Raw genomic sequence first — 72,089 nt, 5'->3', positions numbered from 1 at the left:
AAATACAAACTCGCATCCCCCAGAGTATGAATCATAGGTGGGATGTGGATTTATTTCTTAAATAACTATTTTCCTTTTTATATACATAGTTTTGTATACAGTATGTTGCCTTTTTTAAATCCAATGCATTTATATACAGCTCCACTAGAGGGAGTTTCCAGTCAGTGAGCTATTCTCATCCAAACAAATTTATTAGGCTTTTTGTGATCTAAAGTCACATACGTTGTTCAGGAAACCTCCCCTCTTTTGATTTTGAAAAAAACTGACTGTACTTCAGCCATGACTAAGGCCTGACAGCCAAAACACTTTGGATGTTTTATAGCTGTTATACATGTTTTTGCAATAAAGGATAACCAGTGTTGGATGCCATTCAGAGTGCCGACTTCACCTCTTGCGATTCTTGATACTACTGTACTGCCCAAGGATTTTTGGCAGCACACCTTGTTTGATGATGTTATTTGTCCTTCCCAGATCTCATAGACATTAGACTGCAGTCTCCTGTTCACTGAACTCCTTTACTGTTGTAGCGCCCTGGAGTTTAGGCAGGGTTGCTCCTCACACATTTACTTTCCAGGAGTAGTTGTTATCCTGGTTGATTGCTAGAGATCTATTGATTTCTCCCTAAGTTTGGCCTTGTTGCACTTTTCTGTTCTACCACTAGGTGGCCGGGTACTTGGTGGTATTAGATACGAGAAGGGCAATGCGAGGTCAGGTTATGGGTTAATGGGGTATCTCAGCCAATGGGCAGGGGTTTTCTTGAATCCCTTGGCCTGCTGGGAGAGTCTATATATTCGGGTGGAGTCAGGTGATCTGTATTCTGTGCCACCTGGACGGCTGTCTGGGTGGACATGTGTTGTACTGCCCGGGCTGGTAGGCTGGAGATTGGGCCTGCCCCAGGCACATTTGGCTGCTAGGCTGTCTGAGAGCCTATCGCAGGGTTGGGATTGCGGCTTGCAGTCTAACCAAAAGTGACAGTTCTGTCGGCCGCAGAACCTGTCACGGTCGGAGGTAGAGGGGAATCTGTCGCCAGTAAGGGACTATCTGCCCTATTACCAGGGACCACAGTGAGTAACTGAAGCAGTATTTTACCAAACTGGGGACGGTGAAGAATCAGGAAACTTCAGTGAGAATCAAGCCATGACCCAGCCAGAGGAGGTGACGCTTGCAGAGCAGCCTTGTGTGTCAAGATAGGGACTGAGCAGGCCAGCATGGGAGCATGGGTGAAACTTGAGAGGTATCTAGAGAGCCAAGCTAGGGACCCAGCAGAGAGGCAGGGTGACATTTGAGGAAGATTCCACCGTTAAGATTGAAGGAGCTCAAGGGATTCAGTGACAGTGAATCAGTGGGTCTAGCGAGAGACCGGGTACTCAGTGTATTGAAGAACGACAAGGAGAGATTGTAGTGAAAGTGAAGGAACTGTTAAGCCTTGTGTTTGGAACTGTTAAAGACTGTTGCCATAGGAGACAGCATTCCTGCACATGCAGATGTGGCGTCTTGCTGGGGCCTTTTCCTGCATTGCTGTCCTCCTATTGAAGTCTCGGAGTCTACCAATCAATCTTGCAACTACCTAAGGTTGTGCTTACCCTAACCCCCCCCCCAAAAAATTGTTAAGAGAAAAAAAAACTCTCTTTTTGCATTCAAGAAGTGTCTGGCGCCCAATAACTTAACTACTCTGCACCTACCATGCCTCACAACCCACTACATACAGAAGGGTGTCAGCTGTCTCTGGCCCTGAAGGTTCTCATCAGACCAAAGGAGGCCTGGGACCTTGCTACATTGTCTACTACAATTATCTTGGTATTGGCCTTAGACACTCACAGAGTGGGCCAAGAATCTGGAATGGGGCCTGACACTATAGACCCAAGCATCAGAGCTTGCAAGTGGCCCTTTGCTGTATTTATATTTATGACACAAGTCTAGGCTCAAGCAGGCTAGTGTCACGTAGCAGCATTTTGTCTGGTTCAAATGTTTAATTTCATGTAGTGCAAGTATTGAACTTCAGACCCATCCACTGACCTAACTTCCTGAGGACGGTTTGGCAGCAGAGTCTTTACGGTGATCTGCAATGGTTTTTTTACTCTCGCAGAATTCCTCTCCATCGCCTGTAAGAACTTGTCCATCAAGGATCCAAGCAGAAAGTTCCCATCAAAGTCACAAGAATGAAAAGACCATTGCAGATCAGTGTAACGGCTCTGCTGAGAAACCTTACTTAAGTTTTTCTTCATAAGTAGCATCTATGGCAGTTGAATTGGCAAAGTACTTTCCCTTCTGCTTGGATCTGTCCTGGACTCCCTGTCTCCCTGAACAACTCTGGCTTGGCTGGGTTTCTACAATTGTGACCTCATTCTTGCTCTACTTGGCCCTACTGCACTCCTGGCACACTCAGTGAACCCTCAACCATTAATCTATGCAGTTGCGGGAACATCCTGCTATTTGTACAGGTTTTAACCCTAGCAGATGTGCAAATGGGAAGAAAACACTCTGACAAAAATGAATAAATCTTAAAAATAGTGAACAAGCAGCTAGCAGAAACACAGTCAGATAAACTGTGGAATCACTTTAAAACAAAAATAATGCAGCACTAATTAGTGAATAAATAAGTCTATAAGTGGTGAACAGATGATATCTAGAATGTGCCAATGAAATCCAGAAAGTGAGTATCGGATAAAGTTCATATAATCGTGCAGAGATAAACAGAGGATGTGCGTGATCAATCACCAACGTGCTCCACAACCCAGTGTAAGATGGACTCTTACCAGAGTTGCAGGATTCTATTACGGAGTCAAATGCGCTCAATGTGGTGTATCATCATCATTAATCAGACATCACATGTCCTCCAGGAACAGACAGTGTTCAGTGCTTCTAATGAATTTCAATGGACGTAGGGAAAAGGATGTGCATCGTTATTAACCAAGCCTCAGAGTCATAAATTATGGCTATCACTGAGCTCCAAGACTCGCTTCCAGGTCCTTGCGCCATGCAATGCAACGCAGACAGATGGGGGAATCTAGGGCGCAGATAAAAGTTACATATATTTAAAATAAAAAAAAATCTATAAAGGATTATATGAAAATCCCTAACATTGCACCTGTGATCCACTGATTGTGGGTGAAATGCTCTGCAGGCTTCTGTAAAAAAAAAAAAAAAAAAAATGCACATTTTATTTTTCTGCAAAAACATGCATTTATTATTTCTTTTTTTAAAGTTGAACTTAGCCTTTAAGTTCTGCTTCTTGGAGGACACAGGTTGGTTCAGAAAGCTGCACCTTATTTTCACACAAGTAGTGAAAGGACACTGTTGCTCCTGCCCACAAGAAGTAACAGCAGTTCATACATAACTTTTGTTTTTCTGATTTGCATCTCCAACTCCATGTTTTCTCTACTCTTCTCCATCCCCTCACACCGACAGTCCACACCTGCTGCCTCTTCCCTCCCAGCCATAATCTGCTCCCTGTGTGGTTTCTCGCACCTGCTGTCTTCTTCTGCCTTATTTCTCTCCTCCACAAACCTGTTTTTCTTGCCGCATTCTTATCCAAGCTCTTTTGCTCTCTACCCTTGGCTCAATTCCAATGGCGCTTTGTCACATGCTGCCTTTCATACGTTTACTTCTGATCCTGCAGCCTTATCATAATGCCAATACGTCATTATCCTCTATTTTACTTCTAAACAGTGGGACAATTGGCAGAGGTTTGATTTTGCTTTAGCTACAATTGCCTAGCAGCTATGAGCTCAGGTTTGTTCCAAACCTTCCATAGCTATCCCGCCAGGGTACTGTCACTGCACACTGACAATCATAGGCGGCTGAGACGTTCCCCACCCCTTGTATAGGTGAGGCTGCAAGGCAGGGAAAGCTTCAGCTGCCTATAATTGGCGGTGTGCCTTGATAGCTTCCTGGCAGGATAGTTTAGGTGGGTTTAGACTAGTGTCTGAAATAATACTTCATATTCCCATTGTAGCACTAACTCACTGTGGAGCTGCTGGTTTAAGTGGGTCTGTTACCTTCACTTTGCTTCCCTCTGTTTCACCGGCACCGGGTCTAGGGATTCGGTTGAGTTTACTGCTGGACGACACACGCACCAACACTGGAGTACGTTTTCAATGCTTTATTGAACAGTCAAACTTTAGGAAGTAGCAGGAAAGAGATAGAAAAGGAAACCTTCAGGAGGAACTCAAATATCTTCTTACAAGATCTTAGCGACTAATGTCCCGGTAGAATTCAGATAATTATGTGGAATGCGTTCCCCTCATGGGACGCACTCCTTGCTCGTCTGGATAGCCCTCTCTCACCGGTCTAGCAGCCAGTACGCAGCACGAATCTAAAGTCTCTGCCACAGACTTATTTGGGGGGGGTAAATCTGCACGATCCTCTGCCACAGGATGTATCAGATCTTCTGCAGTGAACAGTCAGTCACAGTGCCTGAACCTTTAAGCCGAACCAGCGACACTATGCTGTATGGTTACTTCTTTTGGATACGTCCTCCAGCCGAGTCACCAGGCGCCTCTATAGACCAGCACGCTGCGTGATCTCTCCAAGACGGGTCCTCCCCTGGGATCTCCTCGGCTGTCCAGCTTCCTCACACAGAACCGACAGCTCAGGACCATTCCTCGGCCGCGGTGGTAGGCCCCAGACAAGCCTCTGGACCCACCCCTGCGCCGTAGCTTCGTGGGCCTCCCGATCGGAGGACCACGAGGTAGCTTCTTAACGCATACCTGTCGGCCAGGAGGGCCAGCAGGTGGCTGCAAAAGGACCTTAGAACATGGCGTCTGTCCCATAAAAACCCTCGCCCAGAATGCAACTCGGAGGACCACCTCCACCGAACTTGCCTCCGAGACAGAGGAGCATCTATACACTTCGACACGTTGCCCTTCCAACACTGACTAATGGTAACAGCGACACCCACCGGTCAGCATGGAAGCACACACAACGTCAGCCAAGCTGGAACAGAGGTGAACTTTTAACCTCCCTAACACACAATTTACTAAATTTACCTAATCTGCGGTAGATTGTAAATCTACCAGCGCTACACCATTGCACACATTCCCGGTATAAGCTCTCAAGGTTTGAGTGCTGCAGCAACAACATCACATGCCTAACGAAGGGGTCCTGCGTGACTCCAAAACGTTGCACCTTTGTGTTGTGATCGTGCAATAAACCACCCGTTTGGACTCTACTTTGTGCTGATCCTTGGTGTGATGGCAAATATGTACGTTTAGACTAGTATCTGAACACGCCCGGGGTTATCTCTATTGCCTAGGATGAAGGCAAAGAAGCTATTCCCTTTTTTGACGTGGAATCCTTTCATAATCTGCTGGACCATATTTCTGATAGTTCACTGGAGAAGGCAATATGTGCTCTATGCCAACTTAAAGTGTATCTGAATCATAGGCATGCACAGGGGATGTGCTAGGTGTGCCTGGGCACAACCTAATCGCTGCATTCGGTGCTGATTACCTCTATTGCCCGGACTTCCACCCGTGTTGCATTCCCAGAATAGAGAGTGGGGAAAGGGGCTAGTAAATATGTAATTTACCAGCCCTTTCCTTTTCTAAATGAATGCAGTGAACACACTGAACACAGTGAACTGTGTTTACTATGCTTCAGTTTGTGAATGAACAGGAAGTTGCTCAGCACAGAGCACTATCCCGCTCATTCACTGTCCAGTGCAGCTGAGGCTACAGAGAAAGGCATGTGTGTTTGAGCTTTGGGGTGCACACCCTAATGCAATAGGGGTGCACACCTATGATCTGAATTCTCAAAAAAAAAACATGTAATATATTGCAGCTTACTAATACTTACATGTGGTGTCTGCATTCATTTTCTTTTTTCAAGCTTCTACTTTATTTTTACCTAATGATTCTGCCAGCATCACACTGCCCTACAGAAACCCCCTTGTCTTCTCTATGACTTATGCCCTGTACACACGGTCGGATTTTCCGATGGAAAAAGTGTGATCGGATTGTGTTGTCGGAAATTCCGATCGTGTGTGGGCTCCATTGGACTTTTTCCGTCGGAATTTCCGACACACAAAGTTTGAGAGCAGGCTATAAAATTTTCCGACAACAAAATCCGATCAGTTAAATTCCGATCGTGTGTACACAAATCCGACGCACAAAGTGCCACGCATGATCAGAATAAATTAGGAGACGAAAGCTATTGGCTACTGCCCCGTTTATAGTCCCGACGTACGTGTTTTACGTCACCACGTTCAGAACGGTCGGATTTTCCGACAACTTTGTGCAACCATGTGTATGCAAGACAAGTTTGAGCCAACATCCGTTGGAAAAAATCTAGGATAGGATTTTGTTGTCGGAATGTCTGATCAATGTCTGATCGTGTGTACAGTGTGTACAGGGCATTAGAGAGAAGGAGTTCTACAGTCCTACAGAGATAGTTGGGAATAATATAAATGATAACAGCTCATTCACATGGGCAGTTACCTCTGTACAGCACAACAGGAAATAAAATAAAATCTCTCCAAAGTAAGGAAAATTCGCTTTTAGATGGTTGTCACTGGAACAAGTTGGAAGAATTCCCCTCAAATCCTGGCTCTGTGACAATTCATTTTTGGTCCTCGTAAGGATTGATCTCCCCAACAGGGAGAAACTTGAGAGGGGTATTTACCCAAAACTACTCTACACAAAACTAAAAAAAGGTTTGACCAATAGAGTTGGGCTGAACACCCCCTGGTACGGTTTGCGTCAGAACTCTCAAACATCGCAAAAGTTCTGACCGGATTGTCCATGTATAGAACCTGCTGCAGCAAAACTGACATTTATAAAGAAAAAAAAAAGACATTTAAACTGCTGGCAATAAAAAAAAAAAAGGGATGGAGTCCCCCCAAAATCCATGCCAGACCCTTATCCCAGCATGCAACCTGGCAGGCCAGGACGGGGGGGGACGAGCCAGCGGTACTCCTGAATCATACCGTGCCACATGCCCTCAACATGGGGGGCAAAGCACCTTGCCCCCATCTTGACGGGGACAAGGGCCTCTTCCCAACAACCCTGGGCTGTGGTTATGGTTGTCTGCGGGCAGGGGGCCTAAATGACACATCTCTTTTTTTAACCACCATTTACACTTTTGAAGGCCCTGGAGCACCAGGACAATAGAATTGCCCCCAAACTGACCCCATTTTGGAAAGCTAACACCCCAATGTATAATCTATGAGGCATAATGAGTCTTTTGAACGGTTCATTTTTTTCCAGAAGTTTTTGGAAAATGTGGAAAAAAATGAAAACGCATTTTTTTTTACACAAAGTTGTCCATTTATCAGATATTTCCAACACATAGCATGTACGTAGCAAAGATGACACCCCAAAATACATTCTGCTACTCCTCCTGAGTATGGCGATACCACATGTGTGAGACTTTTACACAGCCTGGCCACATACAAAGGCCCAACATTGAAGTAGCATCTCCATGCGTTCTACGAGCATAAATGACACATCTCAGTTCTCAACCACCTATTACATTTTTGAAGGCCCTGGAGCACCAGGACAATGGAATTGCCCCCAAAATGACCCCATTTTGGAAAGCAAACACCCCAACGTATAATCTATGAGGCATAATGAGTCTTTTGAACGGTTCATTTTTTTCCAGAAGTTTTTGGAAAATGTGGAAAAAAATGAAAACGCATTTTTTTTTTACACAAAGTTGTCCATTTATCAGATATTTCCAACACATAGCATGTACATAGCAAAGATGACACCCCAAAATACATTCTGCTACTCCTCCTGAGTATAGCGATACCACATGTGTGAGACTTTTACACAGCGTGGCCACATACAAAGGCCCAACATTGAAGTAGCACCATCAGGCGATCTACGAGCATAAATGACACATCTCATTGCTCAACCACCTATTTCACTTTTGAAGGCCCTGGAGCACCAGGACAATGGAATTGCCCCCAAAATGACCCCATTTTGGAAAGCAAACAACCCAACGTATAATCTATGAGGCATAATGAGTCTTTTGAACGGTTCATTTTTTTCCAGAAGTTTTTGGAAAATGTGAAAAAAAATGAAAACGCATTTTTTTTTACACAAAGTTGTCCATTTATCAGATATTTCCAACACATAGCATGTACGTAGCAAAGATGACACCCCAAAATACATTCTGCTACTCCTCCTGAGTATAGCGATACCACATGTGTGAGACTTTTACACAGCGTGGCCACATACAAAGGCCCAACATTGAAGTAGCACCATCAGGCGATCTACGAGCATAAATGACACATCTCAGTTCTCAACCACCTATTTCACCTTTGAAGGCCCTGGAGCACCAGGACAATGGAATTGCCCCCAAAATGACCCCATTTTGGAAAGCAAACACCCCAACGTATAATCTATGAGGCATAATGAGTCTTTTGAACGGTTCATTTTTTTCCAGAAGTTTTTGGAAAATGTGGAAAAAAATGAAAACGCATTTTTTTTTACACAAAGTTGTCCATTTATCAGATATTTCCAACACATAGCATGTACGTAGCAAAGATGACACCCCAAGATACATTCTGCTACTCCTCCTGAGTATAGCGATACCACATGTGTGAGACTTTTACACAGCGTGGCCACATACAAAGGCCCAACATTGAAGTAGCACCATCAGGCGATCTACGAGCATAAATGACACATCTCATTGCTCAACCACCTATTGCATTTTTGAAGGCCCTGGAGCACCAGGACAATGGAATTGCCCCCAAAATGACCCCATTTTGGAAAGCTAACACCCCAACATATAATCTATGAGGCATAATGAGTCTTTTGAACGGTTCATTTTTTTCCAGAAGTTTTTGGAAAATGTGGAAAAAAATGAAAACGCATTTTTTTTACACAAAGTTGTCTATTTATCAGATATTTCCTATACATAGCATGTACGTAGCAAAAATGATACCCCAAAATACATTCTGCTACTCCTCCTGAGTATAGCAATACCACATGTGTGAGACTTTTACACAGCGTGGCCACATACAAAGGCCCAACATTGAAGTAGCACCATCAGGCGATCTACGAGCATAAATGACACATCTCATTGCTCAACCACCTATTGCATTTTTTAAGGCCCTGGAGCACCAGGACAATGGAATTGCCCCCAAAATGACCCCATTTTGGAAAGCAAACACCCCAACATATAATCTATGAGGCATAATGAGTCTTTTGAACAGTTCATTTTTTTCCAGAAGTTTTTGGAAAATGTGGAAAAAAATGAAAACGCATTTTTTTTTACACAAAGTTGTCCATTTATCTGATATTTCCAACACATAGCATGTACGTAGCAAAGATGACACCCCAAAATACATTCTGCTACTCCTCCTGAGTATGGCGATACCACATATGTGAGACTTTTACACAGCCTGGCCACATACAGAGGCCCAACATCAAAGTAGCACCATCAGGCGTTCTAGGAGCATAAATGACATATATAATTTCCTGGCAACCTATCATTTTTGAAAACCCTTCATATTTCTAACACATAGCATGCACATACCAAGAATTACAATCCAAAATAAATTCTATTGCAGAAAGGGTAAAAAAAAAAAGCATTAGCTGTGCTTTTAGTAGTATCCACAGAGGAGAGCACTGGTCCAGGCAGCAGGCAGGGAGGTGCTTAGCGACAGCAATATTAACTATCCAGGCAGCAGGCAGGAATATTGTCTATAGTCGGCACAGCACAGTCCATAGAAATTGTCCAGGCAGAGACAGCCAGCACAGCCATAATATTGGTCCTGGTACACTGTTAACTGCAGACACTCATTATTGTACCCCTCTCCAGCCCTTCATAAACATACTGCCTCCTGCTACAGCTAATTATTTGCATAGTCCAGGTAGCGGTGTGGTCCATTCATGCGACAGGCATGGGCATGGTGGCAGTAAGTCAGCAGCAGGCTGAGGGCCACAATCAGGTAAGACCTGTGCACAGGGGCACAGGGGTAGAGGCTTCGACCCACCCAAATCACTATGAAGCCTCCGGACTCCAGACCCTAATTCCGAAACCCGGAGAAAACAAAAATAATTGTTTTCTCCAACCGGAAAAACAATTCTGGAGCCCCTCACATATGTGAGACCCCTGTGTACTACAGTAGTAGGGCAACAGATCAGTCCAAGCGGTAGGCAAAAGCATAGTCCATAAAACAGGCCAGGGTCGGTTCACATGTAAGCAGTCCAAGCAGTAGGCAGTAGAGTAGTTGATAAAACAGGCCAGGGTCAGTTCACGTGGAGGCAGTCCAAACGGTAGGCAGAGGCATAGTCACAAAACAGGCCAGGGTCAGTTCACATGAAAGCAGTCCAAACGGTAGGCAGAGGCATAGTCAAAAAACAGGCCAGGGTCAGTTCACATGGAAGGCAGTGGCATGGTTATTTGGGAAAGAATGGAAAATGGTCAGCACAGAGGATGAAAATGGGGAAATGGTTAAAAATACGGGCTAATATTTTATGGATGTATGATAAAGTTGGAAGCATTCACCAATGCAAAGGCCAGGTTGGGAGGGACACTGGGGACAATGGTAGCTGGTATCTTTTCTAAATCCTCTTTTGGTGCACACGCGACATTTTTTTTGCCGTCTTCGGCCTGCTTCAGATGGTGGAATGCTGAAGAGGAAGTGGCGCTCATGGAGTTGGCAAACAGCCTCAGAGCGAAGGTCTTCTGGGGGGGGTCTTTGGTGAAAGATGAGGGACGTGACAACTTCTTTTATGAATTTTAGGAAGGGGGCGGGGCTTTCAATGGATTTGGTGTAGACTACGTAGGAATTGTAAATGGCCAAATGAATGAGATAAATTGCTACCTTCTTATACCAGAATCGGGACCTCCTTATTGACAAATAGGGCTGAATCATTTGATCGTTAAAATCTACCCCCCCCATGTAGAGATTATAATCTTGGACACATGTTGGCTTTTCAATGGGACCTTGTCTTCTTTGTACCACAATTGCAGTGTCTTCATGGATGGTGGACATCATGTGCACGTCCCTCTTATCCTTCCACCTCAAGGCCAGCACTTCGTTGCATCTCAATGATGCTCTTTCCCCCCTTTGCAGCTTTTTGTTCGCTAAAGATTATGGGAAGCCCTTTCTATTTTTTCTGGAGGTTCCACAGGCCAGGGTTTTTGCAGTGTATAAGTGTTTGAAAAGGGGCAGGCTGGTGTAAAAGTTGTCAACGTAAATGTGATATCCTTTGTTTAGAAGTGGGTATGCCAGGTCCCATACAATCTTTCCAGTTGTGCCCATGTAGGCCGGGCACTCAGGGGGCTGGAGCTGGGAATCTTTTCCTTCATATATGCGGAATGCATACAAATATCCCGTGGCTCTCTCACATAGCTTGTATAACTTTACTCCGTATCTGGCCCTTTTGCTAGGAATATACTGCTTTATTCCTAGCCGGCCTGAAAAGGGTACCAGGGACTCATCGACGCAAATTTTCTGATCGGGGACATAGAGTTCTGCAAATTGTTGAGAAAAGAAATTTATCAGTGGGTGAATCTTGTATAACTTGTCGTAATTTGGATGATTGTGGGGAGGGCACTGGGTGTTGTCGCTGAAGTGAAGAAAGCGCATTATCATCTTGTATCGGGACCTGGACATTAGGGCAGAATAAATGGGCATATTGTGGATAGGGTTGGTGGACCAATAGGCATGTCCTTCATTTTTTTTTTGTAATCCCCATGTTTAGGGTGAGGTCCATAAACATTTTGAACTCCTCCAAATTCAGATCTCTCCACTCAAAAGGACGGGCATAGGATGATTGGGGGTTGTTGGCAATATATTGCTGGGCATACAAATTTGTCTGGTCCACAATAAATTGCAGCATAGTGTCGGGCAAAAACATATGAAAGAAATCAATCTCTGAGAAATTTTGGGTGTTGGTCTGCACACCTGGCAGTGCTGTGAACGGGGGAATAATTGGCGATACCGAGTTGGAAGGCAGCCATATTGGGTTGGCAAGACCATCTGGCATGTATGTAGAGGCCCTGGCTCTTGGGGGGTGTGACACTCCAGTAGTTGGATTGGAATTTCCTGTGCTGGTACTCAGGCGTGATGTGGCAGGACTGGTACTGGGTCTGGGCATTTGTTCCTGGGGCCTATCGCCGGCGGCAGCGCTGGTACTGGGCATTTGTTCCCGGGGCCTAACGCTGGCGGCAGTGCTGGTACTGGGCCTGGGAATTTGTTCCTGGGGCCTACTGGTGGTGGCAGTGCTGGTATTGGGCCTGGGAATATAATCCTGGTTTCCAGAGTGCCGTGCCCTTTTGGGAGGAACCCATTCTTCCTCTGAATCATTTGTCGATTCACTATTTGGTTCAAATGCCGAACTTGAATCAGAATCCAAATTGGAATCTGATGAGAACTCCCTGTTGCTCTCATCAGTCATGGAGAGGATCTGGAACGCCTCCTCACTGCTGTATACTCTTTTGGACATGACACGGTGTGACAGGTGGCAGGTGACGGTCACTGATGGGCTGTGCGATGGGTGGTAGCTGACGTTTACTGATCGGTGATGACGGTGTGACAGGCGATGGTCACTGATGGGTGACAGGCCACGGACAGTTACTGGTGATGGGTGATGGTCACTAAAAGGTGACAGGTGATCGGTGATGGCTGACGGTCACTGATGGGTGACAGGTGATGGGTAACGGGTGATGGCTGGCGGTCACTGATGGGTGACGGGTGATGGCTGGCGGTCACTAATGGGTGATGGCTGGCGGTCACTAATGGGTGACGGGTGATGGCTGACGGGTGACAGGTGCACCGCTGATGGTCACAGATTTGTGACGGGTGACAGGTGCACCGATGATGGTCACTGATTTGTGACAGGTGACAGGTGCACCGCTGGCGGTCACTGATGGGTAACGGGTGATGACTGGCGGTCACTGATGGGTGACGGCTGGCGGTCACTGATGGGTGACGGGTGACGGCTGGCGGTCACTGATGGGTGACGGGTGATGGCTGGCGGTCACTGATGGGTGACGGGTGATGGCTGGCAGTCACTGATGGGTGACGGGTGATGGCTGACGGGTGACAGGTGCACCGCTGATGGTCACTGATTTGTGACGGGTGACAGGTGCACCGCTGATGGTCACTGATTTGTGACGGGTGACAGGTGCACCGCTGGCGGTCACTGATGGGTGACGGGTGATGGCTGGCGGTCACTGATGGGGGACGGCTGGCGGTCACTGATGGGTGATGGGTGACGACTGGCGGTCACTGATGGGTGACGGCTGGTGGTCACTGATGGGTGACGGGTGACGGCTGGCGGTCACTGATGGGTGACGGGTGATGGCTGGCGGTCACTGATGGGTGACGGGTGATGGCTGACGGGTGACAGGTGCACCACTAATGGTCACTGATTTGTGACGGGGGACAGGTGCACCGCTGACGGTCACTGATGGCAGTCCCTTATGTGACAGGTGCACTTTATTGGGTGACACTGGTGACTGTTGGGTGACAGATGACAATTGGGGGGGGGGCGATGGGACAGGTGTGGTGTTGGTGCAGACACTACAGAACACAGATCGGTAACTCACTGCTTCTGGCTCTTCTCTCCTCACACTGGAAACGGTGTGTGAGGAGAGAAGAGCTGGTAACAGCTAGTTACCGCTCTGTGTTTACATTTATGATCGGCTGTGAATGGATCACAGCCGATCACGTGGGTAAACAGTCAGCCAATGGCTGTTTACCGGCGTCGGTGACGAGTAGTGTTCCCGGGAACACTCCGTCACCGACGTGCACGCGCAGCGTGCTCACGATCGCGCGCATGCGCCGTGCACAATGGGGTGGACCTATCTGTGATCGGCCGTGACTTCATCACGGCTGATCACGTGGTAAACAGCCATGTCCAATGGCTGTTCACCCCCCTCGGTGGCGAGCGGTGTCTCCGAGACACGCCGCCACCGAAAGAACAGGGATGCGCGCGCGCGATCGCACTCAATCCCTGTTTAAATGGGAGGACGTCATATGACGCCCTCCTGGAACGAGAGCTGCAAGCGGTTAATTTTGGCGTAGGGTTCTCCTTAATATCCGTACCAGACCCAAATGGTCTATTTTCTATTTTTCTATTGCTAGCAAGTTTTTTTTTTTTATTTAGCTGTCAGCTGGGAAGCCGTTGACAGCTGATGACTCATTTGTTGTTAAGGACACCGCAGGCCAGCTTCCCAGCCGTTCCTTAACAACCAGCTATTCACTGTGCCCTGACTGGGACTTAGAATGAACTGTGTAGCGCACAGTGCATTGTGCGGTGAACAACCCCGCGGAGGGCCCTGCAAATTCAGGTGTTCGCCGAACAGCCAATGTTTGGGCCAAATATTATTGCTCGGCTTGAACTATTCACCCAACTCTATAGGCCATTAGATTAAATTTACTTTGGAACAAGGGGAAAGGGCACTTAAATCTACTTTAACCAGAGGAATTATACTTTAGATCCAGAGAGTTGATAGCCTTTAAGAAACTGTTGCCTTTTGTATTGGGTGTGGGTCTGCTGCGATTGTCACGCTATAAATCGTGCTGCAATCACGGGAAGCACGTCACCCAAAAGTAGCTTCTGAACTTTTTTGGGCGACATGCTTCCCGCAATGCTGGTTGCCACAATTGCAGCGTGATTTGTCGCGGCAGACCCACACTGCAATTTGAGGTGTCATTAAAATGAATGGCATTTAAAATGCGAGTCCCGCAATTTGTCATTCACACATCGGCAATCTCAAATCGCTGAAGTGTGAATGCAGCTTACATAGTTATCTGCAAATTCTTCATAAGCTGTGCTTTTATAGGAGGATATGGAAACAAGAATTACATGTTCTAGCAAAGCCATTTTTGAGCTAAAAAAGGTTATGAAGGCTTTTTTTCTTAAAATAATAAACATGTTATACTTACCTGATCTTGCAATGGAATTGCACAGAGCGGCCTTCAACCTCCTCTTCTGGGGTCCCCTGACAGCGCTCTTGGCTCCTCCTCTTCAGTGTTTGCCATCATAGCAAGCCGCTTGCTATGGAGCGGACATGCAGGCTAGCTCCCAAGCTCGGCTGTACGCGTCTATAGGCATACACAGCACAGCTCGGCCCCACCCCCTGCTCTCTGCTCACAAGATTTAATTGTCAGCAGCATGCACCGATGTGCCTCTCTGTATTTTGAGAGGAGAGAGCCGCTACAGACAGGCACAGCGCTGGATCGAGTGAGGACTTAGTTAAGAATTAAGGGGGGTGAGGGAGTGATACTGCTACTGGAACATTTTGTACTTTAAAGTATAACTAAAGGCAAAACTTTTTTCCAGTGCAGAGAGATTAGAATACTCATTCGTTTTTATTGCTGTCTGTGATAACCGGGGTTAAGGAGTTTCACCCTCTCTATTTGTCATGTTTATCATTATCATTGAGAATGAAAGTAAAAGAAAATCCCAAATTTTGGGTTGTCCCCAGAAAAAGTAATAGAGGGCAAATCTTCCAATGGGGACACTTGTTCAGGTGATATCAAGAAGAGAAGAAAAGATTGATCGCACACTTGAATCCAAAAGATGCTGTAGAAATGTCTTTATTGTCATGAGCCAGACAAAATTGCAATGATGATCTGTTGACGTGTTTCACAGGAAAAGAACTGTGCTTGTTCACAACTAGTTCAGGTGACCTGGGGGTCCCCAAGGAATTCCATTAATTTCCAGAGATTTCTTCTCACTTCCCGTTTGGTTATGGGTCAGGAAGTGAAGGGAAATCTCCACAATGGGACACAGATGGCGAAAAAAAATCTGACAGAGGTTATAACTCTCCCATGCTCTAGTCTTCCAATATGACAATAAAGTTTTGCCTATAAAGGAAAAAAAAATATTTGCCTTAGGACCACTTTATATCTCCAACTTTAGCATCAACAGCACTTGGTTGCCAGCCTTAAACGGTGCATTTAAAAAAAAAAAAATTAAAAATACTGACACTGTATGGAATGAGGCATTGTCAAATAATGAGTAATACCCACAGTAAAATATATATACCGTGAAGTTTAAAATAATGACAGTACAATATATAACTTTTTTGCAATACAAAATCCAAAAAAGTACAAAGGAGCACCACTGCCATCTATTGACAGAAGCAGTTATTGCAACTTGTTGACAACAGGTGGAATAGTTCAATGTTTTTATGTCAAGCAGTGTATGTGCTTGCCAGTAAGGAAGTTGATCTTGTTTGCACTAACTTATTGAGAACTAGTGAAGTAAGCACCCACATTAGGAGTTTATTAGTAGATCTAGGTGAAGTTAAAACCCACCCTGCTGATAACCATCCTCCCAAATGAATTCTCAGTGCATTATTAACAATCTGCAGTGTTTCACAAATGTTTCTAATCATGCCTTTCATGATTTTTTAAATAAGGCTCTCTTCTGGTTTATAACATTCGTTCTTTCTTCTTCTTCTTTTTTTTTTTTTTAACTTGAATTCATATCCTGAAAGGTATGCAGATAAAATGGGTTGATTTTCACTGTCATGACCAATGTAGGATGGGGGTGAGAGAGTTAGCGTTCACTGCCTCGATCACCAATGCAGAAGGGAAGGGGGTTAACTTTCACTGCCATGACCACCAATGTGGGGGTGGGGGGGATAAGTTTCCCTGCCGGGGACCACCGATTGGGAAGGGGGGTTAATAGAACTGACACAAATGATGAGGACTATTGTTGCCACTGACACCAATTTTGGGGGGGTTATTATTGCATCCATTGACACCAACGTTGGGAGTTATTATTACACAAACTGACACCAATGCTGGGGGTTATTATTGTGTACACTGACACCAGTGTTGGAGATTATTATTACCATTCGAAAATTTGACAACAGAGCGTTGTCCGCCGAAAATTTACTAGCCTGCCATCCAACATTTGTTGGCCGAAAATTGGACAATAATTGTAAAAACGAGCAGTCAGATTTTAGCACAACAGTCTATCAACAGACAATCCCCTGCCAACAATCGTATCGCGTGTACGAGGCTTAAGAGTAGAGTTAATGCTTGGAATAGACTTCCAGCAGGGGTAGCGAGTCAGTCAACAGTAAGTGGATTCAGACGTGCTTGGGACAAACACAGATCTATACTCAAAAGACAAAAAAGTAAACAAAAAAAACAAACCACAAATACAAAAACATGTATAAATAAAAAGAAAATGTAAAAAAAAAAAAAAAATGGGACAGACTCGATGGGCCACTTTTTTCTGCCATCACATTTCTATGTTTCTATGTAGACCTTTTCTATGTTTCTATGTATGTGTGAAATCCCGTGCATTCCTGCCAGTCCCTCTGCTTTCCTATTAAAAACTGACCACACTAGGCATGAGAGCACAGCGTGGTCCATTCTCTAGCTGTGCTGGGAGCTTTCCTTCAATGATCAGACTTGTCCGGTCACCCCCATGATGAATGCAGATGTCAGACTCCTACCCTTCTCACCCACACATGACAAAGAACTGGTCAATATCCACTCTCAGCTGCACCCTGCATAAAGATTTTCTAGCTTGTAGGACCACAATCTAGGTGCCAACAGCCTGAGAGCGATTGTCAGTGGGTTAAGTACCACTGGCCAGGGTTTTGGGGAGGAGGCCCTTGTCCCCATCAACATGGAGACAATGTGCTTTGGGGGGAGCAGAGCCACCTCTGCCTCAAAGCACCCCCCCCAAGTTGAATTGCTGGGCTGCATGCTCAGATAAGAATCTGGTATGGATTATGGGGGGGGCCATGCCATTTTTGTTTAAATTTTGGAGTGGGATTCCCCTCAAAATCCATACCAGACCCCATACAATTCTTTTTTTTTTTTTTACATTCTGCTGTCAGTGGGGAACCGTGCTGACAGATAATGACTCATCGTTTGTTAAGGACGCGGCGGCCTCCTGCTCCTTAACAATCGACTATTCACAGTTTGTTAAGGAGAAAAGAAACACAACATGCAAAATGCCTGCAAAAACGCATAAAAATCTAAAATCTAAAAGCCTTATGCCCCGTACACACAGTCGGATTTTCTGTTGGAAAGCGTTCGATGGGAGCTTGTTGTCGCAAATTCCGACCGTACATAGGCTCCATCGGACATTTTCCATCGGAATTTCCGTCACACAAAATTTGAGATCTGGATCTCAAATTTTCCGACAACAAAATCCGTTGTTGTAAATTCCAATCGTGTGTACACAATTCCGACGCACAAAGTTCCACGCATGCTCGGAATCAAGCAGAAGAGCCGCACTGGCTATTGACCGTTTTTGTCGGCTCGTCGTACATGTTGTACGTCACCGCGTTCTTGACGTTTGGAATTTCCGACAAGTTTTGTGTGACCGTGTGTATGCAAGACAAGTTTGAGTCAACATCCGTCGGAAAAAATCCATGGATTTTGTTGTCGGAATGTCCGATCGTGTGTACAGGGCATAAGAAACCATTTCAGAAAATGGATCTGTATGGATTCTTTTTGGAGAGTTATGCCGCGTACACACGATCTGAAATTCCACCAGCAAAACTCCGTTCAGAGCTTTTTGTCGGAAAATACGACCGTCTATTTGCTCCATCGGTCTTTTTCCTGGCGAGATTCCAGCCAGCAAAAGATTGAGAGCAGGTTCTCTATTTTTCAATCGGGAAAAGTTCCTATCCGAAAATGCGATCGTCTGAACAAATTCTGACGTGCAAAATTCCTACGCATGCTCGGTTGTACGTCACCGCGCTCTTGACGGTCAAAAGTTCAGAGAACTTTTGTGTGACCGTGTGTATGCAAGGCAAGCTTGACCGGAATGCCGTCGTAAAAACCATCCATGTTTTTTCCGACGGAAAATCCGCTCGTGTGTACGGGGCATAAGGATATTGTTTAGTTTCACTTTAAATGTAGTTGCTGTTTGCATTCCCTGATATATTGATGATGATGATGATGATGACAAGAGAGAACAGTTCCAATTTTTAGTATGAGATATGATAATCAATATACGGGCCAAGCAATGGCTAAAAATGTAAAGGCCTTTTCAAATATATTTTCAGGGAAATGTTGCAATAATAAATTGAAACCTATAATTTCCGAAAATTAAAGGGGTTGTAAACCCTCATGGTTTTTCACCTTTATGCATTAAGGTGAAAAACCTTCTGTGGTGCTGCAGCCCCCCGAAGCCCCCGTTTTACTTACCTCACCCCGATGTTTCTCCGTCCAGGAATGAGCACACCAGCACTATCTGGTGTCTCGTGTCCTGATTGGATAGATTGATAGCAGTGCAGCCATTGGCTCCTGCTGCTGTCACTCAAATCCAATGACGCAGCACCAGGGGGCAGGGCTGAGTCCTGCATTCTGTGTGAAAGGACTCGTGAGCACACCCGCACCGGTGTCCACCAAGGAGAGCGCTTCTCCAAAGTGGACACTCGATGCAGGGAGGAGCCACCAGCACCGCTGAGGGACCCCAGAACAGGAGGACCGGGGACCCTCTGTGCAAAACAAACTAAACAGTGGAGGTAAGTATGACATGTTTGTTTGTTTTTTTTTGTTTTTTAAAACGAGGGTTTACAACCCCTTTAACTATATTAAAGTGTTTGTTACCCCAACATTTCACACTCCTGATATCTGCCTGCTGTACCATGTACTTGTATGAGAAAGTATCCTGTTCTCTTTGTATTGCTTCTTTTGTGTGAAATCCTTGGTGTTCCTGACACAGCCCCTCTGCTTTCCTATTAAAAACTGACCACACTAAGCATGAGAGCACACCATGGTCAGTTCTTTAGTTATGCTGGGAACTCATTGTACTCTCCTCCAATGATCATACTTGTCCTGACACTCCCCCACTGCACAGCCATTCACTGGGAAGCTCAATGGGCTGCTGCTTCTCCTCCCCCCCAGCTCTTCTGCAGCTGAGAACAGAGTGAATGTGATCACTTATAAAAAAGGGGGAAAAAAAGTATTTATAATGTATTTTTTCCTTCATACAAAAATGTTTTGCCTTTCATTTCTATATTAATACTGAATGTTTTACAAGGTGATTGTTTACAATCACTTCAGGAACTGGGTCCTTATTCTCCTGCTCAGGATGGGAGAGAACCTTTTGAAGCTTCAGCCTCTGTGATCTACAACAATGGGGCAGACTGTTAGGGGAGATGCTGCCAATTAAGGATGAGCTCAAGCGTGTTCGCAACCTGCATGTGCAGAGCCGGGCCAGGAAGTCGGGACTGCACAATGCTAATCATAGGCAGTGAGACATTTTCCGATCTCTGCAGCCGCGGATCAGGGAAATGTCTCACTGCCTGTGATTAGCGCTGTGCAGTCCGGACTTCCTGGCCCGGCTCTGCACGTGCGGGTTGCGAACACGCCTGAGCTCATCCTTAGCTGTCATAGATACTTATTCACTTCTAACCAACCAGTCTCAGTTTTGCTCGCAGATAAGGACTGAGTCCAGGTTAAGGTCAAAAACCAGACAGCTGCAAATCATTTAAAAGGGCGATGCTCCATGTGCAATATAACTCTGTTCTTTGTGTCAAAGAGATGGTCGGATCCCTGGAGAACCTTGTTAATATAGTCTGAGCAATGAAAGGGTTAGTTAGACCTTTGTGGGTATCTAAGCACTCCCTAAACGTTGTGGCAAAAACATTTTTTAAAGGTCAAGTCTGATTCTCCTAGCGCTAAGCCTTTTCTGTCCTTTCCAAATCCCCCACCTTTGGGTCCCAAGCCATTAATTAGCAGTTAATGAGCATTCTCTTGCAAGCTGTTTGGCAAGGAAAACAAAAAGCCCACAGTGCCAAAGTGGTGGGGGGTGTTGAGAGCCCCTGATCGTTGCCCGGTTCAGAAATAAGAGAGAGCTCCTGGCAGGGAGAGCTCTGTAAACAGTTTAATTTAAATCTGTCAGAGAATGAAGGAGGGTGGAGGGTAGATCCCTGAGGCAAAACATAATTAATTGTATCCTCTATGACCATTACAATGCAGAACTGGCAGCAACTTGGGAATGTATCTGCTTGTGTATAACATTAAATTGTGTCTTTTACGTTCTGCAAGCCTCTTTTGTCTTGGTTTTTGTTTTGTTTTTTGTTTTTTTTATGGGAGTGGAAAAACAGAAATTACACTTCAGGAAATGTTGTGTAAGTATTTTTACATTTGCAAACTGTAATCTTTGTTTACATTTTCTTTTTTTTTTTTTCCTTAACCATTTCAGGGCCCAGGCTTCCAAACCAGTACTATCAGATCTGAATCCTCTTTTTAAACAGTGTTAGTGAAGTGGAGAAAGGCATGTAACGTTCAGATCAGGCTAGTGAGTGCAGCCTTTAGAAGCAGAGTTGCCACCTCATCCCTTTAAAACCGAACACATCTGAATTACACAGGTTCTGTGGCTGATTAAGGTGGTAATTAAACTCACTTGGTGCCTTATCTGCATTAAATTAGCCTCAGAACCTGTGTAATCACTGTGTTCGGGGTTTAAAGGGATGAGGTGGCAACCCTATTCAGAAGTATGGAGCATGCAGCGCAGTGTACGGAGGGGAATTGTATTGTGTCTTTACTGTACACAGTGTATCAGTCTTGATGTACAGAAAAGTATCCAAAATGGATTGGTCTTTGATTATATGTAACGTACAGCACAGCATCCTGCAGAATAAAACCCAAAGTACATTAGCCATCTCTAGCTCACAGTGTACCTCATCGACAGCACCTTTCCAGATACTGCTCAGCTTAGCCATTCACCCCATGCCCCTCTTGAAAACATAATGTAGACCAGTTTTGCTGCTTTAGCCAGCAATCTGGTCGATTCTTCTCTGTTTCTCTATTAGACTGTGCTCCCCATCACCGAAATGCTTTGTCATTTACTGCCATCACTTGGTCTACAGTAATATGGTGGCGGCCAACTGCACCTTTGTGTTTGGCAATAAAGCAACATGGGGCATGCACAGTTCAGTTGCTAACATACATACTGCTTTGCAAAGACAAGTAGGTTATTGCAATTAATTTTGGCTTTAAAAATGGTGTAGGGACATTTTTTTCACGTTACATTTTCTTTCTATTAAATGCTTTTGCACTTGTCTGTGTAGATACATCAGTGGTGGCCCATCCATTTGGGGTGCAGGGGTGCCGCCCCCCTAGGGTTGCCACATCATCCCTTTAATCCAGGACACATATTAATTACATAGGTTCTGAGGCTGATTTAATGCAGATAAGGCATCAAGTGTGTTTAACACCTTAATCAGGCACAGAACCTGTGTAAATAATGTGTGTCCTAGATTAAAGGGATTATGTAGCAACCCTACGCCCCCCCCCCCCCCCCCAAATCTACATGCAGGGCGCCGGACACATGGATTTCAATGGGGTTTTTATTTTTTTGAAGCACATGATTAGAGCCCGAGGCTCTAATTGGCTTAAAAAAAAGGTGGGCTCAGGGCGCAGAGCACTGCGCCCTGAGCCCACCCAATTGTGTGACAATAGCAAATTAATATTCGCTATTGTCATACTGATTCTCCTCCCGGCCAATCGGGAAGCGGGTCCTGAGACCCGATTGGCCAGGCCATCTGTCTCCTGTGGGGGGGCTTTGGTTTGCCACCCCCTCAAAATATTGAGCACAAGCCGCCACTGCAATACATGCACACATAATCTGCAGTATAGCTGCTGGGAATTACTATGATGGTATCCTTAAACTTTGCAGTCTTATCACCCTTTGAAAAGCTACTGCTGCCTCCTGATGCTTGTTTTTTTTTCTCTTTCCGGTAATTGGTGAACAGTATTTTTACATTACAGGGCCAAGCCACAGCTGCCAGCCAATCATTTAACTGGTGGTTGTGGTGAGTTTAACAGGTGATGCTGCCTGTCAAACTCTGCATCTCAAGTTAAAAATGGCATGGCTGTGGCATGTGTACAGGCCTGTCAACCTGTAATGTTCGAATACGGGTTGCTGGCGGTGGGTGGTAAAACCACAGCTGAGCCTCCTATTTTTACCAACCCCACCTCCCTGTGTGAAAGAGCCCTAATAGACCAAAACTGTTGGGAATAAATAGCAACGTGTCATGGTAATCATGAATTCTTCTTACCACGAGAATGCCAAATGTAGGCCCTAAAAATAGTCAAGTCAAAGAATCTAAGGAGCCATTCATTATTGAACCGCGCACCCTCCAGGGGTGATAGATTTGGCAGCAAAATGGCTCCCAGGTTGGGCCCCCTCTTATACACCAAGGCTGCCTACAGCTGAAAGCAGTGAGTTGAACTACAGAATTAAGAGACAAGATCATGGTCCAAGATGATGAAGACACCAGGGCAGTCTGCAATTAGAAACTGTACAAAAACCAGTAGAGCTTGGGTGAGCAGCAGATTGGAATTATGGTCAGTGTCTAGCAGAGCTGTCAATGGATATCAGAAACTGCAAGAACTGAAGCCTGGTAAGAGAATCATAGAGTGAGGTCTTTGCTGTTTGCACATAGGGTAATTGTCCACTGTGTGGCTATAGTACATGTTTATTAATAGGAATATTATCCAACTAAAAGTAAAAGGTATATGTAGTAGGCGTCACAGGCTCATGGCGACAGTCTGTGCAGGCTGACATCATTTTTAGAACTCCAAGGTTCTAATGCTTTATTTGGCTATATGGTTGTATTTTTCCATGTATTACACAAGCCTAAATAAACAAACCTCTGCATGTGCTAACTAGTTAATGCAAACTGCCTATTAGGCATGCCAGCACAAAGCTTCATTTAGCAATATCCTCTTAAGGTCATATGAACAGTAGATAAAAAAAAAAAAAAAAAGCAACTGAATATATATATAGATATCAATATCTGTACTGTACACAGAGACACTCAATTTAAGACCATCAAATAAGTCCACTACAAATGCTAGTTTCCAAATGCCAATTTGTAGATTTGACTTTTTTCCAGGATAATGTCATCATCAACTAAACACAGTTCGTATGGAAATGCATACCTTCCAACTCAAAGTAGTTTGAAAGGCTTCTCAAGTTTTTTTTACTTTCATGCATTCTATGCATGAAGGTAAAAAACCTTTTCTGTGCAGCATCCCCCCCAGCCCCCCTAATACTTAGCCCTATCTCGAACAAGTGATGTGCACGAGTGCCTCATCTCTCTGGAGACTCCTCATTAGCTCCCACTGCTGGCAATCACAGCCACTGAGCCAATCAAGAAAGAGAGGGAACTGGGCCAAGCCACGGCTCTGTGTGTGAATGGACACATGAAGCTGCAGCTCAGACACGAGCCTGCTTGGGTGCCCCCAAAGGAAGCAGCTTGCAATGGGGCACCCAAGCAGGCTCGAGCCTGAGCTGCGGCTCCACATGTCCATGGCAATCATTGGCATGGGCCAATGAGGGATAGAGTAAACTTATAACAATGCCCTAACATCTAAGTGCTAGTAGAGGGGCTATCTAGCATGAAACGGCTTCTTATTGACGTCATTGTACTCTACTGAGCATGCTTGTGAAACTCAATGGAACCCACCCCAGGGTTCACCATCTTATCTTCTATCCCCTTATAAATTATTCAAATCTTTTACAAAACAAACATGGGGGTAGATTTTCTAAGACAGGTTGTGCACTTTGGAAGGGCAGTTATTCCAGGGCTTAGTAAATGAAGGGAAGTTCTGCTGACTTCTATCCTACAACCATGTGTAAGCAAAATGCTGTTTTTTATTTTCCTTGCATGTGAATGAGTATTCTTTACAAAGTGAAGCTTCATCTTGTGTACAAACCTCTGGAGCAACTGTACTTAAAAAATGCACAGCCTACTTGCTTTAGTACCTCCTCCCTTAAGCGTCAAGGAGTCAAACACCCCACCTTTCCACTCTCATTATCATCAGAGTTCCATAACCCCAATTTCTACATTGTATCATTTGTATACATAAGACTGCTTTCACACTGAGGCGCTTTACAGGCCCTGAAGTGCCTGAAAAGAGCCTCTCCTCTCACTCCACTCCTCTCACTCCAGTGTGAAAGCCCGAGTGCTTTCACCCTGGACCAGTGCATTTGCAGGACGGTAAAAAAAGTCCTGCAAGCAGCATCTTTGCACTGCTGCAGGAGCGGTGTACACACCGCTCCTAAAGTGCCCCTGCCCATTGAAATCAAACCTATTTTTAGCTGCGCTTTACCGTCACTTTATCGGCGCTATTTGGCTGTTAGCGGGCACTTTTAACTCCTGCTAGCGGCCGAAAAAGGGTTAAAACTCGCAAAGTGCTGCTGCAGCGGCGCTTTGCCGGCGGTTTTAACCCTTTTTTGGGCGCTAGCAGGGGTTAAAAGCGCCCCGCTAGCGGCCGAATAGCGCCGCTAAAATGATGGTAAAGCACCGCAAAAAATAGCGGCGCTTTACCACTGATGCCCCCAATGCCCCAGTGTGAAAGTAGCCAAACTACTTGCAAAAAAAAAAGTGCACAATTTTTTTTTTTACATATGAAAGCATGCTAAAAAAAAAAAATATATAACATGGAAAACATGAGCCTGTGTGGCCTTCCTTCAAAGCCAGGCCTTTTGCCAGCCCTCACACAAAGTTATAACTTCCAACAAAGAAGTGTTTGATTGTAATTTGGAATTCAGTGTTGTTATTTCAGACAAACTGACCAACTCAGCCAAGCCCTCATCTACTTCAAATGAGCTGTTTGTTCTATATATTCATCCTCCAAGTCTCCCTTGTACGTTTCCTTGTCTTTAAAGCGGAACTTCACCCAAAAGGGGAAATTACTTTTGTTTGCCTCCTTGCCCCTCTGCCACATTTGGCACTTAGTGTTTTTTTTTGTGTGTTTGTGTGTGTGTGTGTGTGTGGGGGGGGGGAGCGGGTACCTGGTTTTGACAGGTACCTGTTCCCACGTCTACTTGGATCGCCATGGAAATCTGAGCAGAAGTTCACACACCTCCACCCTTCACCTGCAGCCTTTTTGGTCACATCACATGTCCTATTAGATTTTAGGACCATTCCTCAAGGCTTTGGTTCTAGCATGACTATTCCCCTGTGCACAAAGCTAGATCCATTGTTTGATGAATCTGTTTCAACACAGGAGAAGACAAGAGAAGAAAAGTAAGGCTAGAGTTTAGCTTTAACTGTTTCTGGCATTTTATGTTCTGCCTAAATATTTGCCCCACCAACTACTAATAGTGCATGCAATATGGCACTAACAGATTTATTTAGAAAAGCCTCCAGACATAATACAGAGTAAAACACGTTTTTACTTTTGGCACTGGATAGAGTGGAGAGTGTTGGAACCTTTTGTTCCTATTTGTGTTCTTTCTGGAGAGAATTCCCTTACTTCCTGTCCTCAATGCCTCCTATCACATTTCAATGTTTGGCTAAAAAATTGTTGCCTGATGGAACGTTTTGTCCTCATTTGGTATGCATATGAATAGCACATGAAATGCAGGTAAATCTCTCCAACAGGAACACAGACTGTAATAACAGCCTAACAGTAGTTCCAATACTTCTCATTATGCTTCACTCCAATCCAGAAAAAAATATCTTGACTGGAGGTCCATTATAGTGCCTCTTTCTTCCCATGTTAGTATCTACAAATTTGAAGAATCAGCTGGTGTGCAGAAGATTTGGGGAATTACATGTAGAGAAGTTTTCAGAAAATTGCACATAACTCAGTTCAATAAGTATAGTATAATAATGCCCTGTACACACGATAGGATTTTCCGACAACAAAATCCATGTTTTTTTTTCCGACGGATGTTGGCTCAAACTTGTCTTGCATACACACGGACACACAAAGTTGGTTAGAAATTCCAAACTTCAAGAACGTGGTGACGTACAACACGTACGACGAGCTGAGAAAAATGAAGTTCAATAGCCAGTGCTGCTCTTCTGCTTGATTCCGAGCATGCATGGCACTTTGTGCGTCGGAATTGTGTACACATGATCGGAGTTTACGACAACGGATTTTGTTGTCGAAAATTTTGAGAACAAGCTCTCAAATTTTGTGTGACGGAAATTCCGATGGAAAATGTCCGATGGAGCCTACACACGGTTGGAATTTCCGACAACAAGCTCCTATCAAACATTTGAAAATCCTATTGTGTGTACGGAGCATAACTGTAATCAGAGGCTTTTATTGAGGATTTTTTTCCAGTCTTTGGTAAGTAATTGCATATACAGTATATACACATGTTTTGCATAAATACTGTATATCACCAACAGTAGAGTGAACGACCCTTATCAGAGACCAGCATTAGAGGTGCACCTAGTAAATAAGACAAAATTGAATGAGAAAGGCCATTCTTTATTAAAGTTAAAATGTATGTAACCCTTATAATTTTTATAGTACATATACAGTGCCTTGAAAAAGTATTCATACCCCTTGAAATGTTGCACAATTTGTCATGTTACAACCAAAAACATAAATGTATTTTATTGGGATTTTATGTGATAGACCAACACAAAGTGGCACATAATTGTGAAGTGGAAGGAAAATGATCAATGGTTTTCCAATTTTTTTACAAATTAATATCTGAAAATTGTGGCCTGCATTTGTATTCATCCCCCTGAGTCAATACTTTGTAGAACCAAGTTTCGCTGCAATTACAGCTGCAAGTCTTTTTGGATATGTCTCTACCGGCTTTGCACATCTAGAGAGTGAAATTTTTGCCCATTCTTCTTTGCAAAATAGCTCAATCTCCATTAGATTGGATAAAGAGCATCTGTGAACAGCAATTTTCAAGTCTTCCCAGAGATTCCTAATTGGATTTAGGTCTGGACTTTGACTTGGCCATTCTAACACATTTGTTTGCTTTGATCTAAACCATTCCATTGTAGCTCTGGCTGTATGTTTAGGGTTGTTGTCCTGCTGGAAGGTGAACCTCCACCCCAGTCTCAAGTCTTTTGCAGACTCTAATGCCGCGTACACACGACCGGTTTTGCCGTCGGAATAAACTCTGAAGGTTTCTCCGACGGAACTCCGATAGAATTCTGCTCGAACGGTCTTGCATACACACGGTCACACCAAAGTCCGACCGTCCAGAACGAGGTGACGTACAACACGTACGATGGGACTAGAAAAAGGAAGTTCAATAGCCAGTAGCCAATAGCTTCCGTCTCGTACTTGCTTCAGAGTATGGGTCGTTTTTGGTCCGTCGCAGGGGCGTAACTAGAAATAGCAGGGCCCCATAGCAAAATGTTGTATGGGGCCCCCCTGCAAACAGCCCCCCCCCCCCCACAGCTGCCCTAGTGTCAATGCAGCGTGACCTGTGCCACATACAGCGTGACCTGTGAATCTGTGCACAGGGCTTGACAGCGAATTACTAAAGGATTGTCAAGGTGAAGCCGTAGTCAGGAATTCCAGAAGTCAGAGTTAATGATGAACAGAGCCAGGGTCAGAAACCGGGGTCAGTCTTGGAACACTGCAACAGGAACACAGGAACTTTTGGCAATACAAGAAACACTGAACTAAACAAACCCTCAGAGTGAGGCAGTGTTTTATACCTAGCTGATTAGATAAACTGCCTCAGCTGAACCAGGAGTGACAGGTACTAATTGCAAAGTGAGATCCAGAGTATTGCCCTCAGTACTTCATGCATAGCTGGAAGGCAGGCTGAATAATGAACTGAGGTGTGGCTCAGAGGCAAAGCGACAGGAGCAGTAAACCAAAAGTCATGGGTTTAAAACCTCCTTGAGCCACTTGGGGTGTGACCACACCTGGCCGCCTGCATGGCATGGTAGAGACTGTGAAACTGTGTCCAATACATGGCTTCTTGCAAACAAGACTTCTTATGACTTTCTTTCAACAATAGCTTTCTTCTTGCCACTATTCCATAAAGGTCATATTTGTGGAGTGCACGACTAATAGTTGTCCTGTGGACAGATTCTCCCACCCGAGCTGTGGATCTCTGCAGCTCCTCCAGAGTTACCATGGACCTCTTGGCTGCTTCTCTGATTCTAATTACTGCTGCTCTAAGAGCTGCTACTCTCTTTACTAATTAGGTAACTTCTGAAGGCAATTGGTTCCACTAGATTTTATTTAGGGGCATCAGAGTAAAGGGGGCTGAATACAAATGCATGACACCCTTTTCAGATTTTTATTTGTGAAAAATTTTGAAAAACATTTATCATTTTCCTTCCACTTCACAATTATGTGCCATTTTGTGTTGGTTTATCACCTAAAATGTCAATAAAATACATTTACATTTTAGGTTGTAACATGAGAAAATGTGGAAAATTTCAAGGTTCATGAATACTTTTTCAAGGCACTGTATGTCCATCAGAGTATATCTTTCCTAGAAAGAGTAGCTTCTTATGTTATAGTGTGTGCATCAGGGACAGATGACTGGTGACCTGTCAGTCCCTCTCATTTACATTTCAAAACTGACCACGCTAAGCATGGAAGCACATCCGTGCTAGCATGGTCAGTTTGCTTCTAACTAGAGATACAAGCACTCCATGTGTAGGCACATTGAGCCTGTGTCTCTAGTCACATCAGCAGACCCTCCCCTTGGCCAGTAATGCTACTGCAAGAAGGCTGTGACCTATCAGCCAATCACAGTCTTATGCAGGGGCGCGGACAGCAGAAGATGTACAAAGTGAGTGACATACCCTGCTGTGTATGTCACTCACAGCCTGGAGCGCAGAAGAGGCAGGTTCCTGGAATGCAATGTGCACAGCAGGGAAAGCACTCCCCGCTGTGTTAGACGTCACTAGCAGCCCGCCCCTCCTCCAACACTAATGCCCCGTACACACGATCAGACATTGATCGGACATTCCGACAACAAAATCCATGGATGTTTTCAGACGGATGTTGGCTCAAACTTGTTTTGCATACACACGGTCGCACAAAGTTGTCGGAATTTCCGATCGCTAAGAACACGTCACGTACACCACGTGCAACAAGACTAGAAAAGGGCAGTTCAGAACCAAGCACGGCACCCTTTGAACTCCTTTTGCTAATCTCGTGTTAGTAAAAGTTTGGTGAGAGATGGTTCGCGCTTTTTCAGACTCGTGGTTTTCAGATCGTTTTCTGCTGTTCAGTTTGTGCTTGTGGGTTTATATCTGTTCTTCAGTGCGTGCAGTCAATTCGTATTGGATTTTTCTGTGCGATCTTGTCCGCTCGTTGCTGTTTTTCAGGTCGCTCTTCACAGTGCGTTCTGTTACTTCGTTCTGAGCAGCCGACCGTTTTCTAGCCATGTTGCGTATACGTACTCCTCGTAGAGTTCGTGCTGTGCGGGGGCTTGGTGTTGGGGTCCTTACCTTGACACAAGCCCAGTCCATGAACAGGGTGGGGAGGAGTTCATGGACCAAGAATTGGTTGCTCCAGCTTGACCAGTTCTGTCACATGCCTTTGCTCCGTGAGATCCGTGAGAATAATCCTGATGATTTCAGGAACTTTCTCTGGATGACGGACCCTGGTTTTCACCGTTTGTTGGCTTTGCTGACCCCCTATATCAGCAGGCACGATACCTGCATGAGGCAAGCCATCACTCCGGAGCAGAGGCTAGTTGCCACCCTGCAGTACTTGGCGACGGGGAGAAGCCTGCAGGACTTGAAGTTCTCAACAGGCATCTCCCCCCAGGCTCTGGGGATCATTATCCCAGAAACCTGTTCTGCCATCATTCAGGTCCTGCAGAAGGAGTATATTAAGGTAAGATTTTTATCCTTTAACATCACATTTTATTGTCTAGAATGTTTGTTAATTTATTGTATTTCTTTCCTTATTCCCTAATTACCATGATTGTAATATGCTGTGAATGTCCCCTTTGTCCTCATGCATGCTGGATTTTTATGTAATTTTTTTTTTTTTGTCCTTCATACATATTTGCCTTCACTTACCTCCCCAGCATGGTCTCCTGGCCCTATATTCACCTCGTGTAGTCACTTAACAATGTATTTTATCAGCTCCATAGTAGTGCTTTACCCTAAAAACCCCCTAAAATGTTTAAAAATGTGATGTGTGCTTTACATTCAGGCAGAGTGCCAGAGGCTTTTTATTTTTGGTCCCCAAATCATTTGGAATCCTCCCTCCCCCCAACTGCTAAGTCAGCTGATACCAATTCTCTATCTATCCTCAATCATCTGCTGACTTTTCCAAACCCATACACACTATCTCTTTTGTGGTCAGATGTATGGATGAATTCCCCAAAACATGTAGTGCAAGGGCCTGCCTGTATACTTTCAAATGGTACTGTTTAAAGTTTTTGTATCCTATTATTATCTTTATAGGTAATAGCAGAATTTACAAATGTGTACAGTGTGTATTTATATCTTAGTATTATGACACTTCTTACATGTCCAGTGGGCTGTCAATAGTGTAAGTAAGGAGGGGCTGGCCAAAGTAATACACATTATTTAGGCATTCATCTCTCAATGAAGTGGAGAGGGTTACCTGTCCAAGAGCTCCCCCCCTATAATGTTAGAAATGGCCTATGAGAGGGGGGGGGAATCTGATAGGTGGACCTTATACCTTGGTCTTTCAAAACTCCGTAAAATAAATGTTATACTGATGTTGGGTAAGAATGTTTGTGTCTAATCTGCTTTCCCTGTTTATGTGCAAAATGATTATTTTTTTTTTCTTGTTTGACTCCACAGTTTCCTTCCAACCCACAGGAATGGCAGACTGTGGCCCCCCACTTTTCCCAGCGGTGGGACTTTCCTAACTGAGGAGGAGCAGTTGATGGGAAACACGTCCACATCGTCCCACCACCCAACTCGGGGTCATACTATTATAATTATAAGGGGTTCAATAGTATTGTGATATTGGCAGTGGTGTCGGCTACTTATGAGTTCCTGTATGTGGACGTGGGGAAGAATGGCCGGATGTCCGATGGTGGAGTCATCACCCAGACGGAGTTCTACAGGTGTCTCCAGAATGGCAGCTTGGACTTGCCACCTCCAGAAGACAATGTGGAAGGACTCCCATTCATCTTCATTGCCGATGAAGCGTTTGTGCTGGGGGAACATCTTATGCGGCCATTCCCGATGAGGACCCTCACCCCGGACCAGAGGGTTTTTAATTACCGGCTGGCCAGAGCCAGAAGAGTGGTGGAGAACATGTTTGGAATCATGGCCAGCCGATTCCGCCTATTTCTTACACCCATACACATGGTGGAGTACAAACTGAATCATATCATCCTGGCGTGCTGTGCTCTACACAACTTTTTAAGGCAAAATTCTGCCAACCATGCTGGCTCAGTTGGGCCTGAGGCTGGAATTCCTAATGAACCAACCCTGGCGGCGCTTGAAAGTGGCCGTCCTGGCTTGCCCCCCCTGAGTGCCTGTGAGGTCCGTCTTAGATACCTTGAATACTTTGTGGGTAGGGGGGCCATCAATATGCCAGACAATGTCTGAAACATTTTTAAAATAAAAAAATCATTTTAACTACTAAAATCTTTGGTGACATTTACTGCTTGTGTTTCTTTTAACTGACCCTTTCAGAAATGTGGGGAGTCCTGAAAATGGCGTGATTGTGTAACATTACAAAGCACTGTTGGGTGTTATTTACTAAAGGCAAAGACACTTTGCACTACGAGTGCACTTGAAACTGCACTTGTAGTGCAAAGTGGATTTTCCCTTAGGAAATAACCCCCATTGTCACAGAAAACACCAATTTGAGCACAACAAAAGTTTTGGAGCGTTGAAACAATAATCCACACATTCTTGATTATCAATCTTTTTAATACCAGCACAATCACATGTGCATTTGTAAAAGGTTTTTAAAACAAACCAACATGTTTGTTGTATAACAATTTTTTGGGTCACCTTAGAAAAAGTAGAAATGTCCATTTAAGATAAAACAGGCATGTTTAAAACCAACTAGAAAGACACAAATCTTGAACTTACAAAGTTCAACGTTTAAAGAAATTGAAGGCAATATCAGACATGAGTATTTATAAACTGTGTTTGATATTGCGTTCAGATGGGGTGAAGTCACCCCTGGAAAAGCCAAATTTTGAAGATGCACACAAATTGCCGAATGTCAACATGTGCTAGCTGTCATCACGGGGGATCAATGGACGTGTTTTGGGGGTGCAACCCCTTCCTCCCATCTACTTCGTTATTGAGGAAGGGGTTGCACCCCCAAAACGCCTACATTGATCTCCCGTGATGGCAGATAGCACATGTTGACACACTGTGTGCATCTTCAAAATTTGGCTTTTCACAAATATGTCAAAAAATGTTAGAAATTTTTAGATCACAAAAAACACAAAAAAGGTAAGGGATTTGGAGGGGTTTTAAACTCTCCCTAAAACATCAATGATGTTCTTCACTTTTTTTGAACATCATTGATGTTTTTCTGGATGTTTTCCAAGTCCCTATTACACCCCATGATCTCCCCGATCAGGATCTGTGCACTTTCAGAGGTGAAATGATATGGATCCACAACATCACGATCACCTAAAAAGATAGAAACAAAAACACACCATGTATTATAAATATGCCGGCATCCATCTCTTACCTGAACCTGTGGTCGCAGACACTCACCTGTTGTGGTGACAATTTCCACCACGTCTCCTTCCTCCTCCTCCTCATGTTGGCTTTATGGGATCTCCACTTCTTCCTGAGGTGGGGGGGTCTGTTGTCTCCTCGGATGTGGGGTGTCCTCCGAGTCTTTTATCCCCTATGTAAAAAAAAAAGGTATGCTTAGCACACAGATATTTGATGGCAGAAATAGGAATATGAAACATTGCTTGGAAGTGGGGTACAATTGTCTCTTTTGGCAGAGTTCCAAGATGCAGAATTTTTTTTGTCCTTGGTCAAGCTTGAATACTTACCTGTTTTGTACAAGCTTCACAGATGGAGTCACCCCTATAGTATACACTGGAGCACCTGTGTGGACCCCCTAATAAAAGGTGTTCTTTTGTCCCACACTAGTACTTCAGCGTCCAGATGTGTAAACAGCTGCTGAGTGTCCTCTCCTTACACAGAATCTAGTTTGCATTTCATTCTAGTTATAAACCCATCTACACAACCAAATTATTTTAAGAGAAGTAGGCCATAAAAAATCTATTCAAATGCATATGGCCAAAACAATGGTGTTTTCTAGGCCGAACGAACAATGTTTCATACAAATGAATAATGTGCCCATGAACATGAAAGTTGCCATTTTAGAAAGAAAAGCACATGGAGCAGCACGAACGTAATAAACATAAAGAATAGGAACACAGCACAACTACTAACTTTTTTGCAGCACTCTCCTGATCCTTCTATACTGAACGTGCTCCCTTAATTTGAGGTCTGACCACCGCTTCCTGAGCTGATCTTTCGATCGTCGTACCCCGAAATTCTTCTGCAGACTCTTGACCACTTTCGCCATGATCTTGGCCTTTCTGACATTGGGGTTGGGGTAAGGTCCATACTTCCCGTCATAGTCGTCCCTCTTCAGTATGTCGACCATCTCTAACATCTCCCCAAAGGACATATTTGAGGCCTTAAATCGTCTCTTCCGGGATCGGGACGTTTCTGGCTCCGGGCTTTCCTCCTCGTTGCTGTAATTAGCACGCACCTGTTGTGTCTCCGCCATGTGCTCTTCCCCCACTACGCCGAACGAGAAGGAGCTGGGAATAGACTAGAAAGAACGTCAGGGGTGGGCGGAGATTTACGCATGCACAGTGTATATAAAGCGTAACACGCTTGCGTAGTACGTACGATCTGTGAGCGGAGGAAGGAGTATCAGAGGCGCTGATTGTGATAACGAAGGTAAGATCTAAACTTGGGCCTATACTGCTTTGAGATTGAGGCCTATATTGTAACAAGATTAGGAGAGTTTCGCCTGACATTAGGGTTTGTCTTACAGATAAAATGGATGGGTTCAATGACCACAACTTCCTCCCCTGTTCATAGACAAATACAGGGAGCTGCCCTGTCTGTGGCAGGTGAAACACCCGCATTATAATCATAAACAAAAGAGGCAGGCAGCGCTGGAGAAACTGCTGGAGTTGGTGAAGCCGGTGGTCCCCACAGCAACCATCCCTTATTTAAAAGCCAAAATTGGTGGCCTGAGGAGCACTTATCTTAGGGAGCGCAAGAAGGTCACAGATTCCCAGAGATCTGGAGCAGCAGCAGATGACGTTTATGTCCCCAGGCTGTGGTACTATGAGAGACTTCGTTTTCTGTCAGACCAAACTGGAGTCAGGGTATCCCTCTCAACCCTTCCTTCCACTCTTCCTTCCACCCCAGCTGAGGCTTCTGATGTCCAACTTGGGACTTCCAGCCAGGAAGAAGTGGAGGAGCCCAGCTGGAGCCAGGTAAAGCATTCTTCTACAGATTTCTGGTCAATAAATAAATTATGTTTACTAGATTTTATTATTGATCACTAATTGCTGATTTAATAAAGTGTTTTACATATCAATAGACAGTAGTGGGCAAAAATAATTGGGACAAGAATGAAAAATGCTGGGCTCAGAATGATAGTCTGTTATATTTGTTAACATTCAATTTGCAACAGTCATGAGATGAAAATTGTGTGTGATTGATGAAGAAAAAACTAAAACTATGTCCCTTTTTCATACACAGGAAGACCTCAGCCAGGAGGAGGAGGCTATGGAATGTGGCACACAGGAGGAGGCTGTGGAATATGGCAGCCAGGAGGAGGCAGGGGTTAGTGGCAGCCAGGAGGAGGCAGGGCTAAGTGGCAGCTAGGAGAAGCCTGGGCCCAGTAGGAGCCTGACAGAATCGCAGGTTCCTCCCCTGCGCCTTCCAAACAAAAGACCCAGGAAGGGGAGTCACGTGCAGGATTCGCACTCAGGCTGATTCAGGAGGCTTCTGCGTCCCTCAGAGCCACCCCCACTCCTGAAGAGGCCTTTGCCTGCATGGCTGCCACCAAACTACAGGGCATGCAGGAGGGCCAACGCCTCCTGTGTGAGGACCTTGTTTATAAAGTCTTAACTAAGGGGGTGAGGGGCGAAATAACACCCAATACCCACCTGAGTGAGTTGGACCATCCCCCTCCTCCTCCTGCCACAACTCCATCACCAGAGCCACAGCGTGGAATGAAGCGTGGAAGGAAGACTAGAGAGTGATGACCTGGGTTCAGTCTGATCTGACAAAAGATGCAGGCTCTTGTATGACCACAGCCTGGGGACACAGATGTCATCGGCTGCTTTCATGATCTCTGGGACTTCTGGACCTTAGATATGGACTCCTCAGGCCACCAATTTTGCTGTAAAATAATTGATGTGTGCACTGGAGGCAAAAGGCTTTGCCGATTTCTGCTGTTTCTCCAGCGTTGCCTCTCTCTTTGTTTGGTTATGAGCTCTTAATAAAGGATTTTTTGTTTCAATTATACTCGCTTATGTGTGTTTCCCTTCAAAAAGGACAGTTTGTTTGTGAGGAGGCAGGTACATTTGTAAATTACAATGTGAAATTAACAAGAGACACCAACACCAAACAATCTCCTTGAGATTAAAGATTAAATAATACAAGATAATAATAGTGTTGTGGTAACTTGACACACAAAACACACACAAAAATATTCAGGATGTAAAATAAATAAAAAAAAAATTAACAACAAGATCAGGCTTGAAAACAATACAAACCAAAAAAAAAAAAAAAATCATGCTTGAAAAAAATACAAACCAAAAAAAAAATAATATATAGATTTTTTTGTCAGATGTGACAAATCAAAATATATTGATGAAATCACGATAAATAATAAAGAAAGAAGTTTGTAAGAACTCTGTGTGAATATCAGCAGCAAAACAACTTCATTCTTCTCACATTATAAAGAAGAAGAGAGTGCGCTGTATTAAACTATTTTTTACATTGCAGCGTGATGAAAGTGCTCTATCCATTCCGAACGCTAATTTTACCAGACCGAGCTGTTCCGTCTCGGAATTTCTTCTGAGCATGCGTGGCACTTTGTGCGCCAGAATTGTCCACACACGGTCGGAATTGACGTGATCGGATTTTGTTGTCGGAAAATTTTATAGCCTACTCTCAAACTTTGTGTGTCGGAAAATCCGATGGAAAATGTCCGATGGAGCCCACACATGGTCGGAATTTCTGACAACAAGCTTCAGTCGCACATTTTCCATCGGAAAATCCGACCGTGTGTACAGGGCATAACACGGACCCCACAGCACCGGCATACAACTCAGAGGAGGCTTTGTGGCCATGTGACCGCTGAATTAAAAAAATCTAAAAGGTACCAGAATTATTTTTGGGAAAACACTTACACATAAAACAGACACATATTTAATTTACTTTTCACAGAGGTGCTTTGCAAAGTGTCAGTTTACATATACTTTAAAGCTTCAGATCTTGCTTATAATGTTCCTGTTCATCAGTTTCTGGAGGGAACTTTTGACCTCTCGATTTCTAAGACTGTAAATCACAGGATTAAGTAAAGGAGTTATAACACTATATAAGAGGGCAATAATCTTATCACTTTCTGGAGAGTGACTTGACTTGGGCCTTAGATACATGAAAGCTCCAGTTCCAAAAAATAGGCAAACTGAAGTAATGTGGGAGGCACATGTGGAAAAAGCCTTCTTTCGTCCAGCTGAAGATCGAATATGTAAAATTGCATGGACAATACGGGTGTATGAAATTAAGACTATAATAAAGGAGACAATTACAACCATAACAGTGTAGGCAAAAAGGTCAGTTTCTACCATTGAGGTGTCAGCGCATGCAAGTGAGATGACTGGAGGTGTATCACAGAAAAAGTGGTCAATCTCATTTGGTCCACAGTACGGTAGACTGAAGATGTAACTGGTGTTGGCCAAAGAAAGTAGAATTCCACTGATCCACGTCCCTGCCACCATTTTGGTACATGCACTCATGCTCATGATGGCAGAGTAGTGCAGGGGATTACAGATGGCAGCATAACGGTCATATGCCATGACAGCAAGAAGGTAACACTCAGCGGTGCCAAGAAAAAGGAAGAAATACATTTGAGTGGCACAACCAACAAATGAGATCCGATCACTTTCTGAGAAGTAGGCATTCAGTACTGTAGGGATGGTGACAGAGACATAGCACACTTCAATGAAAGAGAGGTTCTTCAGGAAGAAGTACATGGGGCTGTGAAGATTGGAGTCAGTAAATATGAGAAGCAGGATGAGGACATTTCCTAACAGAGTAACAATGTATATCAGGAGAAATATGACAGCAATAGCAAGTTGAACTCGAGAAGAGTGTGTGAAGCCAAGAATGATAAATTCTGTGACAATACTTTGGTTTTGTATGTGATAGTTTTCAGGATGTTTCATCTGAAATAACAGAATACAATTGGTTAACAGAGAGTTTGTCACTTTCCTCTTTATTAGAATCTAACAAATTCAGGAAAACAATTATCAAGTTTTTTTTTGCCTGAACATATTAGAACCTATGTTTAAGTGTTTGAAGGGCAAACTTTTCATACTGCTTATAGCAAGCAAACCAATTCTTCCTTTCATTATCTTATGTATAGACAGATGGTTTCATCTGTGTGGTTATTATCATCAGCAATTACAGTTTTTTTATTCATGAAAATTGATAAACAAGAACAATTTTTATATACTTCGCATGGGACCATGCTGTAGGTCAGCCTTTCTCCCAAAGGAACCCTTAAAATAAATTGCAGGTCACAGAGAACCCTTGCTAAAAACCAATTCATTGGGGGTCAGTGGGAAAAATGACCGTTACACTGTTGGCCAATAGGAATAATGCCCCTTACAGGGATGTCCAGATTGCCATCTTTACCGAAAGCAAAAAACATAATTGGTGTCATGCAACTGGCTCTTCCAAGTGGCAGTTGCCCCAAAACTATGCAAGCACCATCAAATGGTAGGTCAATTAGCCATGGCCCAAGAAACCCCCTAGCAACCTCTGGAGGACCACTGGTTGAGAATGACTGTTGTATAGTTATTTATTGGTTTAAAAAAAAACAATTTGAAAAGACTGTTGAACTGGCACCAGACACTTGACAGGGGGTAGTGATGTGTCTTAATAGACAGGCAACCCTGCTATGGAAGAAATAGGAAATGCTGTATGCACCATCAAATGGTAGGTCAAGTAGGTCAATTAGCCATGGCCCAAGAAACCCCCTAGCAACCTCTGGAGGACCACTGGTTGAGAATGACTGTTGTATAGTTATTTATTGGTTTAAAAAAAAACAATTTGAAAAGACTGTTGAACTGGCACCAGACACTTGACAGGGGGTAGTGATGTGTCTTAATAGACAGGCAACCCTGCTATGGAAGAAATAGGAAATGCTGTATGAACAATATGTATAGGTGCATATACTTAATTAAAGGAAGGTCTAATTTCAGGATGCCCCACCATGACATCAGTTCTGAATAACCATTAAAGCCTAACTTCAGGCTATTTTTTATTTATTTATGATATGGTCCCCCAGCTGGATTAAAAAAATGGAGGAAACCTTAGGATGCAATACTCACCTTAACGTCTGAGCTGCCTTCTCAAAGATGTTCTCAGTCTTACAGATTGAAGACCAGCATCATTCAACCCAGAAGACTGAGGACATTCTGTAAATGTGAGGCTCAGTGTGTGTGTGTGGGGGTGGGGGGAACCATGACACTTTCATTCACAGTGTATGGATGCGGAGAGTAGCACTCTGTGCATCATGGAGGATGGTCCACTATCCAAAGGGGAGAGGTAGGAAGACCTAGTGTGTTACGATTAAAGATGTAATTGTTCAGGGATCTATTCCCAAAACACAGGTTCAGCATCCAGCTGCTAAGTATTTCAGCTTGTCATAGATTCTGACAGGCTTCTGACAGTGGGGCTGTACACTGCACCTGTGCCTCCGAGGCATCCAAAAACATGGAAATTGACACATATGAGCCACATTAGCCATTTATCAATATGCATGTAGCCTTTGGAGGACTGTGCAGGGGACGTTTCAGACTGCTGGAGACACAAGTGCTGCAGAACTGGGTATTTTAACACATAATGCAGCACATTAAAAAAAATCACAAACATATTAGTTACTGTATTGTACTGACTACATTGCAGTAATACATGGAAATGTTCAAATTGGGCTTTAAGATTGCCAATTCATGATGCTGAGGGATGCACCTAAATGCACAAACTGGGTGGAAATATTGTAAAAAGACATGGAACATAAATTAAATTCAATTCATATCTACCATATATAGATACATGCATTATTTATTTCAATGGGCAAATGTTAAAGACAAAAATAATGATCTTATTTTTTTTAGTTAAAAAAACAGTATGTGTATTTAAAAAAAAATGTGTCCAGTTAAAGACCCACATTTATCATTGTGCGTTTTCGAAGAAGAAGTTTCAAAGTAAGAACTTTACAGGAACATAATGTGCTGATGTATAGTATGAGTTGTGTAACATAGCTATACAGTAAAACCTCGAATTGGGAGTAACACGGTTTACGAGCGTTTCGCAATAGGATCTGTTTCATTTATTAAATCCTGACTCGGTTTGCGAGCATTGTCTCGCAGGACGAGCAGGATTCAAGCCTCTGGGGTGTGCAGTACCGCATGTGGCCAGAGGTGCGGGGGGTGCCGGTGACGCTCAGAGACACTCGGAGACGCTTGGAGACACTGGGAAACACTGCGTTTCCCAGTGTCTCCGAGTGGTTTCCGAGCTTCTCCGAGTGTCTCCGGTGCCCCCCCACCTCTGTCCACATGCGGTACTGCATACACTAGCAGTGACACTGAAACAAATTATCTGAGTTTCCATTGATTCCTATGGGGAAAGTTGCTTTGATATACGTGTGCTTTGGATTACAAGCATTCTTCTGGAATGGATTATGCTCGTAATCCAAGGTACTACTGTAACTTTTAAAATGATTAGACAAAATAAATATGTCTAAATTGAATGGTCAGAAAGCTTAAGCCCATGTGTCTTCAAAGAACTAAGTTCAGTTATTCCTAAACCGTTGTTTCCGGCATGGTACCAAAGGAATGCCAAAAAGAAAATGGTCCTGTTTTTAGAAATGGGATTGAGGTCTCCACCTCATAGACCTTTAAGCCTAACTTCTGTAGTTAAAAGGCTATCTGAGGAGTTGGTAAGGGGACAGCATGCAATAATATTTCATAGAAAATAGCGTCTAGTGTGTAAGTAAGTATTTGTAGGTTTAGAATATAAAATATTTTTAGTTAATATACAAAAAAACATTTGAACCACTTCAATACAGGGTACTCCCCCCCCCCCCCTTCCTGCCCAAGCAAATTTTCAGCTTTCAGTGCTGTCACTTTTTAAATGACAATTGCGCGGTCATGCTACACTGTACCCAAACAACATTTTTATAATTTTGTTCCCACAAATAGAGCTTTCTTTTGGTGGTATTTGATCACCACTGGGGTTTTTATTTTTTGCTAAACAAATAAAAAAAAAAACTAATTGAAAAAAAAAAAAAAGTTTCTTTATTTCTGTTATAAAATTTTGTAGTAAGTTTTCTCCTTCATTGATGGGCACTGATGAGGCGGCATTGATGGGCACGGATGTAGTGGCACTGGGCGCTGATGATGGGCACTAATATGCAGCACTGATGGGCATTGATAGGGGGCACTGATGGGCACTGAAAGGCTGCACTGATGGGTACTTATGGGTGGCACTGATGGGCACTGATAGACGGCACTGATAGGCATCACTGATGAGTAGGCACTGGCAGGCATTTATGATGGGAACTAATTGGCATCATTTATGGGCACTGATTGGCATCCCTGGTGATCATGGGTGTGCATACCTGGTGGTCATGGGTGGGCATCATTGGTGGGCATCCCTAGTGGTCCTGGGTGGGCATGTTTGGGGTGAGGGCTGCACTGATAATCAATCAGTGCAGACTCCCCCTATCAGCAGAGCAGCCGATCGGCTCTCCTCTACTCGTGTCTGTCAGATGCAATAGAGGAAAAGTCGATACATGACTTTTCCTGTTTACACTGTGATCAGCTGTGATTGGACACAGCTAATCACGTGGTAAAGAGACTCTGTCAGAGGCTCTTTACCTAGATCAGAGTTGCGGTGTGTCAGACTGACACACCACACCACCGATCGGCGCTCGCTGGCTTGTTATCCTGCTGGACGTCATATGACGCCCAGTCAGGATAACGGAACCACTTCCCGTCCGTAATTCTGCTATAGGCCAGACGGGAAGTGGTTAAAGGCTGTGTAAAGAAGGTTGTTTTTAGTTTTTTATACTCTGAATGACCTAGTTTTGTAATCGGTAGTTCCCATGGTTCTATTGTGTGTCCGATATTTTTTTTTTATTATAGATGTCTCACAATCTATGGAAGATGTTCCAATTTTTAGGCCTGGTTCACACCTATGCAGGATGCAGGTTGCAGTTTGCATATTCCGGGTGCATTTTGCATTTTTCACTACACGTTTTTGATCCAGCACTGAGGGGCACTAAAATAATGATACATGAACTCTGTTTAGTGCTGCAGAGCCTAGGCCAACACAAAGTGGGTTGAATGATGCTGACCATCATTCAGCCCAGGTGAGAAACATTATCTAGTGGTGGAAAGGAATTACTGTGAGGAACAAAGATGGAGCATTGTGGTGAGATATATTTTTAACTCAGCAGGGCATATTATTTATTTATTGGTTTGTTTATTTATTTTTTCCTAATAATTGGAAATGGAGATTCAGCTTTAAGAAACAGAAGACATCATTTAGCATAATTACGGTAAATATAAAATCCAAGTCTGAGCACCGATTCACAAAAAGATGTTTTGGAAATGGAAAGAATGCAGAGAAGGGCAGCTTAAAGTGGTTGTAAGGGAAAAATATTTTTTCACCTTAAAGTGATTGTAAAGGCTAAAGGTTCTCCCTAATACAGTCTCCGTATTAAGGTAAAACAACGTTTAAGGTGCAGCTTTCACCCCAGCCTGCCGACCTCAAAATACTTATCTGTGCCCGATCTCTGTCCAGCGTTGTGCCCGAAAGCAGTGGCGCTGCTGTCTCTCTCCCTTCTCACTGTACTCAGTGAGAGCAGAAGGAACCATTGATTCTTGCTTCTTTTAATCAAATCCAGTGACGAGGGAGCAGAGAGCACTGTGTGTGTCAATAGATGCACAGTACAGCTTGGGAGTGAGCCCGCAGTACAGCTTGGGAGTGAGTACCTCCCTAGTGAGTATCTGGCAGGGGACTCCATAAGAGGAGGATCAGGGCTGTTCTTTGCAAAAGGATTGCACAGAGCTGGTAAGTAAGTATAACACGTTTGTTTAAAAAAACAATTTTAATATCACTTTAATGCATTCTCTGCAATAAGGTAAGCAAATCTTCCAATAGCAGCGACACACTTACTTACCTGGGTCTTGTATCAATTCAATGCTGTGTGTGCCCAGCTTCAGTTCTTCACCCCCCTCTTTCCACTCTCACAGACTTGCCTGAGTGCAGCGGCAGCCATTGGCTCTCCTTGCTATCAGTCAAATCATGTGAGGAAGGAGAGGAGGGTGGGTCTGAGCTGTGTTGTGTGTGTCTATGGACATACACAGCCCAGCTCAGGAGTGAGCCCTCACGTCTGGTCCCATGGCAAATGGCTTTCTAGGGGAGCAGACACAGAAGAGGGGGAGCAGACAGCACCAGCGAGAGTTTCCAGAAGAGGTTTCTGGCTACTCTGTGCAAAACTATAGCATGTTTGTTATTTTACTAGAAAAAATACTAACCTTTACGATCGCTTTAATTACTGTACTCTTCTGATAAAAGCGCAGCGGTTAATTCTCCACCAAGGAAGAACTTGGTGGAGACATCTCTTTTTTTTTTTAACGCAACTACATAAGATGGGAAGGTTGCCAAGCCTCTGTTTCTGTTGCAACAGCAGGAAAAATAGCTTAACTTGTCTAAGAAACTCCTGTATTACAATGCCTCAAGCTTTGTATGAGATAAAAACTTTGGGTTGATTCACATTTTTTCCAGCCAACATGTTAATATGTAAGCCAGCCCATTCACCTGCAGCTAAATTTTTAAAGTCTCTAAAATGTTTACCATTACTCATGGAAATACATTCAGGAGCTTGTTCACACTATGGTTCTTATCACTGCAAGCATACCCTGTGTGGTGGTTCAGAAAAAACGGCGCCAAAAAATAGGGGGGGGGGGGCGGACGCTGCAGGGGTGTCTACCAGTAATTAGTCGCACTGGAAGTGACACTTAAAACTAAATCAGGAAGAGAAATAGATCAGTTAGATCAGCACCATCAACGGTGCAGGGCGCACAGGAAGTGACACCAGACAGCGCATCGGAAGTGATGCTAAGCATCACCACTGGGGACTGTAAGCAGTGAAGTAAACATCCATAGAAGCCAAATGAGGCATAATAGAAGAGAGAAAAAGAAAAGTGCAAAACGGACTGGGTGGAAAAACAACTACAGCCAATTATATGGACAAAGCCAAAAAAACCAGTGGAAACAGAAAATACTACTAGGATTGGCGCCCTGGGCGTCCGTATGGTCAACTAATCCTGACGGGGGCCTCCTATTGTGCAAAAAAATGTTAATAAGAATTTTAAATGTAGAACTCTTGGGTAAAAAAAAGAAAGAAATGTTTTATATGTTTTTAAACTAGTAATAAATAGGTTAGTGGAAAATTAATTCAAAGTCTATCATAAATCCCAATGACTACAAAGAAGGCAGAGGCAGTCTAGATAGGGGTGTACATATAAGCCCAGAAGGGCCCCAACACATATACAGTTAAAAGTAGAAACCAAAAATTTAACTACTTGACCGGGCATCTGCAAATAATGACCATAGGTATAAATCCCTAGAGGAAAGGCCTGAAGCTGATGGATTCATTGAGCCCTAGAAAAAGAGGTGGCTGCCAAGGAGTGGATCCATCTTGTTTCCCTCTGCAGGAGAATTTTGTCCACATCCCCCCCCCCTATCGTGAGTGGGTATAAATTCTAAAGCAAAGAATTTCATCTTCGTTAGATCAAATGAATGGTACAAAACCATATGTTGACTAATGGATGTTTCAGTTTTTTCTTTTAGACAAGGGACACTTGTCTCTTGGTTTTACCTATATAAAAGGCCCTGAAAGCACACCTCATATAATAAACAACCCCAATGGACTGGCAGTTGGCAGAGAAGTTAGGTTGGTAAAGGGCCCCATTTGGAAGAGTTTTCTCCGCTGAGTCTAAAATGTAGCTACAAAAATCACATCTACCACAAGGGGCAGTGCCTTTACGAGTGTTTCTCCCAGATCTTTGTGTCAGGTGACTATGGACTAATTGATCTTTTATAGACCTAGACCTTCTATAGGTAATAGAGGGAAATGGTTTAACATACCTGGAAATCACTTTATCGGTGGATAATAGAGGCCAATATTTCTGAATGATATCACAGACTTTATTATGTTGATTAGAATATTTCGTTATTAATTGCACCTGCTGGTCCGATTTTTGAGGTCTTATTGAATGAATTAGCTCAGCTTGACTTTGTTTTTTAGCCCTGTGATATGCCTTTTTAAGGATAGAGCGACTATAGCCCCTAACAGGCGTAGCTGCAAAGCTAACACTTCCTTTTCAAAGTCCTGGTCGCGAGTACGATTCCTCCTTATTCGTAGGTATTGGCTATAAGGGATGCTCTCCACCAAGGGCTTAGGGTGGGAGCTGGCCGCATGTAAGGTGGTATTCCCTGCTGAGGATTTTCTAAACAGGGAGGAGCCGAGAGTGCCATCAGGATTTAAGTAGATAGAGATATCCAAAAAATTAATTATGTTTTGATCGTAAGTCATAGTAAATTTAAGATTATATGGACTGGCGCTGAGTTTTTCCAGGAAGAAAAGTTCTTCCTTGGAACCGGTCCACACCATAAAAATGTCGTTGATGAATTGACGCCAAATCAAAACATTGTTAAATAGTTCACAAAAATCATCTGAGAAGATCTCCCGCTCCCACCCCCCCAGGTACAGATTGGCGTATGATGGGGCACAATTAGTCCCCATCGCAACATCCTGTACCTGGATGTAGTGGGAGCGATCAAAAAGAAAGATATTGTTAGTAAGGATGAAGAGTAACAAATCCAAAATGAAGCGATTGTAGGCAGAGGCCCCAGGACCCCTCTCCGATAGGAAGCCCTCCACAACCCCAACCCCACGATCATGGGGAATGGAGTTGTAGAGGGCCTCCACATCAACAGCGACCAACAAAGACCCCGGTGGCACACAAATGCCATCCAGGGATCTCAGAAGGTCAGCGGTATCCTGAATGTAGGAACTCATTGAGCCAACGTGTGGTCGCAAATAATCGTCCACAAGTTTACTAACAGGCTCAGTTAAACACTCGTTGCCAGAGACTATCGGGCGACCAGGGGGGATTTTAGGTTCTTGTGAACTTTGGGTAGGGCATAAAGGGTAGGAGTCCTGGGGGTCTCAACAATCAAAAATTCAAGTGTCTTCTTGTTAATCAAGTCATTATGGAAGGCCCGGGTGACAAGAATTTTGAACTTCGTCTCTGCATGTTTGACTTGAGATAGAGGAACAGGCCGATACCAACTGCGGTTCCGTGGGAGATCCAAGAACATTTTCTTGTAATGATCCCTATTCATGACTACTATATTCCCCCCTTTATCCGAGGGTTTGATGACAATATGGTCATTCTGCTTCAAAGAGGATAAGGCTCTATGGAAAGCTGGTTTCAAATTGGATTGACCACTGAATCGCTTCCAATCAGTCGCCTGTATCTCCTTGGTAACTTGTTGGGTGAAGGCCCAAATACTCGGATTGCCTTGTAAAGCAGGAAAGGAAGTGGATTTTGGCCTATAAAGATTGGGTGGAGGAAAAATCCTCTCAGGTGGAGGGTCAGAAGATAGATTCACAACCGGTTCCACAATGGGGTCATCAAATGGATTGCTTTCCTCCCATAATTCCATTGGGTCCTTTAGTGCTTTTACCTCATTTATAGTTTTATTCATCCAAAGGTTCTCCGAATTGTCAGCCGGGCAACCTCTGGGATCTTTATTATAAATGACTTTAAACAATAATTTTCTGGCAAAGAGGTGCACATCTTTTATGATTTCAAAGGTGTCCACCTCCTGGTCCGGACAGAAGGTCAGACCCAGGCTAGGAACCCGAGCCTGATCCTCTGTCAGGATACAGGAGGATAGATTAATTACTTGGAGAGATGGTCTAGATTTTTGATTGACTTCAATCCTTTTTCCTCCCAAGTTTTTGTCTCCCTTTTGGGGTTTCTTTGGGTGTGATACTGACCAATGTAGAAAAATAGCTTGCTTTGATTGGTGGTTTGATGTTTGGTCTTTCCATCACAGGTAAAATTTCTGTTTACTTTTTTAAACAAAATTATTTTTTTTTCAACAAAAATTGTTCATTTGTTCCTCTATCCCTGTTTCAGGTCCTCTTTCCACCAGTTAAAAACTTGATCTTATTTACTCTCTATGGTCATCAGATGATCCATTGGCAGGGCCCGACTCCCAATTTATGTGGTATAAATATCAGAGTTTTTATCCAATCTCTTATTCAATTTCTTGATAGATCTATATACAGGTAAATATATTTCCTTGGCTGCAGTATCGCTTTGGCAGATTAGATGTGTGGTATTATTCTATATTTGTATCTTGATTGATTGATTGTTTGTTTCATTTTTTGTCTATTTTGCAATTTTTGTGTATTATTATCTTTAGTGCCTGATAAATACTATTCTCTTGAAGAAGCCACGGTATGTGGTGCAACATGTTGAGAAACAAATCCTTCAGTCACACTACTTGAAACTGTATTGTTACATCAAATTAAAACTCTTTTATATTGATATGTTTTTACTAATTTTTCTAAATAAAATGGAAATTTTTATATATTTTGTGTGTTATCTATTGCAACTTTAAAGTCCCAGTTCTTCATTCTTTACGCAGTTTAATATTTTAGGGATATGGTGCGAACATATGTGCTAGATGTGAGGCAATTGTTTGAATTTCTACTTGAATAAGCAGCTAAACATCTTTCAACTTTATTGAACAAGTCTAGTTGAATGTCAACTACTACTACTAGCAATGGATAAGTACATAGTAACAGAAGGGCTGACCTACTCTTCTTTTCCTTAGAGGCAACAGAGACTAACTTTACATTATCCAACAATAAGAGGTTGCCATACACCTTTACTGACAATTGGGCTAGCATTATGCATATTTGATAGTAAACTAATTTTATAGTTTATCAACTCTGTCTAATGTCAGAAATAGCATCTGAGGCAGTGCTTGTCCTGAGAGAACTTGATCACCAACCTTTCAAAACTTATGAGATATCCCCCACTGTTTGCATAAGAGGATTAAAGATATTAGTGAGTTAAATCCATCAGGCATATTAGCTGGCTTAACGTGCAACCAGTCTGCTCATACCAGCGAAGAAAGTAATTAAAGAAGGTGTGTTAAAGTGGAACCTTTCCTATATTTGTGCCCAGTTGTATCTGAATGGAAAGATTTCTAATAGTTGAATGGAGTTTTTTATTACTTCACAACTGCATTTATATCTGGAAGACAATGAATAGTTATTATTTTCTGATTGGTTTTGAGGTCATGATGATAAACTGGTCTTATTCTAACCTAAGTGGAATGTTGATCCATTTTCCAAACCTACTTGTAGTTCTTGGAATTCTATACACAGCTCTAGTGTCTCTTACTGGAGAGAGATATTACAAAGCTCAAACTGCCAGCTTTATTATAGTGTTGATGGTCCCTCTAGAAAAATATATCTCTAAGGCAAATGCTGGAACAGGCAGTTAAACATAGGTTTCCCTTACCTGGGGGAATAATCTGCAGCAACCAAAAATATATAATAACATGTTATCATTTTAGGAATATGCTATAGCTTTGCAAATTCTCTTGGTAATTTTTTAGACTGCAAAAACCTAGGGGGTCAAATGTATTTTTTTCTTGTTACCTACATGTATGCTCAGTAATGTGTAATTGTAGAATTACAGGTATTTATTACCTCTCACATGTTGAAAAAATGACAATATTACTGTAGTGTATATTGTGACATGTCAAAAATGAAATCATGCAGACTTGTATCATTACTATCCACTTTAATTTTTATATCACTTAATAATTGTAGAAGTACAGTATATAGGGTATATTTATAAAGCAATGATTGCGATATCCACCAAACATTTGTCATGCATACTGTATTTATTTGTTTGGTTTTTTCAGTGGTTAAGAGCTGAACAAAAGAACTTAATTCTGAGAGCTAGTTTTATGGATAAATATTATTTTTTGTACTTTAATAATGAAAATAAGAGTGCACGTTCATGTCACAATTCCAAATTACTATTCTCTATGGCAAAAAATTTCAATAACTTCATTGTGCCAAGGCATTACCTCTTCATGAACTATTTTTTCTTTCAATGGTCTTTCATCTAATTACATCTTTGGTTAAGTATATTTATTTATAGTTTGGGAACCCAGGATGTAGGGCTGTCTTAAAGTGATTGTAAACCTATGTTTTTTTTTTTTTAAATAACAAACATATCATACTTACCTCCACTGTGCAGTTCGTTTTGCATAGTGTGGCCCCGATCATCGTCTTCTGGGGTCCCCTGGCGGCGCTTGCGGCTCCTCCTCACATCGGTAAAACCCCCTGGGAGAAATGCTCTCCCTGGGGGTTACCTTGTAGGCGCGCTCCCGAGTCCAGCATTTGCGTCCATAGACACAGAATGCCAGGTTCGGCCCCGCCCCCCGGCACCCGCTTCATTGGATTTGATTGACAGCACCGGGAGCCAATGGCTTCGCTGCTATCAATCTATCCAATCAAGAGCCGTGAACCCTGGGCAGAGAGGAAGATCGCATCTCCGCCGAGGGAACGAAGGGCTCAGGTGAGTAAAACGGGGGGACTGGGGGGCCGATTAGTGTCAGAAGATTTTTCACCTTAATGCATAGGATGCATTTGGGTGAAAAAACATGAGGGTTTACAACCCCTTTAAGGGCAAACCTGTTTAATGTGAACCTATGATCACATTTTAACATGGATAAATAAGCCTAAAAGGTTTTAATTTATCCAATGTTTTTCAACAAACATTGCATCCCTGTGTTTATCAAGCCCAGCAACACACTGACATAGAAACTTGTAAATCCAACAGACCTACCATCTAAGTGCAAGCAAAATAACCAGGTATCTGTGGTCCAGTATAATAAGGGATGAAAAAAGACCTGTAAATTGGGGAGACAAAAAAACAAAAAACAAAGGGTCCAACTGAGGAGTTGTTTAAACACACTGCTCGATTACTTCTGCCTGACTTCCTGGTCAGACTTTAGGTCATGACACAGGAAGGAGATTGCCAGCTGAGAGTAGATGATGCAGGGTGTGTGCTAATGAGATCAGCTGGTTAACTCCTTCCTGTGTCTTGACCTAAAGTCTGTCCAGGAAGTAAGGCAGAAGTAATCGAGCAGTGTGTTTAAACAGCTATGAAGAGAGTGAGGTAAGCCTGTGTAGAATTAATAGAAAGTTGTTTTATTTTTGCAAAATAAGTACATTAATGCTATATTGGTATACAGGGAAGCTGAAATTTAGAAAAAAAAAAAGTGAACTCAGTACAGTGAATATCTCCTAAACTTGCAATATTTAGGAGATATTTGCACGGGATGCAGCTGGTGACTTCACCTGTGAATGCGCTCTGAAGGGACGGCATACCTGTGCTGTACCTTCAGAGCTCTATGACGTCATAACGGCCCTGGCCATTCATAGCCCAGGTGAAGATGGAGGTGCCGGGGAGCAGTGACAGCCCTCGATGTGCAGGTAAGTCTGCCATATATGGTGCTAGTATGCAATGCATACTAGTACATTATGACTTAAACCTGCATGGGGCCCCATTTTTTTTTGTGGTTGTTTACTACCACTTTAAAGTGATTGTAAAGATTTTTTTTTTCTTTATAACAAAGAGGTTTATACTTACCTGCTATGTGCAATGGTTTTGCACAGAGCATCCTCGATCCTCCTCTTCTTGGGTTCAATGCTGGTGGTCCTGACTCCTCCTCTTTTCAGTGCGCCACTATAGGAAGCTGTTCCCTATGGTGGAACACCTGCAGGTTTGCTTCTGAGCCATGCTGCCTGTGTCTATAGACACAGACAGCGAGCCTCAGCCCTGCCCACCCAATGGCTCCCGCAACTGTCTCTGAGCCAGACGTTATATATATCACAACGGCTGAATCTGTGTCTGTAGTGCATGTTCAAACTTTAATACCATAACTAATAACATGTTATTAGATTTTAGTAGACTAAAATGTACTGGAGACTAAAACAATTGAGATGATTTAAATATGACTAAAACTAAAATGGCATTTTAGTCAAAAGACTATGACCAAAACTAAATCGAAATTTGACATAAAAATTTACACTGGCTGCCATTATCATCATTTTTTGAATTGGTCCTGATGTTTATACTTTCTGAAAATCAATTGCAACAACCCTAAAACCTCTAAATCAACTGTTTGTCTGGTCAGTCATATTCTTGTTTCCTGTAAAAGAAAAATATTCCATAATCCACAAAAGTTGTCCTCCAAATTGTTACTTTCCCCTGACAGATTACCAAATATTTTTTGCACTGGGCGGGCGTTATATAACGTCCTCGGCTTCCCGGCGGTATAGGGGGTGCAGGCGGAGACGGAATATCGCATTCGCTCGTTACAGAGCTAGAACCTGGATCTGTGTGTGTAAACACACAGATCCATGTCTTGTCAGGAGAGAGAAGACAGATCATGTGTTCCTATTATATAGGAACACCGATCGGTCTCCTCCCCTAGTCAGTCCCATCCCCCCACAGTTAGAATCACTTCCTAGGTAACACATTTAACCCCTTGGTCGCCCCCTGGTGTTAACTCCTACCCTGCCAGTGACATTTATACAGTAATCAGTGCATATTTTTAGCTCTGATTGCTGTATAAATGTCAATGGTCCCAAAATAGTGTCAAAAGTGTCCGATATGTCCACTGCAATGTCACAGTCACGATAAAAAAATCACAGGTCGCCGCCATTACTAGTAAAAAAAAAAAAAATAATAATAAAAATGACATAAATCTATCCACTATTTTGTAGGCGCTATAACTTTTGCGCAAACCAATCAATATATGCTTATTGCGATTTTTTTTTTTTTTTTTACTAAAAATATGTGGAAGAATATATATCCAGCTAAACTGAAGAAGATTTTTTTTTTTTTTTATTGGGATATTTATTATAACAAAAAGTAAAAAATATTGTTTTTTTTTCAAACTTGTCGCTCTTCTTTTGTTTATAGTGCAAAAAATAAAAACCACAGAGGTGATCAAATACCACCAAAAGAAAGCTCTTTTGGTGGTATTTGGGGAAAAAAATGATAAAAAAAAAATTCATTTGGGTACAGTGTTGCATGACCGTGCAATTGTCATTCAAAATGTTACAGCGCTGAAAACTGAAAATTGGCTTGGGCAGGAAGGGGGTAAAAATGCCCTGTATTGAAGTGGTTAAACTGTTTCGATAAGTTACACAAGTGTCATTTAATTAAATGAGCATGTGTCCTTTAGCCTTAGTTCCTGAACTAAACAACCCTCATCATAAAAAAAAGTAAATGAAATCTAGACATATGAAACTGCTTTGCTAAAAGAACTGAAAAGGTCAGGTGACACAGAATACCTATATGTGTGTATGGATGCATAGAGAGTTCAATTACAAAGACAAAAAATATAGTTAGGTTAAAGGAAGGATATTACTAAAGAAACAACAAATTTAGAGTACGGATATTTGAAACGAAAAGTGCTGATTAATTTTCCAAGTGGCGAACAATGAAACTCGGATGGAGTAATGTGATTATTCCTGCGAAGCAGCAGAATTACACACATGTGATCTTGACATTTCACATTAAAGGACAAGCTCTCTTACACTAAATAAAGACAGGTCTGTTATCATCTTTGTCATGGGGAACATAAAGATACAGAAGTCATTTTATTTCTTTTCTCTTTTTTATTTGCAGCTCAAAATCACAGCCACTGACCACCAGGCCATGGTAAATGGGGTCAGGATGCTGAGTGGGAGGATTTGGCGAAAATCCATTTCCTGATCGCCTCTGTAAATAATGAACCCAGAAGCAACAAGCATTTTGTCACTTCAGGGTTCAGAGCCCTCATGATCTGCACTTGATTAGCTGCTGTGGACCCCTGATGTTTCCTTACAGATTCACCTGCCCATGCTATCACATGGGGAGCTTGTTAGCACCCTTGCAATAAATTGAAATAAAATAATAAAAAAATAAAAATAAAATTTTGTTTAAAGTAACCAATCTCCCAACGCATACATATAATTCCAAAGGCACAGACGTAGTGGGTGAGCACATATATGTAAACAGCAATTGCACTGCACATGTAAGGTATCCCTGTGAACATCAGAGTGAAAGCAGTAATTCTAGGGTCATCATTAGTTGTTAACGCTACACTGATGAGCTGTAAAGGTTATTAAATCATTGCCTATGGACAATTTTGGATAGTATACATTATTATGATATTAACATGCAATATCCAAGGTTAAATGTCATTGGTGGCTGTGGTATTTACAGTTTGTCCTACTGAATGAATCAATTTACTGTAAGTGCTGGTTCACACAGGGGCGGTTTCAAAGTCGCCCGACTCTTGTCCGACTCTGAAGCCGTACAGCGTGACTTCAGCGTGGCTTGCAAAACGACATCTGTATAGAGGTCAGTGCAAGCCACTCCGAAGTCGCCCCAAAGTAGTACAGGAACCTTTTTCTAAGTCGGAGCGACTTGAGTTGCTCCTATTAGAACGGTTCCATTGCAATGCATGGAGCGTAACTTTTCAAACGGCTAAGTCATCTGACAGGTCGCCCCTGTGTGAACCGGCACTAAGTGTCTTAACAGCATACAAAGAACTCGATCTACAAGTCATGGTTTGGGAAACTTCTGTGCACCTAGGAATCAGTTATAACAAAAAGGTAACAGATGATTGTAGCTAAGTATTTTTACATTTGTTATGCCATAACTGGCTCCTTCCATTATACTGGAAGAAAACCAGCTTTTAAATTTATGTTTTGTTTCATCTATGCAGATAAGACCAGCAGGAACGTGCACGGTGCATACTTCTTTTAAAATAGTAGTAATAAATGATCATTAAAATGTGAAAATATAAACTACAGCACTTAACATTTTACAATTCAAAATGATACAAATGTGTATATAACATATGATGACTATAAAGTTAAAGTGCAAATGTGCAAACGTAGCTGTAACTACTATACAATAATGATTTCATTTGTGACAAACACAATGCATAGATACACACGTTATGGCATGCTGTAAAGTGCAATAACATATTAAGTGCCAAATAATAAATCGTTTAACAGTGCGAATGTGAAAAAGTTCATAAATAGCTGGAATTCAATTAAAAAGATCCCACGTGAGATATGGCGCATGGGTCAAATACTTGGCCGCGTGATACCCATCACCACAATGAGGTAAAAGGCTTACCAGAAAGCCAGTGACCACACTTATTCAGGGAGGTCACAAAGCACTTGTTGGATCAGGGATCCACTGACAGGATGTCCAGATGTCCTGAGCGTCTCCCACCAGAAGCTTTCACAGACATGGGGTGATGATCAGATCAGATATCCCCAATACAAGGAAGTGCAGATATGCAAAGACTCCAATAGTGCAATATTGTCTCTTTTATGTATTTTAATGGTAAGTATTGCAGTGCTGCATACAAATATTCTGGCTCAAAAACGAGTCTCCAGTACAAAGTGGATAAAAAGGAATTCCTTGCAAGTAAAAAGTTCACAAATGTGTGTCCATTTCGTCAGAAATTACATCACCAGGGGTATCTGAAACGATCGTTGGGACACTACGCTCACACGCTCTGCGCATGTGTGATTGCTTACGCAAGAAATTTCTTTTTATTCCTTTTGCACTGGAGACCATCCCCAAGCATCAGTGTGACAGGAGCCGGTGCTATAGTAAGAGAGAGAGCAGAGCCGATGCTTCCTGTATCACTCCTGTCACAGGCGGAGTACATTTGGTATCACTCCGCCTGTGATAGGAGTCGGCACTATACAGGAAGCATGGGCTCTGCTTCCTCTAGCGCCGAAAAATACTGAAAATTTTGAAAATAAACCTATATTTTTTACTTTCTGCTATAAAACATATCCAATAAACATATCCAATAAAAAAATTAAAAAGTCAAATTTCTTCATCAATTTGGGCCAATATGTATTCTGCTACATATTTTTGGCGAAGAACAATCCCAATAAGCGTATATTGATTGATTTGTGCAAAAGTTATAGCGTCTACAAACTATAGGATATTTATATTCATTTTGATCTATTTATTTATTTTATACTAGTAATAGCGGCGATCAGCAACTTATAGCGGGACTGCGATATTGCGGCGGTCAGTCGGGATACTAACTGACACTTTTGACACTTTTTGGGGACCAGTGACACTAATACAGTGGTCAGTGCTAAAAAATATCACTGTCACTGTACTAATGACACTGGCAGGGAAGAGGTTAACATCAGGGGCGATCAAAGGGTTAAATGTGTGCCTGACCAGCGCTTTACTATTGTTGGAGAGGTGCTTGTACTAGGAGAAGGCAAAGATCGGTGCCCCTGCGTAGCAGAGTAGGATTCATGTCTTCTGTAGTGACAGAACAGCGATCTGCCTTGTTTACATAGACAGACGGCTGTTCTGCCTGTATACCGAAGCATTGGCGTGTGCCGGCGGACATAGAGTCCGCCGTACCCGCCAATCAGCTCTCACTGTGTCTAATCACAGCAGGAGCAGGCCAGCGGCAGCGCACACGTGTGCCCTGAACCCAAAGGCAGGAGAGCCGCCTTGCCGCCGTATATATACACACTATACGGTTGGGAAACAGTTAAAATGAGGTGTGTTGTACATATTGTTTAGGCTCAAATGACCTAGAGAGCCTGAATAACATAGTTACATTTCTTGCTTATGTCTTTTCTATTTGGCAAAAGCAATGAAATCAGAGGCCACCAGTTTGAGGTCTTTGCAGAGAAAAACACAGAGGCCAATACAGTTGGAAACATACAAAACATGCAAATCTGCTAAAACTGTTAAAGCTTAAGCCATGAAAGGAAAATTTGCTTATACATTTTCATATACGTAGATATGCAGGTAAAACTACTTTTGGAATCCTACCAAGCAAGAATTTTCCATACCAGCATCAGCGTATCTCTACCTTCTGCCATGTGAGACACTGTAACTATACTGTTGGAAGTAGAACATAGGTCCAAAACCTATCTCACCTTTTAAAAGTTCATCAACTATACCTATTGGGAATTAACCAGAATAATAGTTAAAGTAGTACTAAAGACTCATAACTTTAATGCCGCGTACACACAATTGGAAATGCCGCCAGCAAAATACCGATGTGAGCTTTTGGTCGGAAAATGCGACTGTGTGTATGCTCCATCGGACTTTTGCTGGTGGAATTCCAGCCAGCAAAAGATTGAGAGCAGGTTCTCTATTTTTCGGTTGGAAAAAGTTCCTATCCGAAAATGCGATCGTCTGTATGCAATTCGGAAGCTCAAAAATTCACGCATGCTCAGAACCAAGTACGAGACAGAAGCGCTCGGTCTGTTAAAACTAGCGTTCGTAATGGAGATAGCATGTTCGTCACGCTGCAAATTATTGGATCTTTTAATGCAGTGCATTCTTTTGTTCTTTATAATGCTAGAAGAATGAATTTGTTTTGCTGCTGATATTCACTCAGAGTTATGACAAACTGATTTCTTTATTATTTCTCGTGATCTCCTGAATAATCTTTTGTTTTTAAAGCCATATCTCCATAATAATGTTTAGAATTATTTTTTAGAGTCATCTTTTTTTTTTATTTTTAATCAAGATCTCCTGTTTTTTGGATTATTTTTAAATTATTTTCTAGTGATCTCCATATTTTTTTTTTGTGTGTCAAGTTTCCACAATGATATTATTATCTTGTATTTTTAAAGCTCAAGGAGGTTGGTTGGTGTCCCTTGTTAATTAGACATTGTATTTTTGAAATGTACCTGCCTACTCACAAACAAACTGTCCTTTTGAAGAAAAACACATGGGCAAGTATTTTCATATTAAAAAAATCTCAATTTATTCTGGCTCATAACAAAATAAAGAGGAAGGCAACGCTGGAGAAACTGCTTAAATGTGCGAAGCCTTTGTACCCTAGGGTACACATCAACTCTTTGTAACTAAAAATTGGTAGCCTGAGAAGTTCATATATTAGGGAGCACAATCTGGTCCAGGACTCCCAGAGATCAGGAACAGCAGCAGATGACATGTATGTTCCCAGGCTGTGGTACTACAACAGCCTGCATCTTCTGTCAGACCAGATTGAACACAGGCCATCACTTTCATGTCTTCCTTGCAGCCTTCCCTCCACGCTTCCCTGCAGCCTTCCCTGCAGCCTTCCTTGGAGGCTGTGGCTCTGGAGGTGGACTTGTGGCAGGAGGAGGAGGAGGATGGGCAAGCGCACATAAGTGCATGTTCTCACTAATTTGGCCCCTCAACCCCTTCTGAAGGGCCTGAAAAATAAGATTCTCACACTTGAAGCATTGGCCCTCCTCCATTTGCTGCAATTTTGCAGCTACATAGCAGCCATAGGCCTCTTCAGCGTCGGGGGGTGTTTTCAGGGCCGCATTAACGTCCTTAATGAGGCCTTCTCCATGTTACTCCCCTACCTGGCCCTTTTTGATGTAAGGCGGAGGGGAGGCACCTGGGATTGGGTTAGGCTACTGGGCCTGGACTCCTCCTGGCTGACACTTACCCCCGCCTCCTCCTGGCTGACACTTACCCCCGCCTCCTCCTGTCTGCCACATTCCAGAGCCTCGTCCTGGCTGAGGTCTTCCTGTGTATGAAAAAGGGACATAGTTTTAGTTTTTGGTTCATCAATCACACACAATTTTCAGCTCATGACTGTTGCAAATTGAATGTTAATAAATAGAAAAGACTATCATTCTGAGCCCAGCATTTTTTATTCTTGTCACAATCAATTTTGGCCCCTACTGTCTATGGATATGTAAAACACATTTTGTTCAATCATTCATTTGTTATCAATAATAACATCTAGTTAACACAAATTTTCGAACAATAAATATGTTAAAATATACTATACCTGGCTCCAGCTGGGCTCCTCCACTTCTTCCAGGATGGAAGGCCCAGGTTGGTCCTCGGAAGCCTCAGCAGAGGTTGAGGGAAGGGTTGAGGGAAGTGTAGAAAGTGATTCCCTGGCTTCAATCTGGCCTTCCAGAAACCACATCCTGTTGTAGTACCACAGACTGGGTACATACACATCCTCTGCTGCTGCTCCTGATCTCATGGAAGCATGGACCTTATTACACTCCTTCCTATACGTGCTTCTCAAGCTACCAATTTTCTTCTCCACAAACTTGATGTCTGAGTCGGGGACCTGCGTCTTCACAAGTTGCAGCAGTTTCTCCAGCGATGCCTTCCTAGCTGGTTTATTTCGATATAAGGGGTTTTTAACCTCCCACAAATTTCTCATATCCCTGTATCTGTCAATGAACTGGCCCATGAATTCAGGGTCTTTGAATTGTTTCATATTTGCTGAAAGACAAAACACAAGACCAAAACATTAATATCGGGCTAAACTCTCCTAATCTTATCCCAATATAGGCCTCAATCTAGAATCAGTATAGGCCACTGATGTCCCAAGTTCAAATGTTACCTTCGTTATAACGTTCGGCACTTCCGTTCCTCCTTCCTCCGCACACAGATCGTACGTACGACGCACACGTGTTAGCTTTATATACACTGTGCATGCGTGAAACTCCGCCCGCGTCACCCGCCCCTGACGTTCTTTCTCGAATATTCCCCGCCCCTTCTTTTTCGGCGTAGTGGGAGAGCACATGGCGGTGACACAGCAGGTGCGGAATAGCAGTAATGAGGAGGAAAGCCCGATCCCGGAGGAGAAGATATAAGGCCTCAAATATGTCCTTTGTGGAGATGGTGGACATCTTGAAGAGGGCCAACTATGATGGGAAGTATGGACCTTACCTAAACCCAAATGTGAGAGAGGCCAAGATCATGACTAAAGTTGTGAAGAGTCTGCATAGGAATTTTGGGGTATGACGATCCAAGGAGCAATTGAGGAAACGCTGGTCAGACCTGAAATTGAGGGAGCAGGATCAGTACAGAAGAATCAAGAGAGTGCTTCTAAAAAGTAAGTATTTTCGTGTGCTCCTATTATTATTATTACTAAGCAAGTGAAGGCGCAAAAAACGGAAACCTCGTGATACTATTGTGTCAGTAACAAGCTAAGAGATTAATAAAATTAATATAATCCACAGAGTCTATGTAAACACAGGCAAAATGGTATATGAAAAAGTCCACACAGAGGGCTGCCTTCCAAAGAGAGCTGAAACCAGACTCCTGAATCTGCAGAGAAGAACACAAGGGAGGGGGAGGTGCCTCTAAGTGCAGTATTAAAATCAATTTATTAAAAGAACACTATACAAGCAACTCACATTTTGTAGGGTAAAAAACGGCATGTAATGTGGTAAAATCCATGGAAGGAGTCCATCAGATCGGTCACGGAAGTCCCTGCTGCCTGCTATGCGTTCAGCTTTGTAGAAAACACCGCTCGAGCCGGCCGCGGTGATGTTGAAATCCAAAGCAAGGCCTGGGACGCTGGTGGAAGGCAGGCGCGGAGCTGTGACGTCACTGGAATGCGACGCGTTTCATGAGCGTACGGGCTACGATGACACAGTAGCTGCGCTCTTTCATCAAGCTACACATGGATAGTGAGAGCGGTTTAAGAAGGGATAGGGGGAGGGGAAAGAAGAAGAGGAGGAGGGGAGAGGGGAGAAAACAAAGGCTGGATTGAAGAGGTGGAAAGTGAAGGACATATGAGGGCACTCTCTGGGAAATGAAAGGAAATTTTCAAAGCTAAAAAACAATCTCAATAATAGCAAACTCACAGATAATTAATGTTATTGTTAGAAATTCCCATAAAGAAAATTCAATATTAAGAGGTGATAATGACAAATGATAAAAATATAGAATTAATGAATAATCATAAAAAATAAATAAATAAAAATAATAAATTAGTGTATGAGGTAGATAATTGGGTAGTTGGCTAAAAAATTAAATAATTAATCAGTAGGAGAGGTCTTGATAATATAATCAGAGGTATTGGTGTTTTTACCAATTCTATATGATAAAAATATATAGAATTAGTGAATAAATGGTAAAAAAAAAAAAAAAAGGGGTATGTGAGGTAGATAGTTGGGTTATTGGCTAAAAAATTGATCAATTAAATAATTAGTCAGTAGGGGAGGTCTTAATAATGTAATCAGAGGTATTGGTATATATGTATGCATATACACACATACACACCAGTATATAACTGATCTAAAACACATACACCCACCCACGGTCACCTCTGCCGCAGAGCCCCTACAACCTATGTAAGCGGGAATCTGGGGCCCTTTTTTACGTAAAGGGACCGATATATATGTGGATCCAATATATTTGAAATTAAGACTGCTGTGTTGGAGGTTTTAGATGTATTATGAAAACATATGACCTATAGAAAAACGACATGATTATCAATTGAGACCACTAATGCATTGAGTTGATAAAGGTAACAGGGATGAGCAGTATACGGTTTATAAGATGGTAGCAATTTCAATACTTTCATTGATTCCTCCTGGCGAGAGTACATCTAAGGTGTAGATCCAAAAGGTCTCACATGCACAGAGCTTTTTGAACCTCTCAGCCGCTGGGAGGGACCTCGGGATCTGCTCGATAACCCATACCTCAAGGCCATCGGTGGAACCTTGGTGGGCTGAGGCAAAATGTTTTGGGACACTATGGGGATCTGTTCCACCCTCTATGAGTCTTCTATGTTCGCCGAATCTTCGTCTTAGGGCTCTGATTGTCTGGCCCACATACATTAGGCCACATGGACACTTAAGGCCGTAAATGACGAAGTCAGACGAGCAGTTTGAAAATTCTTTTAACATGTAGGTCTTGCCTTTAGTAGTGAAAGATTTTCGTCCATGTTGGACGAAATTACAGGTCTTACATAGGGCCTTACGGCATTGGTACATACCCACCAGGGGGATCAATGTAAGTGCCGGTGGTGAGGTTGAAATGGATTTGAACTTACTAGGTGCAATCTTATTCTTAAGATTGGGGGCCCTGCGGTAAATTACCTTGGGATGGGGTGGAAGCAATGTTTTTAAGTGAGGGTCTTGATGTAAAATGCCCCAGTGTTTTTCAAGGATCTTCTCCATACCTTTATGTTTGTTATGAAAGGTGGTTATAAACCTACTGGAGCCCTCATATGTAGGTTGATTGATGTTTGGTTTTGATGGTTTACCATGCAGGTAATGTTTGAAAGTGTCTTCCACTAGGGTTTCGGGGTATTTTTTGTCATGGAACTTTCTTTTGAGAGTTTTACTTAATTCAAAATCTTTCACTACTAAAGGCAAGACCTACATGTTAAAAGAATTTTCAAACTGCTCGTCTGACTTTGTCATTTACGGCCTTAAGTGTCCATGTGGCCTAATGTATGTGGGCCGGACAATCAGAGCCCTAAGACAAAGATTCGGCGAACATAGAAGACTCATAGAGGGTGGAACAGATCCCCATAGTGTCCCAAAACATTTTGCCTCAGCCCACCAAGGTTCCACCGATGGCCTTGAGGTATGGGTTATCGAGCAGATCCCGAGGTCCCTCCCAGCGGCTGAGAGGTTCAAAAAGCTCTGTGCACGTGAGACCTTTTGGATCTACACCTTAGATGTACTCTCGCCAGGAGGAATCAATGAAAGTATTGAAATTGCTACCATCTTATAAACCGTATACTGCTCATCCCTGTTACCTTTATCAACTCAATGCATTAGTGGTCTCAATTGATAATCATGTCGTTTTTCTATAGGTCATATGTTTTCATAATACATCTAAAACCTCCAACACAGCAGTCTTAATTTCAAATATATTGGATCCACATATATATATCGGTCCCTTTACGTAAAAAAGGGCCCCAGATTCCCGCTTACATAGGTTGTAGGGGCTCTGCGGCAGAGGTGACCGTGGGTGGGTGTATGTGTTTTTGATCAGTTATATACTGGTGTGTATGTGTGTATATGCATACATTTATACCAATACCTCTGATTACATTATTAAGACCTCCCCTACTGACTAATTATTTAATTGATCAATTTTTTAGCCAATAACCCAACTATCTACCTCACATACCCCTTTTTTTTTTTTTTTTTACCATTTATTCACTAATTCTATATATTTTTATCATATAGAATTGGTAAAAACATCAATACCTCTGATTATATTATCAAGACCTCTCCTACTGATTAATTATTTAATTTTTTAGCCAACTACCCAATTATCTACCTCATACACTAATTTATTATTTTTATTTTTATTTATTTATTTTTTATGATTATTCATTAATTCTATATTTTTATCATTTGTCATTATCACCTCTTAATATTGAATTTTCTTTATGGGAATTTCTAACAATAACATTCATTATCTGTGAGTTTGCTATTATTGAGATTGTTTTTTAGCTTTGAAAATTTCCTTTCATTTCCCAGAGAGTGCCCTCATATGTCCTTCACTTTCCACCTCTTCAATCCAGCCTTTGTTTTCTCCCCTCTCCCCTCCTCCTCTTCTTCTTTCCCCTCCCCCTATCCCTTCTTAAACCGCTCTCACTATCCATGTGTAGCTTGATGAAAGAGCGCAGCTACTGTGTCATCGTAGCCCGTACGCTCATGAAACGCGTCGCATTCCAGTGACGTCACAGCTCCGCGCCTGCCTTCCACCAGCGTCCCAGGCCTCGCTTTGGATTTCAACATCACCGCGGCCGGCTCGAGCGGTGTTTTCTACAAAGCTGAACGCATAGCAGGCAGCAGGGACTTCCGTGACCGATCTGATGGACTCCTTCCATGGATTTTACCACATTACATGCCGTTTTCTACCCTACAAAATGTGAGTTGCTTGTATAGTGTTCTTTTAATAAATTGATTTTAATACTGCACTTAGAGGCGCCTCCCCCTCCCTTGTATTATTATTATTACTTGCATGTTGCTCCATGTGTTTTTCTTTACTGTTGTACAGTTAAAAATGGCTACTTTCATGTTCGTGGGCACAGTAATTGGTCGCAGTACACATCGTTCGTTTGCCAACTAAATACAATGTTTTTGGCAGATACAGGGTTAACTACATTTGGTCATGCTAATTTGTATTAAAAGAAGTTTAGGACATTGTTGTCTAGATGTGTTTGTAACTAGAATGAATTGCAAACTTGATTCAGTGTAATGTAAGGAGAGGACACTCAGCAGCTGTTTACACATCTGGACTCAGGAGCACTAATGTGGGACACCAGAAGATACTTTTTAGGGTGTCCCACACAGGTGCTCCAGTGGATACTAGGGGTGTCTACGTGTGTGAAAGTTGTCCAAAAAATGTAAGTATTCCAGCTTTGTTAAGGGGATAAATCATGTCTTCAACTTGGATCTCTGCCCAAACAGACAATTGTACCCCACTTCCAAGCAATGTTTCACATTCATATTTCTGGCCACAAATATCTGTGTGCTAAGTATACCTTTTGTTTCATTCTCATAGGGGAGAAAAGACTCGGGACATCTGAGGACACCAGGAACCCCCCACCTCAGGAAGAACGGGAGCAGAGGACACCACAATCTCAGGATGTGGAGGGAGGAGAGGTGGAAGAAGTGGTTGAAATTGTCACCACAACAGGTCAGTGTCTGAGACCACAGATTCAGGTAATAGAGGTATGCCTGCATATTTATAATACATGGTGTGTTTTTTTTATTTTAGGTGATGTGCATGTTGTGGAAGAACAATCTACTCATTTCACCAGTGACAGTGCACAATAGCTAATCCAGGACATAATGTTTTGTAGTCGGATTTTAGACTTTATCAAGGAAAAAAATAAGGAGATTGAACAAAGAACGAAGAACATGATTGATGTATTAGAGAATCTAAATCCAAAAAAAATTACACATTTTTTTTTCGTTTAAAGAAAATTTAACTAAAGTTTTAATACAGTTTAAAAGCCAAATTTGGAAGATGCACACAGTGTGTCAACATGTGCTAGCTGCCATCAGGGGATATCAAGGCACGCGTTTTGTGGGTGCAACCCCTTCCTCGCAACTCTAGTAGGCGAGAGGAAGGGGTTGCACCCCTAAAACATGTCTATTGATCCCCCATGATGGGAGATAGCACATATTGACATTAGGCATGTGATCAGAAAGGAAATCTCCATTTTGACTCACAATTTGTGTGCATCTTCTAAATTTGGTTTTTACAGGGGTGACATCACCCCATCTGATGAAGGCAATATCAACACAGTTTTGACACTATAATGTCTGATATTGCCTTAATTTTTTCAATGTTGAACTTTGTAAGTTCCAGAGTTGTGTATGTTATGTTTGGAAACATGCCTGTTTATGTACTTTTATATAAATTTCCAGGTAAAACTTAAAAAAAAAAGATTTTTATTGAAAAAAAAAAAAAAAAAGTTTTACAACGCACATGTGAATGTGCACGGAGTAAAAGGTTTTATACTCGACAATGTGTGGCTTCTTCTTTCAATGCTCAATACCAGTTTTTGTATTAAGTTGGTGTTTACAGTGACAATGGGTGTTATTTACAAGCAGTAAATCAAAATAAAGATTTTATCAGATAATTTTTTTTTTTAATTTCAAAATCATTTACAATTTTGCTGGCATAGCAATGGCCCCCCTACCCGTAAAATAATCCACATATTTTTGACGCACTTCACGGTCGCTTTGGGGGGGCAAGCCAGGACAGCCAACTTGCAGGGCCGTCATTGTCGTTTCATGAAGTCCAGCCTCAGGCCCAACTGAGGCAACATAATTTGGAGAATTTCGCTTTAAAAAGTTGTGCAGTATGCAGCATGATAAAACGATGTAGTTAAGTTTGTACTCTGCCATATTTATTGCCCTTAGAAATAGGTGGAACCGGCTGGCCATTATCCCAAAGGTATTCTCCACGACTCTTCTGGCTCTGGCCAGCCGGTAATTAAAAACCCTCTTCTCCGGGGTGAGGGTCCTCTGGGGGAATGGCCTCATCAGGTATTCGCCCAGACCAAATGCTTCATCAGCGATAAAAACAAATGGGAGTCCTTTTGACGTTCTCTTCCGCAGGTGGCAATCCCAAGTCACCACTCTGGAGACGTTGGTAGAACTCAGTCTGGGCAAAGACTCCACCATCCGACATCTGGCCATTCTTCCCCATGTCCACATATAAAAACTCATATGTCGCCGACACCACTGCCATTAACACAATACTATGAAACCCCTTATAATTAAATAGTATGACCCCGAGTGGAGTGGTGGGACAGTGTGGACATGCTTCCCATCGATTGCCCCTCCGCAGTTGGGAAAGTCCCACCGCTTGGCAAACTGGGACGCCACAGTCTGTCATCCCTGTGGCGTTGAAGGAAACTGTGGAGTCCAAACATAAAAAAAAAAAAAAAAATTAGCACTTTTGCACATAACATTGCAAGCAGATCAGACACAAACAAACATTCTTGGCCAACATCAGTATAACATTTATTTTAAGGCGTATTTAAAGACAAAAGTGTAAGGTCCACCTATCAGATTCCTCACCCCCTCTGATGGCTCATTGTAAAAATTTTAGGTGGTGGGGGGTTCTAAATGAGTTTGGGAGCCAAAAAAAAAAAGCCTCTGGCACTCTGCCTGAATTTAAGGACACAAATAACATTTGTACACATTTTAGGGGGTGTTTAGGGTAAAGCACTACTATGGAGCTGACAAAATACATTGTTAAGTGACTAGGCTAGGTGTGTATGGGCCCAGGATAGCATGCTGGGGAGGTTAGTGAAGGCAAATATGCATGAAGGTCAAAAAAGGAGCATTAAAAGCTTACAGCATGCATGCGCACAAAGGGGACATTCACAGCATATTACAATCATGGTAATTAGGGAATGATGAAAGAAATACAATACATTAGCAAACATTAAATACATATAATGTGATGTTAAAGGAGAAATCTTACCCTAATATAGTCCTTCTGCAGGACCTGTATGATGGCAGAACAGGTCTCCGGAATAATGATCCCCAGAGCCTGAGGGGGAGATGCCTGTAGAGAACTTGAGGTCCTGTAAACTTCACCCCGTCGCCAAGTACCGCAACGTGGCGACTAGCCTCTGCTCTGGAGTAATGGCTTGCCGCATGCAGGTGTCCTGCCTGTTAATATAAGGGGACAGCAAAGCCAACAAATGGTGAAAAATGGGGTCCGTCATCCGGGGAAAATTCCTGAAATCATCAGGGTTATTCTCCTGGATCTCACGCAGCAAAGGCATGTGAGAGAATTAGTCATGCTGGAGTAACCAATTCTTGGTCCATGAACTCCTCCCCACCCTGTTCATGGACTGGGCTTGGGTCAAAGCAAGAACCCCAACACCAAGCCCCCGCATACAACCCCTGGCAAAAATTATGGAATCCCCAGTCCCTGAGGATGTTCCTTCCGTTGTTTATTGTTGTAGAAAAAAAGCAGATCACAGACATGGCCAAACACTAAAGGCATTTCAAATGGCAACTTTCTGGCTTTAAGAAACACTAAAAGAAATCAAGAAAAATAATTGTGGTGGCCAGTAACAGTTAGATTTATAGAACAAGCACAGGGAATAAATTATGGAATCACTCAACTCTGAGGAAAAAATATCTTAAAGCCAGAAAGTTGCCATTTGAAATGCCTTTAGTTTTTGGCCATGTCTGTGATCTGCTTTTTTTCTACAACAATAAACAACTGAAGGAACATCCTCAGGGACTGGTGATTCCATAATTTTTGCCAGGGGTTGTAGTACGAACTCTACGATGAGTACGTACCTGCAACATGGCTTCAAAATGGACGGCTTGTCAGAACGAACTAACAGAATGAACTGAAGAACAGCAAGGCTTGTGAAGAGCGAGCTGAAAATCAGAAACGAGCGGACAAGAACCCACTGTAAAACAGATACGAACTGACTACACACACTGAAAAACAGATACAAACCCACAAGCACAAACTGAACAGTAGGGATGAGCTTCGAGTTCGAGTCGAACTCATGTTCAACTCGAACATTGGCTGTTCGCAAGTTCACCGAACAGTGAACAATTTGGGGTGTTCGCGGCAAATTCGAATGCCGCGGAACACCCTTTAAAAGTCTATGGGAGAAATCAAAAGTGCTAATTTTAAAGGCTTATTTGCAAGTTATTGTCAGAAAAAGTGTTTGGGGACCCGGGTCCTGCCCCAGGGGACATGGATCAATGCAAAAAAAAGTTTTAAAAACGTCCGTTTTTTCAGGAGCGGTGATTTTAATAATGCTTAAAGTCAAACAAAAAAGTGTAATATCCCTTTAAATTTCGTAGCTGGGGGGTGTCTATAGTATGCCTGTAAAGGGGCGCATGTTTCCCGTGTTTAGAACAGTCTGACAGCAAAATGACATTTCGAAGGAAAAAACCCATTTAAAACTACTCACGGCTATTGCATTGCCGACAATACACATAGAAGTTCATTGATAAAAACGGCATGGGAATTCCCCACAGGGGAACCCCGAACCAAAATTTAAAAAAAAAATGACGTGGGAGTCCCCCTAAATTCCATACCAGGCCCTTCAGGTCTGGTATGGATATTAAGGGGAACCCCGGCCAAAATTTAAAAAAAAAATGATGTGGGGTACAGGCATACTTTAGACACCCCCCAGCTACGAAATTTAAAGGGATATTACACTTTTATTGTTTGACTTTAAGCATTATTAAAATCACTGCTCCTGAAAAAATGGCCGTTTCTAAAACTTTTTTTTGCATTGATCCATGTCCCCTGGGGCAGGACCCAGGTCCCCAAACACTTTTTATGACAATAACTTGCATATAAGCCTTTAAAATTAGCACTTTTGATTATTCATGTTCGTGTCCCATAGACTTTAACGGTGTTCGCGTGTTCGAAAGAACTTTTTTCCTGTTCGCATGTTCTGGTGCGAACCGAACGGGGGTGTTCGGCTCATCCCTACTGAACAGCAGTAAAACGATCGGAAAAGCACGAGTCTGAAAAGCGCGAATCGTCTCTCACCAAACTTTTACTAACACGAGGTTAGCATAAGGAGCCCAAAGGGTGGCGCAGTGGCTATTGAACTTCCTTTTTCTAGTGCCGTCGTACGCGTTGTACGTCACCGCGTTCTTGACGGTCGGAGATTTGGCGTGACCATGTGTATGCAAGACAAGCTTGAGTGGAATCCCCTTGGAAAAACCATCATAGCTTTTTCTGACCAAAATTCCGATCGTGTGTACGCGGCATAGGGCTACTTTCACACTGAGCCGCCCGTCCATTCGCGCTAAAGCGCCGCTCGTTTTATCGCCACTATATCGTTGCTTAAGCAGCTCTTTTGCGCCGCATTTCGGCCACTAGCGGGGCACTTTTTACCCCAAATAAAGGGTAAAAAGTTCTGTTTTGCGGCGCTTTCAAAGCATTATTCATTCATTCCAATGGGCAGGGCGTTTTGGGAGTGCTAAATACAGCCAACCTGGCCCAAAGATGCCTGGACTTTTTGGAGTGTCCCGCAAGAGCACCGCTTCACTAGGAGCACCTCCCCAGTGTGAAAAGATACACTGGAATGAATGGGAGGCAGTTTTCAGGCGTTTTGCAGAGGCTATTTCTAGCGCTAAATCGCCTGAACTGCCCCAGTGTGAAAGGGGTCTTACTAAAACTAGTCTCTAGCGACACATCATTAATCAATAAAACATATCATGCATTACAAGAACTTCCAGCCAGAAAGTGCACTCTCTAAAGATGATTATAATTCACTTGGCCACAGTACTTGGAACTACATTCCCTAGTATCCCAATAAGGCAACTATAGGAAGACCCACCTCTGATCTGCCTTCCTTGAAAAAAAATTTTTTGGTAATGATGGAACAGTGCTGCCTAAGGATGGAGCTACTGTCAATCACTTTCCCTGGGAGGGATCCTGTATGCTTAGATCTCAGTTTGCTTGTGCCTTATGGCACAGGCAGCATCTTCATGCGGAAATGTATTCCTAATGCTGGGATCATAGGGTGGCTCCATAGGTTCTTGTGAGGGAAAGGAGGCACCCTCAAACAGGAAACTGCGGCCAGCGCTGAGTGGAAAGTATAGAACGGGTATAAAACCAAGTTTGGACACATAAAGAGAAGGCATACAAATTAGGTCTTCTATTCAGCTACTGAACTTGCTTAAAAAAAATTGAGGGTTTACCATCACTTTAGGCCTCATGCACACTTGAGCTCAAACACGTTGCTTTTATAGGCGTTTGAGCTTTTTTTTCTCTGCCTCTAAATTCCCCTCCATGTTAACCTGTGTGTACATGCACTCTATACAGTGCCTTGAAAAAGTATTCATACCCCTTGAAATTGTTCACATTTTGTCATGTTACAACCAAAAACGTAAATGTATTTTGTTGGGATTTTATGTGATAGACCAACACAAAGTGGCACATAATTGGGAGGGAAAGGAAAATGATAAATAGTTTTCAATTTTATTTACAAATAAATATCTGAAAAGTGTGGCGCACATTTGTATTCAGCCCCCTTTACCCTGATACCCCTAATTAAAGTCTAGTGGAACCAATTGCCTTCAGAAGTCACCCAATTAGTAAATAGAGTCCACTTGTTTGTTATTTAATCTCAGTATAAATACAGCTGTTCTGTGAAACCCTCAGAGGTTTGTTAGAGAACCAAGGAACACACCAGACAGGTCAGGGATAAAATTGTGGAGAAGTTTAAAGCAGGGTTAGGTTATAAAAAAAGTAAAAGATAACTCTGGCTATAGTGGATAAAGTGCCATCATCCCTAATGTTATACAACAAGAAAAAGCCCTCTAGGGGTGGGACTATATGGTCACTAAAGAAACGTCTATTGAGTAAAAAATATAATTTATTGGTACAAAAAAATAAAATCTTGAGGGACGTACAGAGCATACAGCAATTGTAGTGTGGGTACAAATATGCATAAACAAGGTAATGACCACTAACGTGTTTCGATGAGTCTTCTTCAGAGGTGTCAGAAACACGATGATACAAATAATTGCTCTGAAAGGTAAGTACAGATATAAGTATACATAACCACAATAATGTGTACATCAAAAGTATACAGAATAATACTATACTAACCCCAACACAGAACTTGCATCACATATGTATGTCACTATTTTTTAAAACCAGGATTAGAAGGTGCCCACTGCTAGGCTGAGCAGGGCCCCACCCAAGTGTCGCACTGCAAAAGATCCCCCAGTATTTGTCAAAATCAGAGAGCACCAAGATCATACAGGATCTGTTGTAAGTGCAGCCAGGGGACAATCTATAAAAAGCAACAATAAATAGGGTAGTAATGACAGTGAAAATGTCATCTAGATATCCTATGTATGTGCAAATCATCCACAAAACAGCCGCAAGGGAGAAAAAGGGATCCAGTGACAAAAATAGGATAAACAGAAAAAACACACTACATTAGCTGTGGCGGTTATAAAGAGGAGTAGGAACTCTTAAATGAGTATGATGCACCAGATTGCAGATCTGTGGGACCAAAGAGAAGGGTGGATAAGGGAAAAGCAGCCAGCAACAAACAGAGCTAAAGTCACATAGAGGGGTCAATATAGTAACACAATTTGGACGGAGTGAGGTCATGTAATGTCTTTACCTTAACTTCTGTAACAATCCACCTACAGGACGTCCAAACGGCACCCATGCTAATAGTCCATGGGTATCACCGTTATAAACATCACCGAGGCTTCAAAATGAACCAATGAAGGACCCTATCTAGGGTCACATGAGACAACCAGCCAATAGAGTGGTCCCCGCAGTGAGTGAGCTGGTGAAGGAGGAGCTTCCGGCCCCTGGGCGCATGGCTTAACCCCCCGCCCATGGTGCGATATGACGACCCGCGTCATCAACTGCTGTTGCACCATAGTGCCCGTGTCTAGTGCACAGGTACAAGCGAGGCTTGGTACTGAACCAAGCCTTGCTATGGATCGTGGGTGGCGATGGTGGAGCTGCCAACCGGAGGCGTGGCCGGCAGGCAAGGCGACCGATGGGAGGACCCGCTTGGTTGTAAACAACTAGTTACATGGAAACCAATGGTAAGGGCACACTAACAATAGGGGATGGATATCCACTCAGAAGGGGTGGCCTGGGTGTGCCAGGCAGGGCGGAAACACAGAAAAAAGCCAAGCAGCGGCCCACACGAAGGGCAGACAAAGGGGAGGAGCAGCAGCGCAAACCATGATCATGGAAAACAAGGTGGCATAAGTGGATCCTAGTCCTAAAAAACATAGAAACACAAAACAATATGTTAATCCATTGATAAATGTATAAATAAACAATGTCATAAAAAAATTAGTCTTAATTGCTAAAACATTATAATTGACCCTATAGTAAAGAAAAAAAAAAGGGGGCGAAAGGGAAGAAAGGAATATATATACTATATACAGACAAGGGATAATATTATTTGTCCCATCCTTCTGATACATAGCCCTCCAGAAATGGTTTATATGAAACAATTTTCATTTGACCCTGGAAAGGTAGTGGCTTTTAATTCCATTAATATCCATAGTAGTTCACTCTGCAAAAGTTTGTTATTCCAGTCTCCACCCCGAGCATTGGGATGGATCCTATCCAGAATTAGGAAATTAATTTTGGGAAAGATTCCACAATGTAGTGAGGTGACATGTCTCCCCGAGGGGAGTTTACTATTGGCAGTCATCGTGCTGAGGATGTGGTGATATGCCCTCTGCCAAAATTCTTGAATTGTCTTGGCAATATAAAAACATTTACAGTCACAGATGAGCATGTAGACTAGGGATTCACCCGGACAGTTCGGGTTTGGAATCATGCGTCTGGGTTTCAGACCACCTGAAACCTGGACACATTATTTAGACTAGACTATGGCTTCCCAGCAGGGTTGCTGACTGCAGTTGTGTAAGCCGAGAGTGTGTGCTACACTCTTTCACACTGCCCAAAGCCAGCACTAACAATCCCCCCCACAGATGGGAGAGGAGAGAGGGCTCAATCTGCACCTCTTCCATCCGCCCCTACCCTTCTGTGTCTGCCCACACTCAAATCCCTGGCGCTGTGGCTCAGAAAAGGAAAGTGGGGCTGGGAAATTTGAAGTACAGTAGTCTCAGATACATCTGACGAGAGGTGCTGACTGCCAAGGGGTGAATGAGCTCACCATCCATCCCTGTCTGTGACTGAAGTCTCCACCCTTCTCTCTCCTGTCTGAGTGAGTACACTAAGGTAAATCAGGGTTCTCAGAGCACTTATTACATAAAA

General features: G+C 42.9%; 1 protein-coding gene across 1 annotated transcript; it reads right to left on the bottom strand.

Annotated features, from left to right (window-relative positions):
* Window positions 1–37,088: 37,088 nt before the first annotated feature.
* Window positions 37,089–45,982, bottom strand: LOC141111770 (olfactory receptor 10A7-like). The gene is made up of 2 exons (XM_073603938.1): window positions 45,722–45,982; window positions 37,089–38,048 (listed from the first exon to the last, which is right to left on the bottom strand). Exons 1-2 carry the CDS (start codon window positions 45,980–45,982, stop codon window positions 37,089–37,091), a joined length of 1,221 nt encoding a protein of 406 aa, XP_073460039.1.
* Between the last annotated feature and the right edge of the window lie 26,107 nt (window positions 45,983–72,089).

The sequence above is a fragment of the Aquarana catesbeiana genome, linkage group LG01 (assembly GCF_042186555.1).
Source record: "Aquarana catesbeiana isolate 2022-GZ linkage group LG01, ASM4218655v1, whole genome shotgun sequence".
Lineage (NCBI taxonomy): Eukaryota > Metazoa > Chordata > Amphibia > Anura > Ranidae > Aquarana > Aquarana catesbeiana.
The sequence above is the reverse complement of the archived record's forward strand: the minus strand, read 5'-3'. Positions and strand labels throughout refer to the sequence as shown.

Coding starts and splice junctions, on each gene's coding strand:
- LOC141111770 (XM_073603938.1), bottom strand. CDS start 45,982: ATGAGTTCCTACATTCAGGATACCGCTGACCTTCTGAGATCCCTGGAT. Junction 38,049..45,721: donor ATCGCTCCCACTACATCCAG/GTACAGGATGTT, acceptor CTGTTATTTCAG/ATGAAACATCCTGAAAACTA.